This window comes from Gossypium raimondii, chromosome 8 (assembly GCF_025698545.1).
Source record: "Gossypium raimondii isolate GPD5lz chromosome 8, ASM2569854v1, whole genome shotgun sequence".
Taxonomy (NCBI): domain Eukaryota; kingdom Viridiplantae; phylum Streptophyta; class Magnoliopsida; order Malvales; family Malvaceae; genus Gossypium; species Gossypium raimondii.
Genome location: NC_068572.1, coordinates 21,788,864 through 21,860,952, shown reverse-complemented (window position 1 = coordinate 21,860,952; position 72,089 = coordinate 21,788,864). Strand labels below are relative to the sequence as shown.

The 72,089-nt window shown below is 30.5% G+C and overlaps 2 protein-coding genes across 3 annotated transcripts; both read right to left on the bottom strand.

The window, feature by feature from the left end:
- Nucleotides 1–53,418: 53,418 nt before the first annotated feature.
- LOC105791014 (50S ribosomal protein L35, chloroplastic) lies at nucleotides 53,419–56,055 on the bottom strand. 2 transcript variants are annotated; one of them, XM_012618867.2, is made up of 3 exons: nucleotides 55,662–56,051; nucleotides 55,365–55,481; nucleotides 53,419–53,664 (listed from the first exon to the last, which is right to left on the bottom strand). In XM_012618867.2, the coding sequence occupies exons 1-3, from the start codon at nucleotides 55,947–55,949 to the stop codon at nucleotides 53,587–53,589; spliced, it is 483 nt and encodes a 160-aa protein (XP_012474321.1). In that variant the 5' UTR covers nucleotides 55,950–56,051; the 3' UTR covers nucleotides 53,419–53,586. The 2 variants fall into 2 exon arrangements, with proteins under 2 accessions (XP_012474321.1, XP_052491266.1); XM_052635306.1 differs by lacking the exon at nucleotides 53,419–53,664 and adding an exon at nucleotides 55,031–55,283 and having other exon boundaries at nucleotides 55,662–56,055.
- Nucleotides 56,056–58,162: 2,107 nt separating this feature from the next.
- On the bottom strand, nucleotides 58,163–67,972 carry LOC105791013 (heptahelical transmembrane protein 2). The gene is made up of 4 exons (XM_012618866.2): nucleotides 67,584–67,972; nucleotides 67,413–67,505; nucleotides 67,243–67,318; nucleotides 58,163–59,068 (listed from the first exon to the last, which is right to left on the bottom strand). The coding sequence occupies exons 1-4, from the start codon at nucleotides 67,835–67,837 to the stop codon at nucleotides 58,403–58,405; spliced, it is 1,089 nt and encodes a 362-aa protein (XP_012474320.1). The 5' UTR covers nucleotides 67,838–67,972; the 3' UTR covers nucleotides 58,163–58,402.
- Nucleotides 67,973–72,089: the final 4,117 nt, after the last annotated feature.

Sequence of the window (72,089 nt, the reverse complement as noted above, 5' to 3'; positions counted from 1 at the left end):
TACCAACAATGGAGGGACAGTCACAGAAGATGTGCTTCAAAGTTTCAACAGCCGCCAAGTACAGAGGGAAACAAGCATCAAAGCGTAGTCGTCGGTTGTATAGATTAGAGAAACTAGGGATGAAATTGTGAAATATACGCCATGTTGTAATTTTTATCTTAGAAGATAGTTGTAAATTCCATAATCTTGTAAAGAATGGCTTGTAAATGTCATAGTCACTAGATGGGCTCGAGCAATGAAATAAGCGATAGGTACAATGAACCGAGTACTCCCCCGAGACTTCCTCCTCCAATACCAAAGTACCATAAGGAGCCTCCTATGTGAGAGGAATATAGAGGACCTTCTCCACAGTAGCACTATCCAACACAGTGGTAAGTAGTGCATCATTCCATTGTCTAGTATCATGGTTAATAAACTCAGCAACTAGCATATCAGGTGAATTAATCTTGTGAATCTATAAATTGTGACAAGGTAGGTCGGGGATCCACACATCGTCCCAGACTCGGATACGAGAGCCTATACCCACACACTAACTCAGCCCAGAATTCACCAAACCCTTAGCAGCCCAAATGCTTTTCCAAATTTAAGAAAGGTAAGATCCCAACTCGGAATGCATAAAATCATATTGCGGATAATATTTATTCTTAAGAACACGCGTAACCAATGAATTCAGATTACTAACTAAACGCCAACCTTGCTTAGCCAAGAGAACAACATTAAATTGAGCTAACTGTTGGCAACCCATCCCACCCGAATCTTTTGAATCACACAAAGATGACCAATCACACTAACGGATGCCCCCACGTCCACCATATTTCTTCCACCAAAATGGGCTTAGAATTCTCTCCAAGTTTGAACAAAAAGAAACGGGTAATAAAAAACATGACATAGCAAAATTGGGAATAGTCTACATGACATTCTTGATAAAAACCTCTTTTCCACCCTAAGACAAAGATCATACACACCAGTTTTCAGTCTTATTGCGCAAGTGGTCTTTTAAATGCTGAAACACCCTTTTTTATTCCTCCAAATGATATTCGAAAAACCCAGATGCCTCTCTGGCTCAGTAGGAATATGGACCTCCCAAAGAGGTCGCAATCTGCACCTTAAGGGATTCCTCAACATTAGAGCTAAATTAGATGACTGACTTGTCAAAATTCACACATTAACTGGAGGAACTCTCATAATCTTCCAAATTTTGTTTCAACACCAAAGCCCCTCCCTCAGTTGCCTCCCCAAAAGGATGTAATCATCCGCAAATAATAGATGGGATATTGGAGGACCCCCCGACTAATAGTGGCCTCATTTACCAGATCATTTCGAAGTGTCGATCGCATAAGGGAAGACAATCCCTCACAACAGAGAAGAAACAAGTATGGGCTAAGAGTCTCACCCTATCGTAGTGCTCTGGCCGAAGAAAAAGAATGACCCATATCACTATTCAAAAGCACCAAATAAGAGATGAAATCGACGCAATGCATGATGAGATCTACCCAAACTCATAAAAAGCCCATAACAACATCATTGCTTCCAAAAAATCCTATTCAACACGATCGTAGGCCTTATTCATATCCAATTTTAATGCAAAGTTCCCCTCCAGACCCATTTTCTGTCGTTGAAACTTATCAAGAATCTCATAAGCCAAAATTATGTTATCCGTAATCAAATGACTAGGAACAAAAGCGCTCCGTGCCTTTTCCACTCACAAAAGTAAAACAGTTTGAAATCTATTGACTACAGCCTTGGAAATAATCTTATAAAGGATGAAACAAAGGCTAATAGGGCGAAACTGAGTCATTTGCATGGGGTTCGTAGTTTTAGGAATAAGCACAATATTAGTTTTATTAATATCAGCAAGAGACGATCCACCATTCAAATTAGCAAAACAGTATGCACCAATGTCATGACCAAAAATATGTCAATACTTCTGATAGAATGGCACCGAAAGCCCATCAGGGCCCGAGGCCTTGGTTGGTGCCATTACTTTTAATGCCACTTGGATGTCATCATATGTAAAAGGCATCAGTAATGAGGCATTCATGGCATTTGTAACACTCGAAACAACCCCCTCAAGAATGCGTCACAGATCCCCCAGTCCCTGAAACGTGAATAGATGCTTAAAGTAGTGAGTAGCAATATTGCACAACCCCTCATCCTTACAGACCAAGGTGCCATCATCCGTAATCAAACAGTGTACTCTTTAATCCTCTGTCGCTGAGTTTCTAATGTCATATATGTTGCATGTGATTTTATGCATCCAACTTTTCAAATGTTATATTTTTATTATTCTAATTAGTGTAAAATAATATTTTTTGTTTACTTATTTAACAATTCAAATATTATAAAAAATTTAAAGTATTTTAACATATTCAATATATAATATAGTTTTACTTCATATAATTAATACAAAATAATATTATTCAAACTAGAAAATAATTAACATAATTCAAATATATTACCAATAATAATTTTCTAATCACTACTAAAGTATTTGTACTATTACAAAATTGATATATTGTAAATTAAATTATTCACAATTCATTTTTGTTTTTCTTAATACTCAATAAATTAACTATAATTATTGGTAGATACTATATAATTAATTATATTATACTATATTATAAAATTATTATTTAAAATTTAATATAAGAAACATGAAGTTATTTATTATGTAAATAATTAAAATTTACTATTTAAAATAAGTAGTAGAAGAATTTTTATTAAATCAAATAATATAATTTTTTAGTGAAAACTATGTTGAGTTTTGTCGCAACATCTTGAATTTTAAATCCTTGAAATAATTAACTAAAACAATTAAACATTGAATTACTAAAAGATACTATTAAAATGATATAAAAATTTGGAACCAAAAAAAACAAACTATAATATGAAATTGAAATAATAAAAATAAGGCATAATATTATATTACATCATTACCAATTGAAATAATATTCCATCCTTTTCCAAGATCACTATTGTTTGAATATAATTCGATATTACCTTTTTCAAAAACCATAACTTCAATTCTCAATTTTTTGAGATATTTCTAATTTATTAATTTTAACAATTTTCATTCTTTTAATTGGTATATAACTTTAATATTAATGAAGTGATAATTAGTAGATAAAATCCTTTATCTATTTCTTTTCTTAGAATTCTATTCAAATTAAAACTCAAATTTACATCTTTTTTTAAATTGAGCTACCATACTTAAATTATAAATTCAATTAATAAATTTGATTGAGTATTAACTTGGTTGGCCTCGGCATTATTATCAATGTAGAAGGACGTAAGGTCGAGAGTGCTAAAACACATTTATTCTCCTATTTAAGGGTTTGAAAGAGGTTATGAGTAATTATCTAAATTATCAAATTTTAAGTTTACCTCAATATTTTTTAAGTTTATCTTCATTTCTAAGAGTTGAGGAAGGATTATGGGTAGTTCTAGACATATTTTATAAAAAATTAATTATTAAATCTACATTAATCAATTCTAAGTTTATGTCAACATTTTTAATGCTTAAATTATAAATTTAACTATTAAATCTAAATTGTCATTTGAGTCTTAGCTTGATTGACATAGATATTATTGCTAATGCAGAAGGACGTGGGTTTGAGTGTGTTGATGTGCATTATCATTCAAGAAATATTTTAACTATAATTTATTATCACAATATTTCACGTTAATATTTTTAACTATTAAATCTAAATTAAGTTATAAATATTTAATCAATGGTAAGAATAAATACAAGGATTATAATTTAATTATTTTAAAATGTTAATTTAATAATATGATAAAAGATAATAGTATTCTCATCATTAAAAGTTTATACAAATTTGTGCTTTTATATATATTATAGATATATAGGGATGCCAGTTATGCTTAATGAAAGAACTTTTCCCATACAAATTGGTAATTATGATTTTAAGGAAATTAGATTAATGTTAGTATATAATGTCATAGTTTTATTTATTTTGATAATTTAAAATTGAGAGTTTGTTGAATTTGCCTTTCAGTTGTAGGTTCAACTGCAATTGATTTTATTAATTAAAAGAGTAAAATTTAGACATTGACATAGAAGTTCGTTACACAAGTCTAAAGAACTTTTTATGTTTACAAGGCATTACTTAGAGAGTAATTCACTGCTAATCTACAATACAACATGTCATTAAGTTCAAACCACTTACCAAGTTGCAACATCACTCTTGTACATTAACAAGATCACACCCCTCATTAAGAATTTTCTCTTAAAAGCTTAGTTACAAACTGAAGAGTAGGAATAATTTGTTTACAACAATTTGCACTAAAAATATTTCCTTACAATAAATAAGATAATTGCTCTCAATCTCGAACTAAGTATAATAAAAAGCCTTCTTTTAAATAGGCAAATATTAGCTTACCAAGTCTTTAATCAATGTAAACTTCAAATTCCTTGAATATTGCTCGAGTAGGTCTTCAATAAGAAAATAAATATCAAAGATCTTCTAGAAGTAACCTTCTTTTTGAAAAATTATATCTTTTAATTAAATAAATTTCAACCATGTCAAAGGTCTTAAAAATAGTCATTGCTTGACTTAAATTCAACATAGTCCAATATAATTAAGTATTGCTAAAAATCTTCCAAGATATGCATGAGAAGGTTCAAGGTATGTTCGATCAAAAAGATACCAACAAATATGACAAGTTGCACGATAATCTAGTTGCAAAGGTGAATTAAATCTAGAAAGTGCAACTGACACTAACAATCTCCCCCTTGGACAGTTTTAACCATAAATATAACAACATACTCAAGCAAGGTAAATGTGATCTTCAACACAACACTTGTAACACCTTTTACCCGTCACAACAATCAGTACAAATAAGAAATGCTACCAAAATACTTTCTTAGCTTGTACATTTTTTTTTTCTTTAAAAAAAATCCATTCTGCAACATATTAATACATTGTAAATCAAAATGGTAGTTTTTAGAGAAGACTAAAACATGGTTAGAAGCCAATTTAATGATTAAAAAGTATATGGGTGTATATCCAAGACATAAATCAAGAGTTTGGGTTTAAGAGAGTGCTTTTAAAGTAAATAAGTTTATTTTGGATTATTCATGGATGAACCAGACATGATTTCTTTTCTTTCTTACAATAAGTGGAAGCGCTTTGTTTCTAAGAGAGATCTCGTTATGTTTTAATCCGTTTTTAGTCGTTACAATTGTATGAGATTTACTAGCTCAAAATGGGGCCTTTCAGTTTTAGAAGGTTAATGAAATTCATCACGGTTCAACTTTGAAACAATTTATCAAAATCGTATAAATAAGGTGAAGTCATTTTGAAAGCTTTAAATACATCGTAAAATCATTTAAAGACTTTCTACAGGAGCTTGGAGGTGTTCGAGGTCATTTTTAGGTCTTAGGGGGATCAAAACACTAGAATAAGGCAATGACCCTGTCTTGACAACAATGTATCAATACCTTGGCTTAGTACTTTAGCAAATCGGCTACTGCCTTGCCATGTTCCAATACCCTTTTGTTTAGGTATCATGACCTAGATCCCTAGAGTTGAAAATCAATCCAAAAATACTCCAAAACATGCTCAAACATCATCTTATCATTTCAAATGAATCAAAACATTATAGAGCAAAACTTAAATTCATTTAGGCTCAAATACATAGCATAAACACATTCAAATTGAAATGATATATATCTTTTTAAGAAAAATCCAAAAGAGTTTCAAATTTGTCATTTAACTTTACAATTACTCAACTAATCTAAGTCTTGGTATACATGTCAATAATCCAATGCAAGTGGTATCTAAACACTTGAAATACAACCTTGAAAGCTTGATGGATGAGGTGATGCTCCCGAGCCAACATCATGGCTTCTCGATAAGCCCCTGCCAACGCATTTAAAACAATTAATGCATGAGCTTGAAGAGTTTAGTAAGTATCAAGGATAAACTTACTTATCTTATTCCCTATTAAGGTTGAGCCCCTCCTATGGATGTCGTACTAACTTCATTCAAGTCACATTTTAGAGCTTGTTTGGTTTGGTGTATTGGCATAGCCAATACACCCCTAATCGGTGGGCCCCACCTAATCCGGGTGTAACACGTCGTTTGGTTTGATGTATTGGTAATACGCACCTAATCCATTACCTTCTTAATCGGTGAAAACCACCGATTTCTATTCCCCCTCTTTGCCCAGATTAGCTACCGATTGAGCATCACCTCCCTGATTTGCCCTCCCCCCATCCCCTTGTTTCTCTTCTGTTCCTTCATCCGATTTCCTTCCTTATTTCTTTGCTTTTGTTTTCGCGATTTCCTCCCATCCATTACGTCTCTTTGTCAGCCGATTTGTTCCTCCGTTTCCTTTCTTTTCTTTTTCGCTCTGCCACTCTTTCGATTACCTTCTCAACCAGTCGACCTTCTTCTTCTCAACCAGTCTCTGTGTTATCGCAAATCGAAAGGTAAAGGAATGGAATCACTGTAATGAGTTTCAACTCTCTCTTTTCTTTTCTTTTCTTTTCTAACTCTCTTTTCCTCTCTGTAATTAGTTTCAATGGCTGCCTTGTAGTGTCTTTAGCTTAATTCTAGGTTAGCAGATTCGAATCACTATCACCGTAGAAAGAAACCAACGGTGAAACCAAAAAAGCCGACGATATCCCCACTGTCACCGTAGCCATCGCTGGTTCTATCGTCGACAACGCTCAGTCTCTCGAGCTCGCCACTCGAGTAATGGAAAATCCCTCTGTTTCTCTTCACTCTTTCTACCCTATGTTACAAATTTTCATTTAATTTCTCCTTTTTCTTTCAGTTGGCGAGTCAAATTGCTCGTGCTGCTACTATTTTTCGGATCAATGAGTTTTTTTAACCTAATTTCTTATTTGTTTAATGGTCTAATTATTGTTTTAGGCCATCTATTATGCTGAAATTTGAGATGTTGCCTCCACTTGATACTCCACATCATCTGCGTAAGCATGAGTGGGCTCCCTACCGGGAAGGTAAAGTTTGGCTGCTGCCTTTTGTGATTGTTATAGGTTTCTTACTAGGTCTATAATTGTTAAAAGGTGAATTGTAGGAAGGATAGATGTGGACAGATAAATTGATATGCTTTTTAAATGTAAAGAGCTTGGATGTAATTTGTATGGGGAATTGATTGGAAACTAAGGTTACAGGCTTTTATAAAGAAATGATAAGGTTAGGTTAGGTTCCAGATTGTTAGGAACTTGGGTGTAGTTTCTATGGGGAATCTTAGCAATCTGTTGCCTACTAGAAGACATGCTTGATCAATGGTGAGCCTGAATTGAATCTTTGGCTGACTCCATTTGTTGCGATAACTTTATAGGTGTCACACTTGAGGAAAAACACACAAGCTCTGTGGGAACAGTGGTCGATGTAGGTTTAGATAAGGTATGTCTGTTCTTGTGCGAGTGTGACTCACTTTAACTTGTCAGCTGCATAATTTCTTTTCTTTTTAATCAAGCGGCAAATTTTAACCTTAATAGGCAAATTTTAATGATAGCTATCAACTTATTTGACCACATCTTGGTCCTTAATGGCTATATTATCCCGAAAATCTTCTTGTTTGCCCTTGAAGTTGTTAATGGCTTACGGTTATTGTCTTTTTCTTTCGTACTTTTGGCTCAAACTTCTTTTGAGCATAGAAGTTATAAATGGAAAGAAATTAAGTCATTGATGAACATTTATTAATTCTTAGTTGCTAATTTCATGTTTGTTCAATTATTGGCATTGCCATAATTTTTTTATAGTATCAAGCACTAAAAAATTTTCATATAAAGTGGCAATGGGAAGGATCATATTTGCTCAATTATTTTCTTGTACAAAGTTGTAGTTTCCTATTTTGCATTCGAAAGCTCAAACATGACTTAAAACTTATATATATATATATATATATATATATATATATATATTCTCTTGTTCAAATTAAATTTGTATACTAAGGAGTGTGATAATTGATATATTACTTATGAACCTGGTTTGGGCTATTTCATGGTTCTTTATGCGAAATGTTGTGGTTGATCAAGCACTTGGGCCGGAAAAAGAGTTACCGTTGCAATGGGAACTAACCAAAACTTGGATTATGGTAATAAAATTGTTCTTATACTATTTCATGTTTCATGTTTCATTGTCATGTAATTGTTTTTCTGAATTGTTTTTCTGAATTTAGCTGATTGCATTGATTGTTTTAATTCATAGGATCAGTGATGGAAGTGAAGAATCGGTTTCATGGAAGGCCAATCGGAGTTGAGAGCAGGGTGAAAGAGATATTGTATCGGCTTGAATTTCTTCTATTGAATGCTTGCTTTATATTTTTAGTTGAAGTGAGATATTGAGGCAATACTTCCGTTTAATTCAGAATTGTTGTAAATTCAATCGAGTTCTTGATGATAATTCGATATGGTTATGTTTTTTTTATTTTTTAGAGTTCAATTCTTACTTATTAAATTTTATTAGTTATAATTATTTTAAATTTTATTAAATCATATATTTTAATTAAAATATATTTAATATTAATTCTTTCAAATTATCTTTTATAGTATCATATAATATATTATGATTTGAGTAAATTCATATAAGAATATTAATTATTAAGAATTTTATTAAATTATATATTTTAAGTATAATATATTTAATAATAATTATGTTTAAATATGATTAAATTTTTATTATTCATATTAATAATCTTATCAAAATTTAAATAACAATAACAATAATAATTTACCAAAACAAATTTCGTAATTATTAAAATTTTATTAAATTATATATTTTAATTAAAATATGTTTAATAATAATTATGTTTAAATATGATTAAAATATTTATTATTGATAATAATAATCTTATTAAAATTTAAATAACAATAACAATAATCATTTACCAAAACAAATTTATGCTAAGGGTATTCTAGTCATTTTAGTTTTTTCCACTATGCTATTACACCTCTATTCCATTCAACCAAACACAAGATTACTATTATGCCTCTATTCCATTACATTCAACCAAACAGTTGATTTGCTATTACACCTCTAATCCAATACACCTCTAATCCAATACACCTCTAATCCAATACACTTCTAATCCAATACACCTCTAATCCAATAGAGCGAACCAAACGCACCCTTAATGTTTTTGATTGATTCATTCAAATTTGCCAAATTATAGGGCTCAACTTATATATTGATGGTTTATTAGCATATCACTTATGAAATTTATATTCATGACTGGAACACTAGTTCAGCACCTTTTGAGCACTAGTTCATGTAGTTTCTAAGTAATTTATGTCAAATTTTATACCTTTATTATAAAATAATTAATTTGAGCTTAATTTATAAAACATTTGGAATTTTAGTTATTTTTATAATAATTTTTCATAATTTGGGTTGCTTTGGCAGTTTTGCACAAATGGTTAAAAATAAGCTCAATAGCCACCTTGAAAGAATTAACTGACGAGGCACATTGGGAGTTCAAAATGATGAATTAATAGCCATGGGGGACTTCAATTTATGCTCTTAGACTTCCTCTAATCAGTCAGTCCAATTTAATTTTTATCGGGAAAAATAGACAGTCTAAAGCAAAGAAATGAGGCCTGAATTGAGCAGATAAAGAGGAAGGATGGGCAAGCCCTAGAGAGTAGCCCAAACTGTCCCTATTGCTGCCCAAATTCCATTCAAACCCCTCCTTTTTTTATGCTTTTATTTTCTAGCCACAAGCTAACAATAACAAAACCAATTCAATCTCTCCTTCCACCTAGCATGGTCGACCATAAGGAGGGGGATTTGGTGCTATTTTTAGGTAATCCATGCTGTCATTTCCAAGTAGAAATACCCCCTCACACTTCCTCATTTTTCATCAACTCATTCATCTATACATCTCTTCATTCATTTCCCTCTTCCACTTTCTTGCATTTCCAATTTTCTTTCTTCCCTTTGTCGATTTCCCCTCTTGAAAAGAGCTGGTATGATCCTTGGAGCAACAGTAATCAAGTATTTGTGAAGGCCTTGGGATCGACAGAACAAGCAAAGAAAAGGAGAAGCGCACTAGTCTAGCTTCAGAACATCACCGGGATCTATTTTCTAGTTCTCTTCTCTTAACCTTTTCAGTTTATGTCGTGATCATGAATATGAATACTTGTTGTGTTGATGTTCTTGAATTAATTAAAATGAGTTAAATCTCATTCATGTTAGATTAATTGCATTATGTCCACTTACTTTGTTAAAATCATGTTTGTGTTGTTATAAGCCTTGGTAGTTTGTTCAATTAAATAAAATCATGGCTATGTTATGCTTGCATTTTAATTGTAAGGTAACGAAAGAAATAATTGTTAATTGGATTGAAATTATAATTAATTGACACAGATTTAATTGGTGCATGTTTAATCTTCTAAGGTAGTTAAAGGTTAAATTAACGATGATATTAAACAATACTTTAGCCTTGCATAACTTGAAAGATTATTGTGATTAAATTGTTTCAATATAGGAATATATTGTTACCACACTTTATCTTATACTTGCTTATGAAAATTGATTAATTGTTTGAATTGACATAGAAATATGTTTAAGAGATTAATTGATTTAGTAAGTATGTATGTATTAGTTAACAAAAGACCAAGTTGCCATGAATTTATTCGTAAAAACATGAACATAGTTTTAATAATTCTAAGTTAAAGAATAAAATTGATCCAACACATTTATGTCATATTGATTAAAATCGTTTTTAGAATTTGTGCATTTGGAATTTTTATTTTCTTAGTTAATCACTTAGTTAATTTTTTTTATTTCACCTATTCAAAACAACATAATTTTCATCACCAAATTGTTTAATTTTACATTTCATAAATATTCACTTGCACAGTCCCTGTGGGTACGATAACTTGACATACTTGTTACTTTATTACTTGTTACGATTGTGTACACTTGCACATTTCTATCGTTCCAACGACTCTTATGAGGAATTCATATAGACTTAACCCAACATGTAATCTCTTAAACCATAGTTTCTTAAGATTTTTATACATAAAATCCATTTATAGTCTTTTGTTTCATATCTTGACCATACTTTTCATTTTCATTTGTTTCAGTAGGGCATTCATGATTTATTACTTAGTTTATTATTTAAGACAATTTCACTTAGGCCACACATGACTAGAATATGTTATCATAACAATTTCTCATTAACATACTTGTTCATTCACCTTCTTCCCATCTCATTTAGTTATAAGTATCTTAATTCATAACACTTGGTCTTGCTTATAGCAATCCATATTCATATTTAATTTATTATCAATGTTTTAGTTTATTTTCACTCATAATAAGTTCTATTAATGTGAATCGGATACATGACAACCACTCAAACACACCAAAGATCATGAGAGCATAAATTGCACCAAACCAAGACGCACATAAGTACAAGGTCCAAATGCGATGTTGTTGGAAAAATCAGTTTAGAAAACAATGTCAATAGGCACAGTGGAAGTTTAAAAATTTTCTTTGAAACTGAGTCGTCGTGTTATTTATAGTAATAAACTTAATTGAAGTTATACATGTATTTTGTACAAATACGTCTAAAGCCGATCTCAGCTTTCTACCGAACGATCTTCTCCGCTATTCTCGAACCACAAATTACCTTGAGTGTGGGCTTGAGTAACACAAACCAAATTATAGAATGAAAAATTTTATTTATTTTTTAGTAGGAAAGTTAATCATCTCTTTAACCGAAAACTATTTGTTTTTTCTAGAAAATAGAATTTATTTTATAAAATAAATTTCCACTACTTTCTAACAAAATAACAACATATGTGAAGTGTTGTAATTACTCAACACATAGTTCATATTTATAAGGAATTAGTACAAGAGTTTTGCTCGAATAAAACCTGATTAAATAATAATATTTTAATAGAAAATACAACTTCTACTCTAAGTAGAAGTATAGGTGGTGGTGACGCCCTTGGGAATACACTAGGGTTGCCGCCCCTTGCATGTTACATGGCCTTATTGGGTCTTTCATGTATTAAGTCCAATTATATGTGATTCTTAAACTTTTATTCATCCCAATATTTATTTTCTATTACCCAAAATATTATTTATTTAATCAGTTAATGAAATTAATTTCTCAATTAAATAATTTTCTCAACTTAATTGTAATTACAATAACATTGTCATGAAAACTTTACCATAATAGAATCTATGATGAAAAAATACTTAATTATCTTATTCAAAAATTAATAATGACTAAATTAATTTAATTCCCACTCGAACTTCAATTGTCTAATTACAATTAATTAAATAATAATTGAAAAACTTTAAATTAGTTTCAAAGTCATCTTTTGTACTTAGTGAGAAAACACATTTATCATAATAAATACATATAATTTATTTCTCTTACTTCATCGTTTTCACTCATTTCATATTATTAGTTCTACATACAGGAAACATATATTCTTGAAAATTTAGAACAAATACATGAAATTAATTTCGTCCAAACAGATAAGCATGTAATACATTTTCTTAGTTTTCCAAAATTTAACCTGGTTCCTAGCTTTAATTATGGTAAATTTTAATATTTTTCAATATTTAAAATAAATCAAGCATACATTATTTATAATAAGCATACATTATACAAATACATATAATAATCATGTCAAGAATGACAACAATAATTCATAAATAAACAAGTAAAACAATAACAGTAATGATTGAACTGCACAAATACGAAACTAAAATCAAGAGCTTAACTGCATAGAGCATGGAATATAGAGGACCACAGTGCAATTATCCCATCACAATGGTTTTATACTCTCTCTTTTTTTTCAAAAGAACCCCAAAAGCCAAAACATTCTTTTTTCTACATTTTCCAAAAAGCATATAAATTTGCATATCTCAACAAAAATTTCCAGATTCTAAAAAAATTACAAGTTTTCTAGATTCTAGCAAGAAATTCCAGATGTGAGTAAAATTGTGTTAGCTTTTAAACTCAGATTTCATACTCTTGAACCGCCTCTAGTTTGGGTTATGTTCATCTATAATCTGAATTATGTAAAAACTATGGACACTAGCTCTACCCCTTCATTCAGTTTTCTCGCCTTCATCACTACTTTCAACTAAAAAAAAGTAAGACTTGTGGAAAAGCAACAATGAATAACTAGAAATTGTGAAAACATATGTTATTAGATATAACTAAAACAATTCCTTTTTATTCTTTAGGTCACATTTTCTAAATATTTTAAGGAAATTTTAAATTTTGTACAAATATTATCAACAATTTTATGTAATTTTTATTTTGTTTAAATTAATTTTTCTTTTGGTATGATTTAAATTAACTATTTTAATGCTAATCCAAAACAAAACTAATTTTAACTTAAATATGTTTTATCATATTATTATCTAACTTTAAAAATATTAAAAACAATATTATAAAATGTTTTAGATATGATATTTTATCATATAAATTTAGTTTTTTTACACTTTTTAAAAACTTTTATTCTAATTCTAATGTTAAGCATATTTTTAACTAAATTTTATTTTAATCAGTTTTTAATTTTAATATTTATCTTTTTTAAGGTAAAATTTTAATTTTGATCCTAAATTTTATATATATTTTTTAAAAAGTATTTTAAATTGATTCCATGCCTTTTGGTGGCCAAACAAAATAATGAGCTATTGATGAAAAACCATAAAATTTGTCCTACTGGTTCTGCACCATTCCCTGAAATGAATGTTGCAGTACACAATAATTATAGAAATGAAAAATATAAAGGTCACAGTTGTGGCCATGGTCGTAGGCGTAGTGGGGGACGTGGTCGAGGACGTACTAGTAACCATTATCATGGTGGTCATAACAGTGGTACTTCTAACCACCAGAAAAAGAATAACAATGAAGGACAAGAAAGAGGTGATCAAAATAATCTTTCAAAGATTGTTGAGAATTTATGCTACCGATGTGGTATGAAAGGGCATTGGTCATGTACTTGTCGTACGTCTGAGCATTTAGTGAAACTTTATCAAGCATCCATTAAAAAGAAGGGAAATAATATGAAGACAAATTCTATATCCCAAAATGATGAAATGGAGGTCAAAGATGAAGATATTCACTATGATACTAAAATTGGCCATGCCTATAAGGGTGATAAATTTCATGACCTTAATAATATAACTCACCTAGATATGGTAGATTTCTTTGAAAATCATTAGAAAAGTTTATGTTATTTTGACATTTTATGTTGTTTTAAGTATGTTTTATTTTCTTGCATAAAGAATAAGTTATATATTCAATAAATATTTGCAATGTTTCTTATATTATATTTTGTTTATTTTATGAAGAATATGAATATTCAACAAAATTTTGTTGGACCAAAGATCAATGGAGACATGTGTCTAGGAAATAGTGCTACAATACACACGATACTCAAAGATAAAAAATAATAATTTTCTAATTTGACAATAAGTGATGCCCATGTTAATACAATATTAGGTAGTTCCAAACTTATTGAAGGCTCCGGAAGAGCTATTATATTATTACCTAAAGGGACAAAAATTGTCATTGAAGATGCTTTATTTTCCACTAAGTCTCAAACAAATTTATTGAGTTTTAAAGATATTCATCTTAATGGATATCATATTGAGACTACGAATGAGAAAAATATTGAATATTTATATATTACATATATTGAATGTGGAAAAAATATGTTTTGGAAAGACTACCTGTTTTTTCATCAGGTTTATATTATACACATATTAGTTCAACTGAGACACATGTTACTACAAACCAGAAGTTTGAAAAACCATATACTTTTACTATTTGGCATGACCGGCTAGGCCATCTCAAATCTATTATGATGCAAAGAATAATCGAGAATTCAATTGTGCACCCATTAAAAAACTATAACATTCTTGAATCCAAAGATTTCTCTTGTGCTGCTTGTTCTCAAAATTGATTATTAGACCATCACCAACTAAAGTTGGGATTGAATCTCCCGCATTTCTGGAATGTATTCGAGGTGATATATGTAGCCCTATTCATCCAACATGTGGACCATTTAGATATTTTATGGTATTAATAGATGCATCTAATAAGTGGTCATATGTATGTTTATTATCGACTCGCAACCTAGCGTTTGCGAGACTACTTGCTCAAATAATTTGATTAAGAGCACAATTTCCATATTACGCAACAAAAATTGTTTGTTTTGATAATACTGGTGAATTTACGTCCCAAGCTTTTAATGATTATTGTATGTCAATTAGGATAAAAGTTGAACATACTGTAGTTCATGTTCACACACGAAACAGTTTAGCTGAATCGTTTATCAAACACCTCCAAATAATAGTTAGGTCATTGCTTATGAGAACAAAACTCCCTATTACAACTTAGAGATATGTTATTTTTCATGCAGCAGCACTTGTGCCATTCAGGCCAACAAGTTATAATAAATACTCCCTATTACAATTGGCTTTTGGTTAGGAGCCAAATATTTCCTATCTTAAAATTTTTAGATGTGCGATATATGTTCCAATTGCTCCACCACAACGCACAAAGATGGGTACTCGAAGGAGGTTGGGAAAATATGTTGTTTTGAATCTCCTCCTATAATTAAGTATGTTGAATCATTAACTGGAGGTTTATTTACTGCACAATACAACTGGTAAAAGAAATTACATAGAATGGATCATCATTATCTCAATTAGATCCTCATACAAGTCAGTGTGAACAAGAAGTTAAAAGATCATACATTTGCAAAATATCGCCAATCAACTGCCAAATTCATTTACTGATCTAAAAAGAATTACAAAATCTCACATACCATTTGAAAATGTTCCAATATGAATTGGTGTCCCAATAGGGCAAACTGTTAGTGCAAAAAGTAATCCATGCCTAAAGTGTGGAAGACCAGCCGGTTCCAAAGATAAAATCCTCTTAAAAGGGAGACCAAAGACATAACTAATCAAAAAAACCCCCAAAATACATTCAGGTACGTGAAAATTGTGATAACGAAGAGATCTTAATAAATTATGTTACTTCAGGAAAAAGATGGAACTGGAAAAATATAGTTGTCGAAACAATTTTGCTTATAATGTTGCTATTGAAATAGCAAAAGAAAATGAGGATCTTGAGCCTAAATCTATTGAGGAATGTAGAAATAGAAAAGATTGGCCAAAATGGAAAGACGCAATTCAAGCAGAATTAAATTCGCATTCTAAACATAAGGTTTTTGGGCTTATAGTCCAAACACCTAAAGATGTAAAGTCGGTGAGATATAAATGGATATTTGTGAGAAAACGAAATGTGAAAAATGAAATCGTAACATATAAAACATGACTTGTAGCACAACGATTTTTGCAAAGGCTCGTAATTGATTACAAGGAGACATATTCTCCTATGGTGTATACAATCACGTTTAGATACCTTATTATTATAGCAGTATGTGAAAAACTTGATATGCATTTAATGGATGTTGTTACAACCTATTTGTATGATATACTTGATAGTGAAATTTATATAAAAATCCTGAAAGATTTAAAATCCCAAAAGGATATAGAGTTTCTCAAGAAAATTGCTCGATCGATTAAAGCAAAGTTTATATGGATTAAAACAACCTAGACATATGTGGTACAATTGTCTTACTTAATATTTGTTAAAAGAAGATTATAAAAATAATCCAATCTATCCATGTGTTTTTATAAAAAGGTCTAGATCAGACTTTGTGGTCATTACTATTTATGTTGATGATCTAAATATTATTGGAACTCCTGAAGAGCTTCAAAATGCAGTAAATTATTTTAAAAAAAAGAATTTGAAATGAAAGACCTTGGAAAAACAAAGGTTTATCTTAGCTTGCAAATCGAGCATTTGAAAGATGGAGTTCATGTCCATCACTCAACTTATGCGAAGAAGATCTTAAAGAAATTTTACATAGATAAAACACATCTATTGAGTACCCTGATGGTTGTACGATCATTAGATGTGAATAAAGATCAATTTCATCCTTACGAGAACGATGAAGAGTTTTTTGGTCCTGAAATATCATATCTAAGTGCCATAGAGGCATTAATGTACCTTGCAAACAACACATGACTTGATATAGCTTTCGTTGTAAACTTGTTAAAAAGATTTAGTTCTTCTCCAACACGTAGACATTGGAATGGAGTTAAACATGTATTTAGATATCTTATAGGGACCATTGATATGGAGTTATTTTATTCAAATGATTCAAAATCCCTATTAGTTAGCTATGCTGATGTTGGATATTTATCGGATCCACATAAAGGTTGATATCAAATAAGATATTTATTTACATGTGGAGGTACTATCGTATCATGGTGTTCAATAAAGCAGACATTAGTTGCTGCCTCTTCAAATCATGCTGAAATAATTGCAATGTATGAGGCAAGCCAAGAGTGTATTTGGCTAAGGTTATTAAACTAACATATCCAGAAGAAATGTAATTTGCCTTTACAAGAAAATATGTCAACTATCTTATACGAAGATAATGCAACATGTATAGCTTAATTGAAGGGTGGTTACATCAAATGTGACAGAATGGAACATATTTCACCAAAATTATTCTTCACTCATGATCTTGAGAAGAAAGGTGACATAGAAGTTTAACAAATTCATTCTAGTGATAGTTTAGCAGATTTTGTTACCAAGGCATTGCCAACTTTAACGTTTGAAAGACTACTACACAAGATTAGAATGCGTCAACTGAAAGATGTAATGTGATATTGTCATTAGGGGGAGTCAAAAACACATTGGACTCTTTTCCTTTAACCAATGTTTTGTCCCATTGGGTTTTTCTGGTAAAGGTTTTTAACGAGGTAGCTTGTAATAATAGCTTGTGTACTCTTTTTCCTTCATTAGGTTTTTATCCCATAGGATTTTTCCTAATAAAGGTTTTAATGACACATTTTTATTTAAAAGACATCCAAGAGGGAAGTGTTGTAAATACGTTAATAAAGAATGCCTATAATCCCTTTAAACCCTCATTAAGTAATGAGATAAAACACTTTGGTTCATTTTTACCATGAGAGTAAATTAGATATTTCAATTAAGAAACTAAAAAGTTTCATTTACATGTAAATCATTGAATGCAAATGAGCTTATAAATAAAGCCCTTTGAAGTGAAAGTGGAATACGAGAAATTCTCTTGTACTTTTCATCTACTATGTACTTGTTAGTATTGTTCTCTTTATTTTTCTATAACATATTTTTTTTCTTTTATGAATAGATTTATAAGGGGTAGGATAGTTCAGGTGTGGAACGGGATATCCCAAACTTTGTTTTCTTTTTTAAAGTTTACAAATTTTCCTTTTTCTCTTTACCCCAAATTGGAGTATTAAAAGAATAGAAGAAAGTAAGGGAACCTCGCTTACTAAAAACAAAATATGCAAATGAGGGAAAATGATTCCTTTCCATCATTTTACTAAACTTTCCTTAGTTGCTTTTTCTAATCCAAACATAGTGTTACCATCTCTATTTTAATTAATAAATTAAAATTTGATCTTTGTATTTTACGAAGACTAAAAAATTATTCTAATTGAGTAATCAGGCCGGATTTAAGGGTTGTTTTGAGGTGTAGTCGCTCAGGGCTAAAAAATAATAGGGATTCAGAGAATATTTATTTCATTAATGATAAAAGGGGTCCAAAAGATAAAAGGATTCTTAAATTTTATTTGTTGTTTGGTATAAATAATAGATTTTTAGTAAAGTAATTATTCATCCAATATTAACGGAGTAAAAAAATCAACAAGCGAGGTCCAAGCTAATGCCAAGTGTGTTTTTAATTATTATTTTATTATACTCTAAAACAAATGGCATTAGTCTAGACAATTTTTTACTCCAATAACAATATATAAAACAATTATATTCTTTAATAAATTCACAATTAAATTGAGGTTGGATTAGTTCATCATATAGTTAAAGTAAAATTCTTAAATAATAATAGTATGAAAAGCTATTTTTTCTTACTTGAATACAAAAGTTATATTTTTTCAATGCATTAAAATAAAAATTATGATTTATTATGATAACAATCACATCGTATCCACTTATAATTGGTTTTATATAAAAATCTAATCTACGTGATTTGTACAACTGGTGACCTAGGTGTAACTAAAATAGATACTATATATATAATAGCTTAAAATATGCTTTTAAATCCTTATACTTTTGTATATTTGAAATTTAATCCTTTTATATTTCATGTTTTAGAATTCGGTTCAATTGTTAACTCCGTCCAAATTTTCTAATAAGTTTACTAATATGATATTTTAAAATAAAAAGATATTCACTTAATAGTCATGTATAACATTACACATTAGACCAAAATTAGTGCATAATTTTAAGTTTTGTCCCTTTTATTAGTAGCAACTAATTTTAAAATAAAAAATCAAGAAGGATTTTTGGAAAACATTGATGTTGATGTTATCATTAATGATTTTATATCTCAAAATGTTCGTAGAACCCATTTTTATGATTTTTTTTGTGTTTTTGTAGTTGATGACATAGGAGTAGATTGAATGAAAAATATATTTTTTAATTTTGTTAGAAAAATATATTATTCGCTAATGTCATAAAACATATTATTTTAGTGAAATTACTAGTATATGATTTTATTTTATTGTATTACATTTTAAAATTTTTAAAAGGGACTGATTTATTATTTAGCCTAAGGCCCTAAAAATGTAAATAACATGCCTTTAGTAACATTGTCTTTTTAAAGAAAATTAGGTAGCATTGTTAAACCTTGTATTAAACTACTGACAACAATTTCATGCAAGGAATTAGAAATAAAAATTCAACAATTTGTATGTAACAAATTAGCAAAATTAACAATTCAAGTTCATGTGTTTACCAACCATTAGATTAATTTATTAGTTTTCGTAAACTGTGAAGATCAAATTCTAATAGATTAAAGTAGAAGGACTAACTTCTCAATTCTCTAAAAGTCGAGGGACAAAATTTAGGATTAGACTTTTTAAACAATTAAATAATTCACAATTATTATATATTTAATTTGGTTAGCCCATGTATTTTAAAAAAAATTTTAATTTTAGTCTTGACCAAATGGTAACTATTAAATTTATTAAGTTATGCTAATCAACTTATTATTTTGTACATTTTACTCGTAAAAGACTAGTTGATGGGTTTAAAGACTTTCATTTCCGTCAAGATTGAAAATTCAAAATTTAAAAAAATATAAAACTATGAATGATCAAATTGAAAACATGGATTAACTTTGCAACTTTACGCATAGTACAAAACTAATAGCATAATTTAAATAAACGAATAGTTACCGTTTAGATCAAGATTGAAGTTCTAAATTTCAAAAAGTAAATGGACAATATTAAAATTAATCAAATTAAAGCATCAAGATTTAATACATAATTTACGCATAGTATAGGAATTAATAGCAAAATTTTACTTATATAAAAGCTATATATGTTTTAGATTCTTCAAAAATTTTTTTTGTAGATATTCATATTTGAATTTCTATATGTTCTAGATTCTTCAAATTAATAAAACAATATTATAATAGATGATAAAAAGACATTTAAATACTCGCACTGTTTCCAGAATTAACTGAAAGACAAAAGAAAAGATTAAATGAGGACAAAAAACATGTTGGCAATTGGGATTTAGGCCTAGGGGCATGAATGTAGACTTTTTAAGCGGCTGAAAATAAGGCCCGCCGCATTCGTTTCCTTAACTGCTTTTTTTATTTGACATTTACCACATTTAACATGCCCAATTTGCCGCGCAAGTTGATCGTCATTCCTTTTGACGTGACGCTTCATCTTCTGAGTATAATATAATTAATGCTAAAATCTACTCAATTTATTAAATTATTAATAAATTTACGTTTTAATCATTTAATTTTAAAAATTTATTAAATGATTATTAAATCATATAAAATATTTTATTAAAGTTATTTGACTATTAAAATCACTATTATATGATAGCCTTTATTTACACCGCCTTCACCGATCGAAAGTTCTCATTAACTTTTTTTTTCTTTCTATAATTCAATTTTTTTCATGAAATAACTTTTAAAAATCTGTAAACTAAAATCCAAAATATTTTCTTCTCCTATCTTCGACATTGGTCGTCAAATCGCCTTAGATTTAAGGTATGTTTTTCTATATATAGATGGGTATTAATCATCGCATCGATTATTGAATGGAACTTGTTAGTCAATTTTTTTTAAAAAAATTTAATAGCTCAGTGACATAAATAAAAACTTTTGAATAGTTCAGTAACTTAAATGAAAACTTTCAAATAGTTCAGTGACCAGTTGTAACTTTTTGAAGTTGAGTGACTAAAATGTGAACTTACTAATAATTTAGTAACCTTGAGTGTAATTTAACCTATAATTAAATTATAATATCTAACAAAATAATTAATCAATTATAAATTATATTTAACAAAATCAGAATTGTTTTTTATAAAAATATAATGAATTATTATAAATTTAATATTTTTCTAAGAAAAATAAGTTACATGTGCAAGTACTATCAATAAAATTTTTTGAGGGAAAAATAAAAGGGTTTTGTAACATTCACACTCATCCCAATGATCGATAGGGATGAAAGGTGTTACAGGAGCACAACTCAAAAGAAATTCTTGAAAATACAAAAGATTTAAAATTTTGAATAAATTAAATAAATTCCTATGAATCGAATAAAATCCTTTTGGAGGTTTAAAAACTAAGTGAAAATCATTTAGAAACAATTTATGGGTGATTGGAGGTATTTGAGACTAAAAACAGACTTCAACGAGCTCAAAATACTCAAAGCACTGCAGGCACTGCCCAGGAGCTAGCTTTTGATACCTAAGCCCCATGTTCCGATACGTAAGCTTAAGTATCAATACTTAGGTGCTAAGTATCGACACTTAGACTTAGTTAACTTGGGTTCTGATACTAAAATAATAATTTCGAACCCTAAACCTCTGCGACCAAATTAAAACATTTATGTTTTAAAAAAAATAATTTTCTTATATTGTTCCTTCTCTTTATGAGTTCTCCCAAAATTTAAAAAGACTTTTGGAAAATTATAACAGAATATATGAAATTAAAAAAAAACTCAACCATTAAATGATACTTAACAAATTGAAGAAGATGATTACATCTTATTAAATAACTCAATTGAAATCTATGCTTCGAATACAGGAAATGCAATTACAATATCAGTTATATAAGTTACAAATTTTATGAAATAAATTAATATTAGTTGCTGATTGTTTATGAGAGTATTTAGGGACTTTAGATGTATATTTACAATTTAAAATTTTATGAAATAAATATTAAACCTTCTCTTCATCCGCAAACTCATACTATAATAGGGTTGTTTGGTTTTGTATATATAATGATAACATTGCTATTTCTTTATTAAATTGAGAAGAAATAAAATGTAACTTTTGTTGAATATCAACATTAACTTATTGAAAAATATATTTTGTTGATATTTTTATTGTAAAAAGATTAACTTTGGTGAGTAGTCTTTAGGTACTAAGTTTAGTCTTAAGTTTTATGTTAGTAGGGAATTATCCCACATTATTTAGGATTAAAAAGCAAGGGATTGTGAGTTTATATATATATATAAAAATCATATCTCACATTACTTAGAAAAACAAAGGTAGTGAGACATTGGGTGTATACAAAGACTTATCTAATAAATGTTAAGTGTACCAAACCAAATATTGAATCTTCTATTTGATTCTCCAAATTCCTCCTTTATTTTTTTATTTTGGAGTTTTAGGAGGTTTAGCTAAAATTTTAGTTTAGTGGTGTCATGGGCTTGGATGTTCTGCAATTGGTATAAGAGCTTGGTTGGAGGAGTGAAAATTTTCTTAGTATGTTCTATGGTTGTAGCATTGTGTGATCTTCACATTAGAAAAGAAATTCTCATAGCTACTTGAAGATTATCCTTGGTTGCTTAGTTTTTGGAAGAAAGTGTGGTAGTGTGAAATTGTATGTCTAGGAAATGTTCTGGCTAAGGAAAGACTTGGTACTTAAGAGTGTCCGTTGTGACCCACCTCTCTTTTCTAGGACCAAGTGCATTGTTCACGAAATACTTTCACTCTTTAGGTATTTAATTGTGCGAATCATTTGTCGATACGAAGACAGACCTGCAAGTTGTAGGCGGAATGAAGAAGCTTAATAATAACAACTATAATACATGGTCAACTTGCATAAAGTCTTATATGCAAGGACAAGACCTTTAGGACAGGGACGGAGCCAAGAGGGAGCTGGCAGGGGCCCCACCCCCTAAAATGAAAAATTTCACCTTTAGTCCTTTTATAATTTTAAAAATTTTAAATTAGTATATGTTAAAATTACACTTTGGCCCCCCTAAGAATGAGAAAAAAATTGATTTAATCCTGTAAAAATTATAAAGATACAGGATATTAAAATGGTGAAATTTCACTTTTGCTATCATAAAAATATACAACTTTATTCCGGCCTCTCTCAAAAAATTTTCTGGCTCCTCCCCTACTTTGGGAGGTTGTCAAAGTAATAAAGTGACTTAACTGAAAGCTAAGGATGCAGGTGACACGCTAAGAAAATGGAACATAAAAATTGGTAAAACAATGTTCGCTTTGAAGACGATGGTTGAAGAGGATGTGCTAAAGCACATCTTGGATGACAAAACTCCCAAAAAAAAAACATGTGATACATAAGCAAGTTTTTTCTCCAAGAGAAGTGACACAAAGTGTCAACTCCTCAAGGGCGAGTTATTGTCGGTGGTGTAATGTGACATGACAATCTCGTAGTATTTCCACAAGGTGAGGTCGTTATGCTAAGATATTGGTGATTTGGATCCACAAGCTCTGATCGGGGGCACCAGGGTGAAGAGGATAATCATCCATGGTTTGAGACCAAAGTTTAGAGGCTTTATTGCTGTAGTACAAGGATGGCAAACCCAACCATCACTTGTTGAGTTTGAGAATTTTCTTGTTGGTTAAGAAGTGTTAGCAAAGAATATGGGAGGAGCTTCACTGAAAGAGGAGGAGCAAGCGCTCTATGCTAATAAGAGTAGTTGGAATTCCAAGTAGCAAGGTGGATAAAAAAGAAACGAGGACAAGGCGAAGAGTTTATGAGATGAAGGGAGTTCTCGTGCAGGGGGAGCTACGAAATCCTATGTCAGTGGCAAAAAGTTTAGAGGGAGCTGCTATAATTGCACTAAAAAGGGTCACAAGACGCACATCTGTTGGTCGAAGAAAAAACCCATGGAAGGTAATGCTACTACCACCAAAAAATGAAGAAAAATGGGATATTGAGGCACTATTTGTTACGGATGAGGGCATGACTCTTATAATATCATACACACATATATGGCATCATGTATTTTCCAAATTAGAGGCACTTACATGAAATCAATACTAATAAAGGATTTTTCAACCACCAAGAATAATTAGTGTATTCGTTTAGCCAATATTTTAGAGTGGTAATTATTATTAAACATAATAATATAATATTTATAAACGATCATACACAACTTCAGTTGGTTAAAACCCACATCTGGAATAAAGGTCTTGTAACTTTAGATCTAATCCTCCACACTTTAGCATTATAGATCTAATCAGATCTCGCTTGATCCTATTATCCTTTTCAACAGAGATCCAATCATTTCACTTGCTCTAATGCAGATCCAAGCGAATCGAATTATAACCTTTATTAAAAATAATATATACATACATATATATTAGACTCGACCTTGAAAAAAAAAGAAAAAAGATGATATGAATTGACTAACTAGTCATTACTTACTCTATACCGAAATATATTGGAGACTACGATTCAATTGGAGAATCTTGAAAAAGAATTAAAAGAGAGACGACTATGGAGAAATCAAAATAAAGTAATAAAGAGTATAAAGATAATGTTATTAATTTTTTTCTCCTCTTTGTCTCTTTTCCTCAGTACCTTAACTTCACGCTCCAAGATCTGAACTGATTCCTCCTTGAGAGATTAATCTTTTATTACCTTTATTTCCTCAATCGGAACCACATGAGATGGGTTAGATTGGTACCGCCTTAACATAGAGACATGAAACATGTCATGGATACAGTTCAACTTTGGAGGTAACTCTAACTGATATGTCACCAGTCCAATCCTCGTTAGGATCCTATAAGGCCCAATAAACCTTGGGCTTAGCTTGCCCTTCCGAACAAATCTCAAAACCTTCTTTCATAGTGATACTTTTAGAAATACCTGATCCCTGACATTGAACTCTATATCCTTCCTCTTCAAATCTGCATAGGACTTCTATTGATCCGATGTCGCTCTCAATCTGTCTTGGATCAGCTTAACAATACTCTCAGTCTTATGAACCAAATCTAAGCCAAACATTTTCTTCTCACCTAAATTAGTCCAACACAAAGGTGTCCGACACTTTCAACCATACAGTGCCCCGTAAGGTGCCATCTAAATGCTCGACTGAAAGCTTTTATTATATGCTAACTTTGCCAGCTGCAAATGCTCTTCCCAACTACCTCGAAAATCGATTACACAAACCATCAACATATCTACAAGGATCTAAATAACCTGCTCAGACTACCCATCAAACTGTGAATGAAAAGTCGTGCTAAAATCCAGTAGAGTACCAAGTGTCTCATGAAGCTTCTTCTAGAATTGAAACGTAAAATGAGATTTTGATTTAAAATAATTGATACTGGTACCCCATGTAGTCTCACTATCTCCGAAATATACAATCTCACCAACTTCTACAGAGAATAGTTTATATGAACCGGTAGGAAGTGAGCTAACTTAGTCAGTTTATCCATAATCACTCAAACTAAATCTTGCTTAGTAGTAAGGATAACCCACTAACAAAATCCATAGTCACTTGCTCTCATTTCTGCTGAGGGATCTTAATAGGCTATAATAAGCCAAAAGGGAACTAGTGTTCAGTTTTCACTTGCTGACACGTCGAACATTTAGCCACAAAATTGGTTACCTTAAGCTTCAAACCCGACCACCAATTAAGTTCTCTCAAATCATGGTACATCTTATTACCTCTAGGATGCATAGCGTAAGGGCTACTATGAGCTTCTCAAAGAATAGACTGCCTAAGATCTCTGTCCTCCGGTACACAATACCTCTCACAAAAACACAAGACACCATAGCATTGAACCCAAAATTTGTAGTTTTACCATCCTCAATCTGCTTAATTCGAGGCAAAAGAGACACATCTAAAGGTTATTTCATCTTAATCTCATCTACTAAAGTAGGTGATGTGAGTCTCAAGGCCCAATTTTAGACCAATGAATGTGATAGGCTCACACTACCTCAGGGCCCAAGAATAATGTCAAAGGTTAATTAAATCAAATCAAGGTTCAATCAAATACAAGATTTGAGGACAAATCTTTTCAAGGAAAGGGGAATGATACATGCACGGATAGGGTGAAATTTATTAAATTCCATTCACCGAAGCTGCCAAATTTTAAGCATGGGAAATCAGCAGACTTGCAACAACTTTTTGGATAAGATCATGACATTTTTAGTTTAAGATGTCTTCATAGAGTTTGGAGGCATATCTCTTAGCTTCGAAATGTATTTTGAATCAGTCAATTTTGAGTTTTAGAGCTCAAGTTATGATTGTTTTAGTGAAGACTGTGCGAGTAGAATTTCTGAACTGAATTATGACGGGAATTACGAGTTTCGGGTTTTTAATTCGAGTTTAAACCATATTGGGTTCGGGTTTTAGGTTTAATTTTTATTATATATGAGCCCTGTATTGTATTTATCAGCTCTTATTATTTTATTATTTTTTGTTCGAATTTTGATAATTATTAAGTATTTTAAGTTGTTTAGGAGTTTTATGTTAACAAGAAAGTTTAGTTTAAAATTACTTCTTGTTTAGATTAAATTAGAGTTCTAGTATACTTAAGAGTTTTATTGAGATTTATTTAGACAACCTATATATAGGCCTTTGTATTGTACACAATTGAGACAATTCATTATTATTCAACTTCTCTTTTAAGTTTATAAATTCTCTTTGAGTTTTCTTTTTAAGAATTTCTCTTGAGTTTCTTTGAGAAGAGTTTTAACAATCTTTTCAGATTGTGGAGATCATCTTCAAGCTTTATCTTGCCAAGTTTTCTTTCTTTGAGGGGAAATTAGAGCTGCTTGAAGGGGGTTGTGGATTTTTCTTGTTTCTAAAGCTTCTTAGGACTTCTAAATATTGCATTTTATCTTTTCCATCTATCTTCTTTATTTTCTTCTTTATTATTCTAATATTTGATTTATTATTCTATTTATTTATCTTAATTATTTATTTCTTTTGTTTGACTTGGTTTGATTGTGTTTTAGGTTGTATCAAAACTCAAGTTTCTTTTCGAACGTCTAAATCGCTAAGTCAAATTCGTAACTTGAACAAACTTTATGATACGCTTTCGCATTCATCCGTCTCATTCTTTATTAGTAAGCCACCATCCTTATACAAACTCAGCTTAGTGAACATCGCTCTCAAATCAGTCATCAAACTCCTACTCAGTGCATTTGCCACGACGTTAGCCTTCCCTAGATGGTACTCAATGGTACAATCATAATTCTTAAGCAACTCAATCCATCTTCGGTGCCTTAAATTCAACTCTTTTTTGGAGAGAAGGTATTTAAGGCTCTTGTGATCCATGTATATGATACACTTCTCACCATATAGATAATGCTTCCAAATTTTCAATGCAAAAACCACAGTTGCTAGCTCAAGATCGTGAGTCGGGTAATTACACTCATGCGGTTTAAGTTGCCCCGATGAATATTCCACAACCTTACCATCCTACATCAACACACAACCAATGCCAGTATAAGACGCATTACTATAAACCACATAATCTTTCCCAGACTCAGGTTAAATCAGAATTGGTGCTTGAGTTAACACGAGCTTAAGCTTCTCAAAATTGGCTTGCTGCTCCTAGGTCCACTTAAAATGAGCACCTTCCTCAACAGCTTAGTCATAGGGGTAGTAATCAACAAAACCCCTCACAAACCGCAGATAATAACCAACTAACCCAAGAAAACTTCAAATATTATAAACATTCTTCGGTTGTTTCTACTCCAAAATGGCCTCAATCTTCTTCAAGTCAACATGAATACCTTCAACAGATACCACATGACCTAGAAACATCACCTCTCTAAGCCAGAATTTGCACTTATTCAGCTTAGCATCAAGCTTCTTCTCATGAAGGATCTATAGAACAAGCTTCAAATGTCCGTTGTTCTTAGATTCAGACTTAATAAAGAGAACAGAAAACTTGTCAAGATAAGGCTGAAATACTCAGTTCATTAAGTCCATAAAAGCATCTAGAGCATTTGTAAAACCAAAAGGCATCACTAGGAACTCGTAATGACCATACCGAGTCTTGAATGCGATCTTAGGCACATCAGATTCCTTTACCTTCAACCGATAGTACCCAGACCTTAAGTTAATCTTAGAAAACATTGTAGCACCTATGAACTAATCGAACAAATCATCAATCCTAGGTAAGGGATACCTATTCTTTACAGTCAACTTGTTCAATTGTCGATAATCAATGCACAGTCTCATCCATCCATCCTTCTTCTTAAAAAACAAGACAGAAGCTCCCCATGAAAAAACACTCAGTCTTATGAAACCATGGTCTAAAAGTTCTTGAAGTTGGACCTTAATCTCCTTAGGTGTCATCCGGTCGAGAGCAATGAACATCAGAACAGTCCCAAGCAAGAAATCTATCCCAAACTTGACCTCTCGCTTCAGATGTAATCAAGGCGACTCTTCCGAAAAAATATCTGGGAACTCCCTCACAGGACGAATACCTTCAACAGATGATTTATTTATAGTTGTGTCTAAAACATAAACCAAATAAGTTTCGCATCCCTTTCAAACCAACTTTTCAGCCACTAAAGCGTAGATCACATTAGGCAAGTAATCTCTATACTTACCTACTATGGTATTCTCCTTACTAACAAGTTTCCTCAAAGTGACCCTCTTCGAAGCACAATCTAAACTGACTCGGTGTTCCACCAACCAGTTCAAACCCATAATTTAATTAAATTCCTCGAAAGGTAACTTCATCAGATTTGCTAGAAATGCTTCCCCATGAACTTTCAACGGGCATCTCCTATATATTTTATTCACAGTAACAGATTGTCCTAAAGGACTAACTACAGTTACATCGCTAACAGTTTCTTCTACCCCAACCCCAGTTTATTAGCCATTAAACAAGAGACATATGAGTGAGTAGATCCAATATTTATCAAAGTAAAGTATTGAACAACATTAATTGTAAATGTACCTGCAATGACATCGGCTGCAACACGGTCCTATCTGCGTTTGGTTACATAGACAAGGGAAGCCTACCTAGCATCAGCCTGATTTGCACCTTGACTCGATGCTTGCTATCCCAGCCCAACATTACCAGCTTTATTCTGACACTGACCTCTCTAAGGCTGCTGCCTAACCCTCAAATTTTAAACCCTATTCTGCATTGGAGCTTGTATCTGATTACCTCATCATGGACAATCGTTAATCTTATGGTTTGTGGACCCGCACATCAAACAAGCATCCATCATCTTCCAACAATCACCAAAATGCTGTTTGCAGCAATAAACACAATTTAGATTCCTACATCCACTACCCACTACTACATTATTTTGCTTAAGCTTATCCTCTCTAGCCTACTTAATAGGTTGCAGAGCATGACAGTAGGACCCACATCTTTCTTAATCGAGGTTTTAGCCTTATCGCTCTTCTCATACTCAGAATGCTTACTCTCCTCCACAATTTTGGTTTTCTCAACAAGAGTCTCAAAACCCCTCTTTTGGTATGGAGCAACCTGAATCATCAAATCATAACGTAACCTGTTCTCAAATCTAACACACTTGTCTTGCTCAGTCATAACGATCACCTGAGCATATCGATTGGGTCTCAAAAATTTGATCTCATACTTAGCCATAGACATGTCTACTTGTGTAAGTTCAATAAATTTAAGCCTACGAGCCTTTACATATCTGGTGCCCACATATTTCTCCTAGAAAGCCATTTGAAAATTATCTCAAATCAACTTCTCCGCCCACGTACCCCTCATAATGGACTACCACCATCAGTAAGACTCATCCTTCAGCAATGATACTGTACCCTTCACTTTTTTTTCGGGGATACAATCCATGTTATCTAAGATCCTTTCCATAGCTTATATCCAATATTCAGCTACAGTAAGGGTCATTCCAGTAATAACCCTAGACAATTTGGTTACATTGGATTGAAGCCTCTCAGTTACGAACCCACGACTACTAGATCCGGTTTGGGCTCCAACCACCCGCTAAAGCACCCTAAGCATAGCCTGTGATACAACATCATCTACAGGCTCTTATTGACTACCCTCAGTGATAGGTGCATTCTCAATGTGCTCGGGCACAAGCTCAAGAATAAGCACTTGAGATGTAAAAGACTCAATTTAGGCCTCACGACCTTGTGCTCTACAGGATCGCATGCTATGGGTTCGTACACCTAAGTGTTCATTTCGTTATCTCGAGTCTAAGTTTTACGTAAGTATCTACAGTTTAAACATAAGTTCTCGTTATGAAATCTAAGTGTTTTCAGTCTAATAGTTCGACTACAGTTTACAGTCTATAGTTTTTCTATAGTTTCAGTATTAAAAGTACTTATCTAGGATCGGTTTTGGAGTCTCAAATTTTTATTTTTGAAAAAACAAACTTTATAAAATAGAATCTATTTGCAGCATGTTTCACAAAATACCCCATTTTAAAATATGCATGCAGATTTAAGTAAAAACTACAATCTGAGTTTTAAACTCAAGCTCTGATATCAGTAAATGTAACATCTCAAACCCGATTTAGACGTTATGATCAAATTCTAAAGGCTACATTGGCCACCGGAATGATATAGGAAAATTTTGTATTTTAAATCATACTTTAAAACCATTTGCCTTTTTATTCAAAACTAGTGAACTTGATTATTCGCCTTTGTTTTAAGAAACATATTAATTTCAAAAATCAAGCATATTTAGAATTTCATTTGTAAAGATTAATTATTTCAGAAAACTAAGTAGTATTTTTATTAAAAAATTATTTTCAATACAATAGCGAAAATTAGTGATAATATCATATTTTTGTTAAAAATCAATTTATCATGCATAATCATTTAAATATCGAATAGGCAATTTAAAACTTTAAGTCATGTAAATCAAAGTAATAATCCCCAAAATAAAGTCTCATGCCATAGTCCATAAAGAAAATTATTATAGCCCCAAAAAAATAATTAAAATTAAGTTTAAAGTATTTAATAATGAAAAAAACTGAGAAGCTCCCTTGATAGCCGACGAACCTTGGGGATTATTTGAAATCAAATCAGAAACTAAGGAGTGCACTACAAAGCTTTGTGTGAGTCTTAACTCCAGCAAATAGTAATAAAACAGTAATTATAACATTCAAGCCAGTAAATATACAAAATATCATAAACAATACAAAATTCACATTTTATGCAGTGCATGAACATGTTAATGCAGTGTTTTCAGAAAAAGGTCCTACCCAACTTCTCTACACACCATAATAAGAGTTCCCCAGAACTCATCCAGTCAATAAGACACCCGTTTGTGGACAAACCATAGTAATGCAGATAAACTGCCAAAAATGTGGACAAGCCACCAATATTGCAAACAAGTTGCCAGCAATGTGGACAAGCCACCAGTAATGTAGATAAACTGCTAGTTTTGCAAGAAATCTTCTAGTGTTGTGGAAAAGCCACTAGAAATGCAGATAAACTGCTACTACTTCCTCCTTACATAATCGCCCCAACTCCAATACAGTATGACATGCTTTTAATGATAATAGAACAGTACAATAAGCATGATTAAAAATATGTAATCAGTAGCAAAATCAGTAGGCATGATTTAGACATGGAATCGATGATAGAAACAAATGGCATGAAATGTCATACATCAAATAAAACAATAGACGAGCTCATTTAATGATGCTTTCATTATTATTAGTATCAAAAACCAAATTTTTAACACGTGACTAAAATTTCAGTAACAATGTGCATGATCTATCATGTAATCAATCTCATTTACAGATCAGTAATGTACTTTAATACCACATATTATGTGAAATATCATTGAGTCATATAATATCATACATACATATATGACATCACATATTTTTCATATCGAGGCACTTACTTGAAATCAATCCTAATAAAGGATTTACTAACCACCAAGAATACTTAGTTATTTGTTTAGTCAATATTTCGGAGGGGTAATTATTATTAAGCATAATCATATAATATTTATAAACTATCATACACAACTTCAGTTGGTTAAAACCCACACATGGAATAAGGTCTTATAACTCTAAATCTAATCTTTTACACTTCAGCATTACAAATCTAATCAAATCTCGTTTGATCCTATTACCCTTTCGAACAGAGATCCAATTGTTTCACTTGCTCTAACGCAGATCCAAGTGATTCCTATTAGAACCTTTATTGAAAATAATATGTACATACATATATGGTAGATTCGTCCTTTAAAAAAAGACGATAGGAATTGATTAACTAGTCATTACTTACTCTATACTAGAATAGATTGGAAACTATGGTTCAATCGGTGAATCTTGAAAAGGAATTGAATGAGTAACGACTATGGAGAAATAAAAAAAAGTAATGATGAGTATAACAATAATGTTATTAATTGAAAAAAATGATGAAAGGGTTATAAGAATTTGGTTTTAACCAAAGAAGTAAAGAGAGGAGAAAAAATGTAGAAAAATGGGTGGCAGCGACAATGGAGGTGCGACAGTAATGGCAGAGATCCGATGGTGGTGCAGTGATGATAAGGAGAGGAGGAGAAGGAATGAACGACGGTATAATGGTGGTGGTTTGGAATTGAACTGCGGCTAATGATGGTGATGTGGTGGCAAAAATAAACTTGAGGTGGTGATTCAAAGTAATGGAAATGAGGAAATAAGAGAGAGAAAAAAATAAGAAAAGATGAGTAGCAAAATGACAACTATGATAACTCTATTTGGTAGAGGTGACACAAGTAAGTCAAAAAGGGGGAAAAGGAAAGGAAGAAAACAAAGGGAAGAAAAGGTAAGACAGGGAACACATGGAGTGAAAAGGGGGATAATAAAGGAAAGGAAGAGAAAAAAAATGGAGGAAATATTTCAATAAGATGACAACCCATTTGGGTGGCAAAAAAGGTTGACCCAGGGTGGGGTGTCGAAATTAAAATAAAAATAAGGAGAGGGGCATCGAACTTGGATATCAAGGGAAGCTATACTTGTTCTTAACCACTAAGCTAACACTCGATCTTGTTCAAATTTTAATGATAACTAAATTTAAATGGGGCGTGACAAAGAATACTGTGATAGATCTAGTGCCCTTAGTGTAGCATTGTCCTCAATGCTTTTTGCACACTAAGGGATATTACGTGGTCGGATCATAATTCAGAAAGATAACTTATATTTTTAAATAATCTAAATATGTCCTTAATCTAATTGTAAATGAGAAAACCAATTGAAAAACTAATATGTCGTTTATAAAGTATATTCTCTTAGGTATTGGAGTGGATGACTCTCAGAAGAAAAAGACATAGATGTGACTAATTGGACTGATAGTACATCGAACAGAACCCAAGTAGAATAAATCATAGATCCATTTTTGGATTTATTCACTTGTGACGAAAATAGTGCATCATACCTTAATCCTAAGTGGATGATGGACTATGTATGTGTGACTCGTACACTTTGATGTAAGTGAAAGCCTGAGTTCAAATAGATAAAGAACCGAGAGCTAGTGCATTGGGTATACGACTTCTGTTGTATATAGCTTTATTATACAATAGTAGAATTCATAGCCCGACTAAAGGGTAAATGATATCTTCTCATTGGCACTACATGATAGATGAAAAGTAAATGTAGCCACAGGTTATTTGTCTTTGTAATAAATGATTTGAGTAATATTTGATAATAATTGAATTTTCATAAATGAAGATGTAATGATTAATATGAGATAAAATTGGATCATATTGGTAGAATGAATTTATCCCAATGAGATTAATGATATTCTATGAGGGTAACACGCTTATGATAAGGTAATTGGACGAGCACTAATTAAGTAGCTTTCATAATAATATATTATAAGGGAGAGCTCAGTCGCGATACTTTAGTGGAATAACTTTATGACTAAATAAGTTTATAATTAATAGGCGAAAAGTTGAAACTTAATTATAAATTATTTGAGCCCTAATTATATATGTCCAATCGGTCCTTCTACTATCTCAAAATAACCAAAAGAAAATTGCATGCGAACCAATGTGTGAAAATGAATAGAAATAATGAAATAAGAGAAATAGAATGCATGAATCACTATTCATAGTGAATGCATTTCTCGCTTAATCTGAAATAACTTCAAAATTAATTTAAGGTTTTTGAATTATTATTTAATTAAATAATTGAAGTTCAAGATGAAATTAAATTAATTTTTCATTATTAGTTTGTTGAATAAGGAATTAAATATATTCTCTTATAGATTCTATTACGGTAAAGTTATTATGAATTTAACATAATTAGAATTAGATTGAGAAAATTAATTAATTTAGAAATTAATTTAATTAATTAAAATAATTGATTAAATAATATATATTTTGAGAATAGAAAATAAATAATGGGTTGGATTAAATTATCAAATGTTGAGTCAAAAGTCCAAGAACTACATATAATTGGACCCAATAAATGAGAGGTAAAAAATTAACCCTTATTAAGTATGTGGGGTAGCAATCCTAATAGAAAATATACGGGTGTGTTGGTGATTCGCAATGGAATGTGCAAGTATACACCGTCGTTATTGATCTATCACAAATCAATGTTGCAAATTAGGCCTTTCCGACGCACTTAAGGAGTTTTTTTCGAGCAAAATTGTAACATCCCATTTTTAGTGGTGTCGAGAACAGTGATTCTAGGACCACCATTCCGACTAGCATGTCAATGTTTTATTAGTTATTTATTATTTATAGGGTTTTTACAAAGTCATATTAAAATTTGGTTAAGAAATTTAATGTTTAGATAGTTAATTTAGTAAAATGACTAATTCATAAAAGCTACAAAAGTTAGTCTCTAATAGCTAAAGGTGTTAAATGAATATAGAAAAATAAATTTATGGATTTAAGAGATAAATATACCATATAGGTATATAGTGGACAATTATGGACATTAGTTGTTATTTGTTAAGTAAAAATTTTAAAGGTAAAAGGTAATTTAATAAATAAAACTAAAACAAATTAAACCAAAAGAGTTATCATCTTCCAAATATTCGACTACCAAAATTTGAAAGGGAAAACACCATTGAAGAATCTTGGTTTTAGTTTGGGTAAATTTACTTACATGGTATGTAATTTTATCCGTTTCTAGTTATTTTTGTATTTTTGTGATCATTTTAGTTTAATCTAGCTAACTCGGGATTAATTTGTAAATATTTTAAACTTTTTAGACTATGCCATTGATGATTTTGAAGTGTTTTTGAATTTTGATGATAGATTATTAAGCATGGTAGTTATGTAGGACTATTTTGTAAACCGATTTTTAATGATTTTGATGTTTAAGGATTTAAATGTTTAAGTTGTAAATTCTCATGAAAATATTGTGAAATATAAAAATATGGGCTATTCTTGGGTTATAGGAGAATCGACTAGCTTGCTTTAAGATTAATTGTGTTCAATTTGATAGTTTTGAGTTTATGGACTAAATTGTATAAAAAGTAAAGTTTAGGGTAAATTGTAAATCTAACAAAATGACTTAAATGCATAAATTGATTATTTATTTTGTTTGAATTGATTTAGTTAAACTAAATTATACTTTAGATCAAGAATCTCAACGCATAGAGGACGTGCAATGAAAAAGGAAAATTACTGATTAGTCCCTGATAGTTGAATCACCTGACAAGTAAATTCATACTACTTTCTAAATTTACAATTTGATATTAAAATTTGTTAATTATATATATTGTTGAATTGGAAAATCAGACTTTATAGTAATAAATTGTATTTCTGAAATATTTCCAATGGAACGAGTAACAGTATCATATACAAGGTTTCTGAATTATTCTCATTCTGGACCAAGCTCCAACATTTGTTGCGGGCTCAAATATACATATGACACAAATTTAGCCTGGACTGGTAATTTGTTATTGTTTTAAAGGTTTAGCTTGGACTGGTAACCTTACATGTATAAATAACCCTGGTCAGGCTATATTTTTTATGTGTTGTCATTGGTTTATCCCAGACGGGTAATCTGACACATATATCTCTGTACTAGATTAGCTCATATGAGTTTTATCTATTTTCTAGACTTGTATATTGAATTCTTTTATGAAGTTCCATTGGAAAACTACTGAATATACAATGTTAAATGGTTTTATAAATGTGAACATGATTTGAATGGTTATTTGTTGGTTACTGACTTGAAGTTGTTGATTCGTGTTGTGAGAAGGTTTTTACTTCAATGATTATATGCAATTAGCTATTAAATGTGTATGGTAAGTTAATGAATTGAAATGTTACTAAGTATTTCTTATACTTATTTCTATTATTGTTTTCTGTAGATTTTGAATATGTGAAGTATATCAATCGGATCAGTGAAGCTCACACCAATCGTCATCCAACATCGCTAGATTTTGAAGTCTTGAAATGTGGTTAATTGTGCATGTATATAGGATGCTCTTTGTGCAAATGTTTGGACATGTTTTAGTATTTTGGTTATAAATATACTTTTGTGCAAACTTGGTACATATATATATCGCATGTTTGACATCTTGGTAGTGTGTAGTTAAGGTATGTTTAATGGTGTTTGTGGATGACTATTTGGTAAAAAGTTATGTTATTGATAGTTAGATGGTTTGATTGGATCAATTGATTTGGTTGATAAATGTTGTTTATATGCAGTGTCAATGAGGGCATATTGGTTAGACACTTAGGTTGGGATGTTTTAGTATGTTTTAGGCTTAATTATATGTGTTTCGAAAGCATGTTTATAGTTGATTTGGTTTTGACTTGGAACCTAAGGAATTTGTGTTGTTTTACCTTGTTTTGGAAGCTATTTTAGGCGCACACGACTTGAGACACGGGTTGTCACACGATCGTGTCCCACACACAGTTACACCATACGGTCTTGTGTCATTTTGATTTGAAGTGCAGGATTTTCCACACACAATCAGGCTATTACATGGCCTGGAGACACGATTTTGTGATCCTATTTTGAATAATAACATGGTCTGGCACATGATCTGTGACACAGCCATGTGACCATATTTCGATTTGCACATGGGCGAGCACACAGGCTAAGACACAACCGTGTGACCCATATTTCGAATTGTACACGGTTTGGCCACACGGTCATGTTTCTGAGCCACACAGTCATGTTTCTAAGCCACACGGCCTAGGCTCAATCACACTGATAGCATATTTATTTTGCATGTTTTACATGTTCAAATCAAATTAATTCCTGCTAAATTGGTGATTTTATGTTTAAATTCTGTCAAGAATGAAATTCAGATGCTTTAAAAAAAGAGTAGAAAATAACTAAATTGGAGCACAAGCAATAAAAAAGGGGCCAAATCAGAAATTTGGAGACATTTGAGGGCTGATTAGATTTTTGACTTTGTAAAAGCCATATTTAGAAAATAAAATCTGATTACATGTAATTAATTGTTATGTGGGTTAGGCTAATTTTTGTATATGGTATGCATATAAGTAGGGTATGTGGTGGCCTTTGAAAAACACACTTGAATATATTGGAAATTGAATGCAATTATTTTTATTCCTTTCTATTTCATTTGTCTATAACCATTTTTTTTTCATAAGCATTTTGCCATTTTTTTTCATTCCATATTTATTTACTTTTAGAAATTTGTTTAATTATTTTCCAAGTCCCTTCCCTTCCCTTTCCATCTTCCATCATTTTCATTAAATCTACTTCCATAAGCCAACAAAGCATGATTAATTTTATGCTCCACTAAACTTCTACTTAGCTTTAGGTCGGTATTCTTTTCAGTCAAGAATCGTGAGAAATGAATCCATACTAAAAATATTTCATAACAATATTCATTATCTCTCTAGAATATGGGATAGTACAAATTCGTCCCTCAAAGTCAATTCAATTTCAATTCAAAAAGTGCACATTGGGTTGGAGTTGTTTAGCGTACAGTTGGGCAGTCGAGTTAGTTGTGCTGTCTTCGAATTTCCATGAAAAAATTGGCGTATCTTGGCAGGGTCATACTAGAGGGATTTTCGTCAAGGGAGATAGCGATCGAATTTAAACGACCTACGTGGTTGAGGCCATTGATCCGAGATGGGTTCTTTAGAACGCAAGGCTGCCGGGGTCTTGAATTGTGAAAACCTATATCACGGTTAGACAATCGGTACCTATATTGCGGTTAGACAATCGGTAAGGGTTGGTTTGCAGGTTGTACAAGAATCAACTACAAAAGGAAGAATTGGAGGTTAGGACGTTCTTAGCCGCTATAACCAGCTTATTGTTTGGTGGAGAAAACTCATTTTCAAAGACCGATTCAAAACCAGAATTAATCGAGCCTAAGGCTAATAATTTATATTATTGTTTACAAAGTTCAACACTATAACACCCTATACCCAGCCTGGTTGCTAAGACCAAATACGGGATGTCACACCTGTAATAGCCCTAACTTGTATCCATCACCAGAACAGGGTTATGGAGCATTACCCGAATTTACAGATTAATTGACAAACGTGTCATATCATCTAATATACATATCAAAAACCAATCAAAATCAATTATATTGTCCTTTATGCGAGCCCTCGAGACTCAAAATACACATTGGAAATAAGTCGGGACTAAATCGATTACTCAAAGAATTTTTCAGAAAACATCAAAATTTTTCAAAGGTGTAAGGGATACACACCCGTGTGGCCAGGCCGTGTGTCTCACATGGTCAAGAGACACGCCTGTGCCTCAGGCCATGTGGGCGTTCGAAATTGGGACACACGGCCTTGTCCCAACACGTGTCCAAACTTGTGAGCTCTCTAACTTGGGTCACACGGCCAAGCCACACGCCCGTGTGCTAGGCCGTGTGAGAATTCTATTTTGTGCAAATTTAAGTTACAGGGGACACACGCCCATGTCACACACTCGTGTCTCTGCCATTATGGACAAAAATAGGCCATTTTCCTAGTCATATTTCTCACTCAATTTTTCATCAACCTAAATCAACATTTTTGGATATCAATAAGCCATAACAAGGCATTCAAATTAAGCCAAAATCAATACTTAAACATGTAATACTATCACATACCAACAATATGCCCTTAGGCTCTTTAAATGACAACATAACTCATATCAACCAAGTAACCAATTTCACCTACATGACCTAATACATATATGCATAATTTACCAAATATACCAATTTAACCGAACCATCAATATACCTATAAGATTTTCATCATTCAACCATTTCAAACACACATCAAACATTATAAGGCCACTTATATACACATCAAAATTTACCCATCACAAGCCATTCAAATGGCTAATTCCATCAAAACGTTTATATGCCATCAATAGCCAAATTAACCTATACATGCCATTATAACCAAAATTAATTTACTAATTATACCGAAAAGGCCGATGGATAGTGTGAAGTTACTCTGACCAGCTTCCAGCCAATGAGCTTTCGAATTACTATAAAATATGGAAAATAACACAGAGTAAGCATTTATCCTTAGTAAGTTTGTATAACAAGGAAATTAACTTACCATTTAATCACATTTAAGGTAAGCATGCTAATATAACCAAATCAATTTGGCCAAAAGCCTAAACACATATCCTCAACATGTTAGCACTTTCCATAACCAATAAACATGGATGTACATAATCACTAGGTAAGATTCACATACATGTATCATCCATCTCATATTTCAATATATCATGTAATATCATTTCCATGTAATTCAAGTATATACCAGTAATTGTTCATTTCGAACCAATATTGCTTCATATCAAAACTTTGCCTATTCAACTATTTAAAATATCATTGGATACACGGGTAGTACACATGAAGTGTACAAATCTATAATCTGTCAATTCACGTACTTGTATGCTTATACAAGCATGTAAACGATAAGCTCTTCCGAGCCATATAACGGGAAGCTCATGTGAGCTAAGTAACGGAAAGCTCATATGAGCTGTATATCGGGAAGCTCTTGCGAGCCGAATATCGGGAACCTCATGAGAGCCAGGTATTGAGAAGCTCAAGAGAGCTGTGGTGTATCCGTAACACATGCAGGATTACAACCATATCGGGAACCCTAATGACATGTCATTTGTATCCTTCGAATTTCAAAGGTTCAAAGGGGACTCGATAATTATCGGATATGTGATCATAATTACACATGTCAAGTTGTACAAATCACACACAAAAATATTCAATTTAAAACATTTAAATCTACAATTTAGTTACACGAACTTACCTCGATAAGTATATGTAGATACAAGGCTACTAATCCGATACTTTTTCTTTGCCTCGATCTAACTCCATATTAGGTCTATCCGGATCTATATGAATGAATTTAAATCAATTTAATATAATTCATATTCAATTTAATCAACACACATTTTTGGAAAAATTACTATTTTGCCCCTATACTTTTAATTAATTACAATTTAGTCCCTAGGCTCGAAAAATGAAATTCATAAAATTTAATCCTTATTCAAGCCTAGCTGATTTTCATACATATCATTAGCAGCCCACGTATTTCACAAAATTCATAATTTTTCCATTAATTTTTCACCTTTTCAATTTAGTCCCTAATTGACAATTTCATCAAAATTCTCTTTACACAAGTTGTTTATCTAACAATAACCTTTCATTTTCTATCATAAAGCTTCAAAATTCAACTACACTCATCCATGGCAAAACCCTATTACTTTAACGATTTTGCAAATTAATCCCCGAGATAGCTAGATTAAGCTATTACGATATCAGAAACATAAAAATCATTTAAAACAGTACAAGAATACTTACCCAAATGAGCAAAATAAGCTTGCTAAAAACTCAAGCTTCCATGGCTAGGGTTTCCATATTTTTGATGAAAGATGATGAGAATAAATGATAATAGTAATTATTTAATTTATTTATCATCATTTTATCATTTACTTTTCAAAATTAACCTTAATATTTTCTTCAATTTCCAATGATGAATAATCATACTTATCCACTAACTCCTCTAAATGGTCTATTTGCTATATAAGGACCTCAAATTTTAAATTCCATAGCTATTTGATACTTTTAACAACTAGAATTCAATTTTTACACTTTATGCAATTTAGTCCTTTTTATCAAGTTAGGCATGTAAACGGTAAGATTTCTTAACGAAATTTTTATATGATATTTCTATCATACTATAGACCATAAAATAATATTAAAATAAATTTTCTTTTAACCTCAGATTTGTGGTCCCGAATTCACTATTTCGCTTTAACTGAAAACGGGTTGTTACAACACCACCGTCTCATGTCACATACATCAATTAGAAAGGTTATTGTAAACAAAACGTCCATCATTTTATTGTTCCTATAGGTTTTAAGTCAATCATTCAAGATAATTATAATAGCTACATGCTAAACTCACAATATTTATTCTTATAAACAATTTTAAACATGCATAAGGTCTATTTAGCAAAATTTTCAAAACATGTTCGTAGGTATCAATACTGACACTAGGGTATCGATATTTTCTCTAAGTGGTATCGATACCACCTGGAAAAAAGATACCAAACTTGCATTCGATTTCTCGATTAAAAACCCAAATTTCAAAAATTACCGGTACCTTTATGAAATATCAATACTTTAAACCCTGAGTATCAATACTGGAGCAAAGGTATCGATACCAAATCTCTATTCTGACTTTCTGCATGTTTCAAGCACAGATGTATCAATTTTTAAAACCCGATTATCGATACCTCTACTCCAGGCCTAAAAAATGCAGCATACATATGCAATTAATTTATTCCAAATGAGTTTCTAAGCGTCATGCATCAATTACTTCAGCAAGTAATCATCCAACAGCCATATCAGCAGTTCAAAATCACAAAATCACATCCGAGCAGGTAACGTCAAACCATTTTCATGTTCATGAAACCAAGCATATTACTAACATGTAATCCTTATAAACTAAATCAAAAACTAGCAAAATGTCCAGAAATCAACATGGCTCTAACAAGTCTATCAAATTCCCTTTTTCCTAAAACGTAGATAAATAAATAAAAACACCTACAGAATGATACAAAATTGGCTTGGATCACCTCTCGGAAAACCACACCACTCACACCGGTACGCAACTAATCTGCAATGGGTAAAGAAGGGAGTGGGTGAGCTTGACAAGCTCAGTGAATGATTAAAATAACCACATCGCAAATATTTTATCATGCATCCTCAAGATAACCATTTATAAGTACAAGTACGATACTCTTATGTCTAGTGTCGTAGAGTACTTATCAATGCATTACCTACCAGTTCATCTACACAGCATTTACATACTCATGTAACATATATCATGTAACACATATTTAATCAAGCATATATCACATTTCACACAAGTCACATATAACGGCGAATTAGCACTTGAGGTATGAAACATAAAGTGAGCTCTATCATCACTCATCGGATACACGGATCTCCAACACACCACATAGACTCATAGAGTCAAACATGTCTCAAAGGTGCAGCATATAGCTAACACTCTCCTTATTTCCTCTTACATATCCCATTGAATGGAGCTTAGCTCACATTCCCTTATCCCTTCATCATGTCCCAGGGCCTTAACACCCAAAATCATTGTACATATAGGTGAGTACTCACAACGGCATGCAAACTATATCCAATAGTTTCAAGATCACAAGGCCAAAATATCCGAAAAACAATCACATATCGCTTACCGATTATCCATGCACTAACACTGCATGTTAGCATCTTTTGCAAAACAATCACTATCATGTAACATATATATATACCACGTATACATTTGCACTTTTCACAACAGTAACCATATCCACATATCACATATTTGAGCTTCTCATCACTATGCACAATTTCATAATAATATAAGCACAAAACCACAAAACGAATATAAATACAAGAAAAATTGCACTCAAAATTTAGAGTAGGGGTTTAGGCTACTACTAAATTCTCGAGTAACACATGACTCGTGTCGACGAGTAGTGATCCCAAACACTCACCATTTTATGCTTTCACCGGAAAGTCGAAAGCTCAACTAACTTTTCCTTAACTCGTAGTAGGCTCTAATGAATCCAATGCTTCACACAAAAAAATCATACAATAAATACATTCAAATAGCAACCAATGACTCACTTTAACCAACCAAAACACAAACCTAAGCTAAGTTCTCAGGTAACCAAAACATTTAACATAACAAACTTTGAATTCAAATATCTCAGTCTATACTCAGTATTTTTGTCTAAAACCAATTTCGTTCATCTTATATTTCACTTATGGCTAATTCTCAACCTTTAAACTAAACAAAACTACTTAATTCATGGTATCGAATTCTTCAACATGTTTTAAAGCTATTTTCCAAAAATTCATTAAAATGTGAGAAATCATTAACGAAACTTCAAAGTAAGTTTAGAAACCTTCTAATCATGATAAAATGAGTTGAAAAACACTTCGAAACCATGTTTTTACTCAAAATTTGAAATCCACCATTATGCCCTAATTTTTTGCTTTTATTTAAAACTTGAGATTCAATGGCTAATAATTCAGTTTTAAGGACTAGATATCATGAAAAACTCATAAGGAATCAAAACATTACCTTTGATTGAAGAAAATTAAACTTTTGACACAAACCCGAAAAAACCTAATAACTTGATAATAGTGAAATTAATAGAGTTTTTGGGTGTTTTAAAGAGATTCTATGGATGTTTAAGGCTTGGGTGTTGAGAGAAACCAAAAGCTTATAGTTTGGAAATCAAAATCGGGTGGTTTAATGTTAGGAGAACATGGGACGAAAATAAGGGAGAGGAGAAGAAGAAACTAACTTGAATTTGCTATTGGGGGAAGAAATACGTTCAATTTTAAAAATTGGAAAAACTGTAACATAAATGCTCACAATTTTAACTTTGTTACAAATCAGTCCTTTTCCTAAAATTAAAGGTTTCCAAAGCACATTTATAAAAATAGATTTGATTTTTTAAAAACTATAATCGCGAACATTATCGATATACCATGTCATGAATTTCTGAACACTCTAATGCTAAAATTCCTAAAATACCCCTAAAACTCCTAGGCCTTATTTTGGGGTGTTACAAACTAATTTACTTATTATATTTTCGATTAGTATAATTGTTATTTGTTGCTATTTCTTTATTTACTTCCCAAACATTTTCTTTTCCCCCTTATTTACTTTATTTTAGCAAGCTCGTCACTAGTCGTGGGCACGACTGTTACCACGACAATAAATATGCTCACGAGAAAAGGCAAAATTAGACAACCAATCCCTATGGAATTGACCCTACTGCTCTATACTGCTTATTCGTATTATTTTGTCGTAGGAATTTTTATTTGGTGGTTTCGACGCCTATCAAATTTTGGTTTTGTTTGGTGGTTTTGATGCCCATCACACACGGCCTGACCACATAGTCGCGTAACCTTTATTTCCAAAATAAGGTTTTTCTATAATTTTCTGTTTCTTTTCAAATTAGTCCCTAGTTGTCCCCAAACTATTTTTAAGGCCACGTAAGCTCCTTTTATGGTATGCAAATGTAATTATGCTATGAATGAAAATCTAGATTTGAAAGTTTTTATTTAAATTAATAAAAGAATGGTTTAATGATGTTAATTGTTTTGATATGTGTTGTAATGCTCTGTAACGCTAATCAGGCGACAGAGATAGGTTAGGGGGTTAAAAAATAAAGTTTTTAACATAGTTTTTCGTTATTTTTGTATTTTCAGCTAATAAATGAAAATGACTCATTTTCGTCTCTTTTTTTACTTAAATTGGCCAATTGTGCCATTGCGGACCCTAGCGGTTGATTAAGTGTTGTAAAGAGCCATCAAAGGCCCAAACATGAGTGAAAACATCGCCTACAAGAGGGGTATCATGACATCGAAGCGTGGAAGTTGCAACACCTTCGACAGGCGAAATTTGAAGAAGAAAAGAGGCCATCTACAGTGATATCGCAATACCCAACCCTGGATATCGCGACATCCACTTGAAGCACCCTAGTTTGGAGACTATCAATGATATCGTGATATCCTACCTTAGGTATCACAATATCCCTATCATGTGGGGACAAAAAATGGCATCAAGAGCAAAGTTTGTCCACCCAAAGCTCCAATCAAAAGCTAACGTTTAAGGGCACTTTGGGCAACATTTTTTTGGTCAGAAATAAGCTATTTAAAGCCACTCTTGGCTGAGGAAAAAGGAGGTTGTAGTTTTAGGTTAAAGAGCTCTTTAGTTTTAGGGTTTCTTTCATCTTTTAGTTTTTCTATAGTTTTAGGGTTTTAGTTTATGTTTTTTATGGTTTTATTTAGTTTCATAGTTGTTAGTTAAGTTAGTTTTTGTTGTAGCTTAGTTTTATTTACAAGTTAAAGACTTTAAAATTTCTTGTAATCACTCTTTAATCTTTGTTTAATGTTATATAAGTTTTCTTTAGTTTTAGTTATTAAAAGACTTTAGCTTTAATATTTCTTGCTTCTTGCCTTGCTACTAGTTGTTCATCTTTACTTTGCTTTTAGTTTTCTCCATTAAAAATTTAATCTTTTGTCTTTATTTTCTTGCATTTGATGCTTATGGATATCTTAGTTGTTTCTTTCATGTTTGTTAGCTTTAATATAGTAATGGGTAACTAAACCCAAGGGGGTTGGCTGATGGGGATGTGGGTAAATTGATTTTTGGACAAAGGACTAAATCATAACAAATTGGACTAATTTGAATAGAACTTGGTGTTGGAGAATCGAAATTGGAAAACGCATCGAAAAATAAATTGAAGGAAAAACCAAAGTTTTAAATTTTTTTCCAAAATAAGAATTTCGTTGTGATATCTGAAGTAATAAACATTAATCAAACCTGTACCTTTTTTATTTGTCTAGGATGAACGTTTTCACCGAGTAGTCTTCTCCGCTATCCTCAAGCTCACGTCTACCGAGTGTGGGCTCGCTTTGAATAAAAAAATTCACAAAAATTACCAATGAGATAATTTCGCAATTTTTGTAAACTTTTGGGTCAAGTTGTAAATAAAAAAAATATCTTTAGAAATTTTCTGATATCATTTCTTCAGAGAATTTTCTCTCTATAGCTTTCTATTGAATTCAAGTGTGTAAAATAATGACCCAAGGCTCTCTTTAGATGGAGAAAGTTTAGAGAGTTCAACTATAATTAATTTTAATCGCTTTAATATTAAATTAATATAATACTTATCAAGATAAATATTAGATTAAATTTAATATTAAAATAATCACTTTAATATTAAATTAATAAAATACTATTAAAATAAGTATTTAATATAATCTAATATTAAATCTATTAAAATAATATTATTTTTGGAGTAGTTAATTTAAAATCAAAATCTCTGGTAGAGTCCCAGTAGGAGTGTAATTCTTCCACTGCTGAACCACCAAAGACCCACTGCCACTGACCACTTGCTGGCCATCGGAATACCGCTGGCGCCTTGAGCTGGTTCGGTTGTTGCCAGTTCAATCCAGGCTAGTGACGGCCCGACCGGTCCAATCCAACCATCGGTTGGATCGTCAACTCGGTTTCACATACCAGGCCCAATTCGATCAATTTTTGGGTCTTGGTCTCGATTTTGGGCTCCCGAGCCCAATTTATGATTTCGGGTCTAATTTTCAAGTTCAATTACCCATTAGGCCAATTGTCTGACTTGAAAATTATTTTCCAAAAATATCATATTAATTTTAATTAATTTTATTAATTTAATTTTACTGGATCTAAATTAATTTTCCCAAAAATCACTTAGATTTTCCAAATTAGTTTTTCAAGAAAATTATTTAATCAAATTCCCTAGTTGAACAATTCTTACGACTGCCCAATTTAATTCCACTTTGAATAAATCGACTCAATTAAATTATTTTTAAAGTTGTAGAATTTTCTTATGATTCAAATACAATCCGATGAGCTTTTTTTGAGCTAGTAAAGAGACCAATCGGACATATACAATTAGGCTCTAGTAATTGCAATTATGTCTAGAAGAATCGTTCCGAAAATTTGCAATTACTTAACCATTAAGTCAATATACTCTTTACGAAAGCAATTCATCCAACTGCTTTGTCCAATGACCTCGTCATGTATGTGTTACCCTCATATGATATCCTTGATTCCTTTGAGTTAAATCTGATCAGTCAATACAATCCTATTTTACCTCATTGTCACCATTATGTCTTCTTAATAATTAATATGATCTCTGCCAACAAATGACTGTGATAAATTGCTCGTTCGAGGATAAGCAACTCGTGACCACGTTCCATATTTATCAATCCATACGATGCCAATGAGAGGATATTGTTAACTCTTTAATTGGGTTATTAATTCCACTGTTGCTGGTGAAGCCATGCCATACACAAGTCATGTGCCCAACATATCGGCTATCAGCTCAATCATTTTTAGAGCATAAGCCTCCACTTATATCAAAGTACATAAGTTACATACACATGGTCAGTGACTAATTCATGATTTAGGTAAATCACACCATGAACATCACAAGTGAATTAATTTACAAATGGATTCAAAATTAATTCATCTTGGGTCCAGTCAAATGTACCATTCTTTCAATGAATACATCTATATCTCTACCCATGGAGTCAACTGTTCCGATAGCCAAGACTAGTCATCTCCTCAATTGGAATTGTAGATGAAATAATAATTCTTCTAAGTATTTAAATCAAATGCTCATTTTGTTTCTTTTACGGGATTACAGACTCGTTTAGATTATCTACTGAAGTAAGTTATCTTTCTCGCAATGTAAACATTCTTATAGTGCCACTTATCATTAGTTTGAACTTAGAAAATTAATGAGTTAATATTTGCTTGTCACAATTCTACAATTCATGCAAAATATGAAAAACACAAATACAAAAGACATAATAGTGAAATGTGGAATTAACTTTATTTATTTATTCATCGTTCAAATAAATAAAAAAACAATTACATGTTTACTACAATATGGGCACATTTCTCAACACTTAAGTAGTGACGCCCCTAAGGGAATATCAAGATAAAATGAGACCGAAAGGTTATCTTGCCGCACACCTGTTTGTTAGTTTATGGTTAACCAGTGAGACCGGAAGATAGACCAGACCTAATTCGTCTAAGTTGGTAAAATTGAGATCGGAAGATAAACAAAGCCATTTAGTAATTTAATCGATTTAAGTCCCTTGTTTGAGGATCGGTGAACCACATCAAAATCAACCAACCACTATTACTTATTTGTTGGATTGTCCTTTAGTTTTACATTCCTTGCAATTTAGTCTTTAAGATAGTTAATTTAGAAATTAGTGTTAAAAATCTCTTTTTATACTTTGCCTTACTATAGCTATTGGTGAGTAGCTAGTTAGATTCTTTTCTTACATGTATTTTTTAATAAAAATCATTAAATCGCCAACTCCATTGTGTTCGATCCTTGGAATACTCTGGTGTTTCATTGTAACACTACAAATATTACAATTGACATGTACGCTTGCAGTAAAACTAGACTTTAAAAATTATTATATAAATTCAGTGTTTTAATTCGCATGCGCACAGCTGATCAGTTATCAAGTAATACGTAAGTAAAAAGAGTATCGTCTTCACATGGATTGTATTGATAATCAACAATTGTGAAATTAATATTTACCAAGTTGGTTATAAAAATAAAATATTTGAAAGTGATGGATGTTTTAATTAACTTAAATTAACAGCTAATATGCAAATGAGAATGAAATAAAATACAATGAAATGGTGAAACAGTAATTCGCAAGATTTAACAACAATGACATGAATAAGCTAAAACAATTACAGCTCTTGATTTAATTCATTCACAATTATGCTTAACAAAATTTTCGAAAAAATTCCATGGCAACTCGACTATTTATTAACTCAGAACCTAAACTTCATAAGCTTCTGTCAAAGTCTTATGTTTCTCACTTAGAAAAACTTTTGAATCATCATTCCTTAGAATTTATGCAAAGTAATAGCGACATGTATGTTTGAAATAATTTAATCACATAAATCTAAAGTTATCAAGGTAACAGGGTTCTTTCGAATTATTACAAACCTTTAACCTATTTTTGTCAAATATAGATTAAAAATATTTCAATTATTGTGTCCATTAATCATCATCCGGTTCTGATTAAGCAACTGATTCTAATGCATTAAAACATATTTTAATGCAGGAACAACATAATTTATTTTAATTGGAAGCATAAATAATTGAGGCACAGAACATTATAAACATAATCTAAACTTATTAAATCAAAAGATCACAATCATTCTATCAAAAACGAATTAAGTCATCATCATTAAATGAACAACAATCAAATAATTTGCAAGCATGTTTTCAAACTTAGAACAATTTGAAGAGAAAGGAAGGAATTACTCTAAGGAGATTTCAGTGATTCTCCGAAAATTGTTCGTGGTGGTTTCCTCCTAACCTCGTCGTTGCTCCAATGCAAACTACTCCTCAAGGTGGTCGACCGTGAGATCTTCAACTCAATAATTGCTTACTAGGTGAACTCTCAAAGAGAGAATGGAGAAGATGAGAGAAAATGGAAGGCTTAGGCGTGGGAGAGAAAGGAGAATGAAGATGTTGAGAGAAGAGTGAATGGTGAGTGAATGAGGGGTGGTATTTATACATGAGGAAAGGCTTGAGAGTTTGCTCAAAATAGCATGAACATCCCTTGAAAGTCTCTCATGCATGGCCGGCCATAATTTATGGAAAGAAAGGTTGATTTTTACTTGATTTTAGCTTGATTCTTGCTTGATTGAAGGAAAAGGGTTGGACGACAACCATGGGATTTTGTTCAAGCTATTTTGTGACTTTTACACATGTAGAGACCCTTAATTAATTGTTCCAAAGCTAGTTGGGTTGCTCATTGTCGAATTTGGACTCTTTCCCCCTTAATGGACGGTTTGGGCTTTAATGTGAGGAGCAGACTTGTTCCTTTCATCAACCCACTTCCAAGTTGGGTTAGAATTAATTCCTTGAGTCCAATACTCAGGCTTTGTCGTCCCATGCTAATTAATATTCAACTCATGTCCATGCGTCATCCATAATGGCTTCAAATATCCAACACATCAGTGTACCAAGTTGCAGCAAATTTAGCACAGAATTATGTATATCCCAAAATGTAGCAACATAAAGTAAAATTATGTAAGATTAGCATTTAATTACTTAAAATTACAATCTTACTTTAATTATGCCCAATTTCTCAATGTGTTCTAAAAATGCACAATTTGCTATCAAAATGCTCGAAAATTGCATAAATTTTGCTTAGAAAGTCTATATAATTTAGAGTTATTAGCCACCCTCTTCTCTCACACTTAGAGTGAGATTATGTTTTCTATTTAAATAATATTATTTGCCAAGGGCTTATTCAACTAGGAGTCTTGTACTTCCATCTATGAATAAAGAGCACCGGTTGACCTAAAAATATTTCATACATTGTTCATGCATCATTATTTTTCTGTTAGCAACTTATTTCTAAGAATAAATTCTGTTTTTTGAAAATTACGAGTTTTATTGGTTTACAGAGAGAAGTTATTTTCTTACTGAAAGTAAGTAAATTATTTTTTATTCATGTTGCTTGACCCCTCGATGAAATAAAGTTCTTGATTGAAGATTCATGGATGAAAAAAATGATAAAGCAAGGAAAAAGTAGAAATTGAAAATTGGAGAGCAGCCACAAGAGTCTCAACTCGCCAGGACACCCTCAGCACGGAGCCCATTTCTATCTGCACCATCTTTTACCCTTGAAAACCAATGTAAAATACAACATATTCATAGTTTGAGAGAGAGAAAGTCGTTTATAGATAAGTATTAGAGTAAAAACTATTCTCTTCTATATTTTCTTTGTGCTTATGAATTTCAATCAACTTTTAAATTTGCTATTTAAAAGACTTGTGTTTCATTGGAATGGGATTTGTTTTCTATTTAAAAACTACTCATTTATGTTTGGAGTTTATTTGAATTTTCACATGAATTAATTCTTTCTAAGTGATTAAAATATCATAAGTTAATGATTAGTAATTGAAATAAGATATTAATCAGTTTAAATCTTGATAAGATTATTTATTCAATCCTAATACAGTTTACTCTAGCGTTCTAGTTCAATTCCTACCAACCAAGTTCCTACCATATTAAACTCTATTTGAATTTTGAAAATATATTTTATTTTCATTTTTATAATATAATATTTATTTTCTATTTTATCAAATTCATGAAATTTATCCAAACACCTAAAGGTATAAAGTTAGTGGGGCTATACAAAATTTATGTAGTTTTGCTAAAACAAAATAAAAATAAATAAAGTATTTCGCTAAATCCTAACATTGATTATAAAAGATATTCTTTTGTAGTGCATGCAATGACCATTAGATTTCTTATTAGTTTGGTAGGTCATGAAAGATTTGACATTTGTTTTTACAACCTTTATATGAATCACTATATCGGGAAGTTTATATTAAAATCCTTGAAGGATTTAAAATGCAGAAAGCATATAGAAATTTCTGAGAAATTGTTTGATATGTTTGCGTAAATATTTATTGAATTGATTGAACATATCTATTATTATAGAAGAATCATGATCAAAGTTTGTTATGATTATTGTTGGAACTTTTGGAGAGATCAAATATATTTCCCCAAAATTCTTCCTCACTCATGACTTTCAGAAAAACAGTGATATAAATGTTTAGCAAATCCGTTCAAGTGGTCATGTAGAATATGAGATATCATTTGATTTTGTCATGAAGAGGATTGAATACGTGTTGTACTCTTTTTCCTTTAATTGAGGTTTTGTCCCACTAAGTTTTACAAGTAAGATTTTTATGAGAACAAGATATGCGTATTATAGATATGTTTATTATTTTTCCTTCACTAATAATTTTGGGGTTCTTATCTTAATAAGGTTTTAACGAGGCACATTATCTATTGATAGATATTCAAGGGAAAGCATTACAAATACGTTGTTATTATTATAAAAGTTAATATATACAGAGATGCCTGAACTTGTCAATTTATAACTACTTGTTACCTAAACTTTTTTTGGACCTAATTGATACCTGAACTTAAAAACTGTAAGCCAACTTGATACTTTATTTTAGGTAATTGACTAACACTGTTAAAATACGCTGAGGTGCCATTGACGACCAATAGCATGGTGACATATGACAAAAAATTAAAAATAATTATACTTTTTTGCCACGTGTCAAAATATGAGACTAGCACGTGTCACCATGTTATTAGTCATCATAGTCATGTTAGCATATATTTATTAGTGTTATTCAAATACTGAAAAAATACTAAGTTGGCTTATAATTTTCAAATTTAGGTATCAATTCAAAAAAAAATTAAGACCAAATAAGCATAAATTGTCAAATTCAGGTACCTCAATATATAAAACTCTTATTGTAAAGAGAAATAAAATTTATTATTAAGAGAAGAATTTTATTTTATTCATATAAATATAAACTTTAAAAATGCTTTTTAAAGACACTCTCTTTTGTTATATTTTTGTTGTTACTTCTATTTTATTATTCTTTATTTAATAATAACTTTTACATTTATATGAACTTGAATTAGTCAATTCAATAATTAAATTAAAAAGACAATGGGCGGCATCCATTACGAAACCAAACAGTTAATGGTCCTAGACGTAGACATAGGTGATCAATCCAAAGCCGAAGTGGTACAAATGCAAACAGAAAAACAAAACGATGAAAACCAGAAAAATGTTTGCATCAGAAAACTACCATACATCGAGTTACCCCGATCAAGCAAAGCGATGATGGTCCTGAGCCACCGCCTCCATGACATCTGACGGACCAAGAAACAACTTTGCTTTTACATATTTTCATATTTATTTTGTTAATATTCAACCAAACACAATTTTTAATACTCTCTTACAAAAAGAATTGAAACCATAAATTGAGTCTTAGTCTTCACTTTTTCTTATCAAATCAAATTTGATCCCGTTTGAATTCGGATTGCTTTTTCTTCTTCTTTTCCTGACTGACTCGAATGGTTTACTCTCCCATCTATCTTATTATTTGCAAATGATTGAGAAATTTAAAACCAGTCTAGTCTAGATGTTCTGAGCCTATTTCAACAACCAAAGAATCCATCATAGGAGTTCAGATCATGCAATGTTACCTGTGATGTCTAAACTGGAATGAAACGAGTGCCAAAATGATTGAAATAAATAAAATTCAACTAGGAATTTTATCAATGGCCACTAAGTGCACCAGAGATTAAAGCAATAAACACAACTTTCTCTAACATAATTGTGAGAAATCACAAGAAAGCAACATAAATAACTCATCACATGGCAACTCTTCACTTGGCATTTCTATTTACTTTGAGATACGGCAAGGCGCCAATCACGTTATCATAGTCACTCCGGCTAACAGCGTGCTGCAGACGGAAATTGACACAAATACACCATAAGAAACGTTTAAACTTATGCATCAAATAAAAGAATTTCATTTGAGATTATATCAGCAACTTGAACAGTCTGTTTGACCAAATATTGGTCATGGATCAATTTCTATTATATTCCAAGCATCTTGATTAAAAGAAACACCAAATGGAAAATTCATGACCCTAAACTGGGCATCTGAAGTAAGCCTCTAGGTTTAAGAAATTCTCAATATTAGTCAAATAAATTTTCAATATATTTCACTATGACCTGATTTTGTTCATACATTGAGGTTTGTTTATGCTCAGAGAAGAAGGAAAGAGAGATTTAATTTACAATATCTTACAAGATCTGCAACCTAGATTTTCTTATCTGAGTTACAGTGGAAATACAAACCGGTCATGCCTGAATCTATGAACTATTTAACTAAGCATTTAGACAGAACAAAGCTCTGGTCATGATAATGATATATATTAGCTGTACTCAATTTGCATTTTTTATGAATAGTCTAAGTTAGTTTAACATGAACGCTTTCCAGTTTCTTCCTCTCATCCACCACGCTTACCATACAATGGGTAAGATAACGACACTATGATTTCACCAAGAAATACAGTAACTGAAAATAGAAAAATTCGATTTAAGATATTTGGTTCAACATCTCCAACTCTTATCTTTATATGACTTCCTACGAAGAAAAAACAAATCATGGTATCAACTGATAGCAACTGAGCATTTAAGAAAGCCTTTTCACTTCTGGTGGTGCAACATGTTACTTTCAAATACCCTTTGATAAATTATATGCCACCTTCTCACTCTGCCAACTTATCAGAAAAACAAGTTTAATCTGCATTGAATCCTACCATACTCACCAAACTAAGGTAACAAAAAAAAAAAATCATGATTCCACCCATCAAAACCTCCTAAAGACCAACCTGACTTTGCTATACCCCAACAAGAACATAGGCTCATTATTTCTAATATAGATGCCCTCTAAGACACATTTGACTCTTTTCTAGATACGAGATGAAAAATGGACCTAGGATGGCAGACAGCATATAGCCTAAATGGGGTAGCAATTAAAACAACTATTCCTTCAGGAATATTTGCTCTCTCTGGATAACTTAGAAACTAAAAGAAAGTAATTTGAAGCCTGTCTGATTGAAAATCTTGAAATGCCAAGGCAGAGCTCATCTACATATCCAAACCACACTGGTAAACTGTATTAGAGCCAAGAGACAGAATAGCAGGACTAAATTCCTATTCAAGTTGGGGAAACCAGAAGAAGGGGAAGATCCACCAAAACTTGGGAGATGTGTTTTTTTAAAAAGAAAAAAGTGACCCTCATTCTAAGACTTTCAAAAGTAAAAACAATAATTATTCAGTTTCCTTAACGAATTTTCTCACTGCAATGTCTTATTTGCTTTCTTACAGCCCACCAACCAGTCCTTGCAGTTTAAGTTTTATTTGTTTGACACAAGATAACAGTCATGATAAGGAGCTTGGAATTAAGAAATTAAAAGTATAAGCTACAAATCCATATCCCACAGTTGCTTATCCCTTCCTATGCAAGAACCAAAACGCAGCATTAATTTGGAGGAATTAGCAGTCAGGCCATCTAAAAGATAAAAGGATTTTAATAATTAATAATAATAATAACAAAGTAGAATCTGAGGCGAAAAGGGGAAAAAAGACTGACCATTTTGGAGAGGCGCAATTTACGCTTGGTGTTCTTCTTAGCCAACAAATGCTGCTTCCCAGCTCTCCTTCTTACTATTTTCCCTCGTCCTGTCACCCGGAATCGCTTTGCTGAAGCCTAATGAACCATATATATGACAACATGGTATCCATTAGAAAAGCAAAGCAAATAACTAAATCTATTCATAAAATTTCTTAAATTTGCTGAATTCTGAAAATGTGGATTCTTTTGGCACAAGTTTTACTGGATATGGCAACCAAATTCACTTGGAAGCAAAGAGAAGAAAGAGAGAAGTACCTTGTGGGTTTTCATTTTGTAGCCTTTAGCCGCAAAGACAGTGGGGGATTGGAGTGTTAGGGGGGCAGGGGAGAAAGCGGGAAGGGCCTTGGAAGCAAAGGAAGGGAAAGCAGAGATGGTTTGAGAGGAACTGAGTTTCAAGGCTTTGCGCACCTTGTTGAATTGGGGGAGTTGGAGCGAGCCACGAGGGAGTCGAATGGATGAGGAGGGACGGGGATGGGGATGGGGATGGGGATGGGGAATGGGTAAAGTAAGAGAAAGAGTGGTTAAATTGAGAGAAGAAGCCATTGATGAAGAATGAAATGAATGTGATGAAGCTAAGGATGGGAAAGTAGGAGATTAGGATAGAACCGCAGAAAACTGCCGTCTCAGACGTTGCGTCCTCATGGGTTGTCATGCTGCTCCATTTGTTTGTGGCCTTAGTTCTTTCGAATTTATTTCCTAATATGTAATATGAAAATTTGGTTAACAGCTAATTAAGCATGTTTAGAAAATAGAAATCATGATAATACAAATAAAATGAATTAATGACCGATATCAACCACCAAACTCAAATCTATTTTCTTACTTCATCACTTCAAACAATCAATACAAACTTTTATATTCCCTCTATACTTTCAATTAAAGTTCTAAATTTGGAAATGGAAACTTTTTTTTTTTTGTTAATATATAATTTATGCTCTAAATTTGTTCAAGACTATCTAATTGGTATCTAAACTCTTTTGGGGTCTAGTTGATACTTGAACTTGTATTTTATCACCCAGATTGGTATCTCTGCACTAATACTATTAGTTTTTGCTGATATGGTACTGATAGTCAATCCAATAGTATGTGCCGAAATAAATAAATAAATAAAACTTTGAAAATATATTAATTTTTTATATCAAGAATGAACATGAATAAATTGTTGTCTTGACACATTTGAATTTGGACAACTATATATTTAAATTCATTTTAGATGTATTTTTGTAAGTTTATACGTTTTCTATTTATAAAATAACATATTATTTATATTATTATAAAATTAAATATATATAATTTTAAAATATAAAAAAAAGGTTTTACTTCTACAAGGTTATCTAAATTCAAATGCATTTGATGTTTCCTTATTTATCATGATGTATTCATTTATGGAGACTTATTTATCCTTCATTTGTAAACTTTTTTGGTACATTTTATTTGTAAACTTTATAATTTTCTTTTTATCTAATATTTATATTATATATAAATGGATAATGTATCAAAATAGTCACCTAACTATTAAGTTTGTTTTATATCTAATTTTTAATGTTTTTAAATTTTGTCAATTTGATTTTAAATTTAAAAATTCATCAAATTTTTCCTTTAATGTTACAAAATTTGTCATTTTAGTCATAATTGTTAAAAATATTTTAAAATTTTAAAATTTTAAAAGGTAAATATAAAAATATTTTTACAATTTTTTGTATCCAAAATATCTTTCAATAATATCTTTCATCATTCAATTGATGAAGTTGGAATTATTAAATGGCATGGCCTTGATATCAATCTCTCTCTAGTGCTTGAACTATAAACGATAAAGGCATGAAAACACTAAAGCCTAAAACCAGTACTATTTTTGTCTCAAAGAGTAATGTTGTCAGAGTTAGTATCTTCAATCCCACCATTTTTCTCGGTTTATAAATTTGTTAATTTTGAACTTCTGTCTAGATTTAATTAGGCATTTAATTCACTATTCGTGAAACATTATTCGTGAATTTATAATATTTTAGGGTGAAAGACCTTCAGTTCACTTTGATTTTTTCATTAACATTTTTTTTAGCCATGTTTCACCCATTTTTTAATATGTCATACGGCACTCAAAGAAACAACTCTAGTGCCTGTGTATGGAATAATAAATTCAAGCCAAAGAGACAGCCCTTATATTAATTATTAATGTCTATTTGATTTTAAATTGAAACTTTTTTTTAAATTTGAGATCGGATCTATTTTGAGCTCAAGATTGGATCAATTTTAAACTTGGATCATTACAGGTTTGAGCTCAAATTTGTATCAAGGTTGAATTATTTGGGATTGAATTAGCTTAGGGTCGTTTTTTTTTTACACAAACTTTTTCAAGCTCAAATTTTCTCAAAATTGAATCACCATCTTTGCTTGTTGTACTATTTTTGGACTAAGTTTTCTCAAAATTTTCGGCTTCGGACCAGTTTTGCTAGTTGTACTATTTTTGGATGGTGGAGTTCATCTTGTAACTTGTTTGACGTAAAGAGTAAGCCGAGTCGGTGTGAATTTGATTTTGCAGCACGTAGAGACTTGTCGAGAGATTGGTATGTCAAATGCACATGGGCGGGCAGAGGCTAAAATGGAAAAGTGCAAGTTCAGACCTTAATTTTATAAATTATAAATTAGTACATAGTAAAATTATAAATCTCTTAAAATGGTAAATTTTTAATTTAATCCTTTGAAAAATATAATTTTCGATAAATTATAAGCTAGCACAAGGTAAATTTAATTTTAAGGAGTAACATAAGACAACATCATTTCTGTTTTTAGCTTTTCCATCTATAAAAGTGTATAACTGAGCCTAAGAGCTATGGATGGGAAATCAGCTTGATGGGCAATCAAATATAATTTTGGAGGTCACCAGTGCCAGTTTGTTAAGGAAAATGTTGTTGGAAGTGATAGAATTTAATAAGCCAAAAACTGGGAGAACTAGGAAATCCCCCTGATCATCAAAACATTGTTTACCTAACAGTAGAATGCTAATACGCACAGGTTGCAGATTCCCGACGAAAATCCATAATCACAAGGGTAGCAACACAATGAGCAAGTGCCGCGAGAACAACAAACACATGAAAGATCTGGTGGCTGTGCCCTGCAATATCAAATGCACCAGGCTTCCACCGCTCCGGTATTCTGCTGGTATAAACCGCAGCGCCTGCAGCGTATAGGAACGCCATCACGAGCTCATAACCGAGAGATACAAATATATGCGGATGGCCCCAGTGCAAAGAAACTGCATGTGCTGCTGGGATCACCCCTGAGAAGCCCATTGCAAGAAACAAGGAAGCTCGAAAAGATCGGAAACGGGATGCTGAGAGAGTTGGTGATAACAGAGTGATGATGGCAAGGACTCCGAGCACCGATATGGAAGTGAGATAGAAAAGGCATGAATACGGATGGCAGAAGAAAGCGTAGTAGACGGGAGCAAAGAAGGAGCAGACTATCATGAGAGAGATGCCTGCATAGTCTAGGCGCCAGAAGAAGAGGCTAAAGCGTCTGGAGTGGCAAGCAAAGAGGTGTGAGACCGAGCTGCAAACCAAGCACCCCATTGCACCAGACAAGAAAACAAACCAGGGCCATTTTGGAATTGCGTTATACCGATCTTTCTTCAAGTCCAACTGAGGAATGTGCCTCAACTCTGAACCCTGCAAACCAAACATCAAATTCAAAGTCATACTGCATTTCAGTTCCTTCCCCTGATTTACTGCTCCTACTAAAATGGAAGTTGGAAATGCACATTGAAGAAAACATTGAAATTTACAGTATTTGATGCAAAATTTCTCTGTTGACAGAGATCACATCATCTGAATTGTTAATTACATCCAAAGGCGGACAGTTTAAAGGCCCTATAGGGCCTTGCCCCCTCAAAATTTTGGGAAATCATGATTTTTTTTCTTGAAATTTTTAGAAAATTTTCCATAAATTTTTAAAAATTCTCATTATACTTTTTATTTTTTATTTTTTATTCTGAAAATTTTAATTAAGCTCACTTAAAATATTCAAAAATTCTCATTAATCTCAAAAAATTTAAAAATTCTAATTGAACCCCCAATTTAAAAAAAAACTCATTTTTTAAAAATTTTACTGAACCCCTCAAAAATTAGTCCCAATATCCGCCACTGATTACATATCAAAGGACAGCACATATATATACCAAGGCCTAGGTTATTCGGGATATCAAGCATGTTAATATGCAGTCACAAATGACTGAATCACTTCACCAGTCACCATTACTTTTGATTTTTCAAAAGTTAGTTTGAGTATGAAATTATAAATCTATCGTTGGATTATAAATTATAAATATGATTTATATATTTAAATTAAATTTTATAAATAATTTATATTAATTAATTACTTAAAATATTTAAGATTTTATATTTTATATATATATCATAATATTAATAATGAGTTAGTTAAAAAAGAGTTACTATAAATTATTTTATTTTATTTATTTTATAATTTAAATATTTATTAATACAAAAACAATAGCATGACGTCATGATGATAATGATAATAAAGAGTACTTTACATTTGAGTCAATTATTTAATCACTTATAAATTTTATTAATTTACAATAGTTTTAGTTTTGTATGGTTTTAATATCTAAAATATGATTTATATATTCATTTTGCAAACAATTTACAAGAGTCAATTTATATTTTATATATTATAATATTAATAAATTTAAATATCATCTCAATTAATTTATATTTACTTTATAAAATCATATTTAAAATGAATATTTTAACTTTTAAATATTTTTATTACAGCCCCATACGCATAATCTTAAACCAAATATTTTAACACCACCTTTAAAAACAATGATAAAATAATATTTAATCCTCCAGCCAAAATGTTTCAAGCTTTTTGAGTTCTTGGCTTTCCAGCGTATTGATTAGAATAAGGTTATTTGGGATATCAAATTAGACATTTGACTATAATAGGATTTTCTTAATCCAGTTTAACTTGATTCAAATTATTATTTATTAAATAAATTTTTATTATTTAATTTTAATTATAAAGATATTAATTTAAGAGAATATTGGTTACAAATAAATTTTAACAAATACACTTTATTTAATTCTTTTAGTCCACTTATTATCATTTTGTTTTAAAATTTTAGATTTGAAATATATATATATATATATATATATGATTGAGGCATCATATGAAATATATAATTTAGACAACTTAAAAGTGTTCTTGAATTAGGTTCTGACGTATGTAATGAGATTTAATTGTAAGAATAATAACTTTTTTGCCTCCAACTTTATAAAAAATTACTTTAGTCCTTCATTTATTTTTTCATCTCTTTTAACCTTTGAATTTGTATTTTTTTGTCAAATCACTCAGAATAGATAAAAAGTAAACATTTGTTAACTTTGCTCATCTAAATTTCCACGTGGACAACATACCATTTAATTAATTTCAAAATTTAAAACTATTAAAATATATATTATTATAATTTTAATGATTTTAGTTTTTAAAATATTTCTTATAATCTTTTGAATTTTAAAATTTTAAAAAAATTAATGTTGATGTGTCACCAACGTATATCGTTAGCAAAGTTAACTTTTCCATTAATTTTGAATGATTTAATAAAAAAATATAAGTTTAAGAGTTAAAAATGCAAAAATTAAATGGATGGCTAAAATGATTTCTTAATAAAGTTGAAGGATCAAATAAGTCCTTATGCCTTATCTGGTCAAAATATTTTCCAATAATATTATCTATCTAGAAAAATTCATTGGAATAAATCTAAATTATCACTTCAGAATGACATCATCAACTTTATAACCTATTTACTAAAAATTATTAGTACACTTTTTACATTCATTTAAAATTATTAAAAAAGTTTACACAGCAATTTAATTTTGAACATCTTTTAATGAAATTAACACTAAAGGGCCTTTAAAGTCATTTAACATTTTAAATAATCAATTAAGCGGTCATACTTTTTTTACTCAGTTGAGTCCTTGGACGTTAAAATTTTAATCAGTTAAACTCTTTAACCGTTAAATAATAATTGAAGCGGGGCATGCGAGAATTATGCCACATGATGAAATTTGGTATTTTATATTTAAAATTATTAAAAGTCATAAAACAATAAAAATCATAAAAATTATATAAAATATTTAAAAAGTACAAAAATAGAAGATATAGAAAAGTAAAAAATTATAAAAAGATATAGAAAATTATAAAAAATATAAATAACTAAAATTATATAAAATACTAAAAACTTAAAAATTAAGAATTATTAAAATAAAAATTTAAAAATTATGTAATTATAAAAGATATGATTTAAAAAGAAATAAAATTGTAAAAATTATGGAAAAATTTGAAAGTATATAAAATTATTAAAAATAATAAAATTTACAATATATTATGAAAAGCATAAAAATTATAAAACAAATTAAAAATATATGAAACAAAATTATAAGAACCACTTTTTTTATTTATTCGCAAACTAACTATCATTTTATCCCCGAAGGTATTTGTTATGCTTGTTTATTGTGGATCTCTCCAAAGTTTGCACTCCCTTTATTCATTGTCGATGATAATAGAATGTTTTGAGATGCAAACTAAGGTAGGGAATAGGTTGAGAAGGCAAGTCACAACCAAAGCTGTATATAAATTTTTTATAATTTTTACATAATTTTTGTATTTCATATTTTTTCTATATCCTTGCAATATTTTCAATAATTGTCTACATTTTAAATATTTTCATATTTTTATTTTTCATAATTTATATAATATTTTGTTATTTTAATAAATTTTAATACTTTTTGCAATTTTAATAATTTTATAATTTATATAATTTTCTTCATTTATAATCATTTTATAATTTTTGCACTTTATATATATTTAAAATTGCTTTTAATTTTATAATTTCTATGGTTTTAATATAAAATACTAAATTGTGACATATGACACAATCTTAACATGGTAAAAATAACCCATAAAAATAATTGTCTTTACTCTTTAATGGTCAAAGGGCTTATTAAATAAAATTTTATCGCTCAAAGACTCAATTAAATAGAAAAGTGTAAATGCTAAATTGAAATTTAAAAGTAAAATTGAAACTTTAGATTTTTATTTTCAATAGGGATATTTAATAATTTAAACACCATTATAAGTGAGGCTTTGTCAATGTTGATAAATGTTGAGGTCCTAAAATTTTGTATTCAAGTTTAAGGTTGCATTTGATTGCTAGTAAAATATTTTCCGTAAAATGATTTCGGAAAATGTTTTACTTTTCTATAAAATGATTTCTTGGAAAATATTTTTGGTGTTTGATTGAATCATGTAAAATATTTTAATTTGTTTGGAAGATTTCACGAAATATTTTCCAAAAAATTGTTTTACATATATTGATATATATTAATAAATTTTATATTTTAAATTATTTTTACATATATTGCAATGATTTATTTATAATAATACTCAATTATTAAGCTACAATATTAATCGTTATAAATTGAAAAAACTAATATCAAATAAATTGTTTGTAATTGTGTTAAAAAACAAGTATTGAATAATTAAAAAACAAATTCTTGGAAAATCGATAAAAGAAGCAATTTTCTACGAAATGAAGGAATGAATGAAGGAGGCGATAGAGAGAGAAGCACGGAAAATGTCTTACGGAAATTGAAAGGGTAAGACATTTTCCCTAAAATGTAACTCATTTTCCCTTGTTTTGGAGTTCATTTTTCAAATGGAAAATGTTTTCCGCCAATCAAACGCTGGAAAAGTTGGAAATGATTTTCCGAAAAATCAATTCCTTCAATCAAACAGACCCTAAGTTCCACTAGATGCAGCGATGTATGTGTAAGTTTTAATCTAAAATTTTTTATTATCAATTTATTCGCTTATGCATGTATTAGTTTAATTTTAGTTGTAATTATAGATATATGTGAATTACAATTATGATTCCGTTGCGTATAGTGTTACTTAAGTCTAATTATAATTATACTGGTTACTTGTCATTGCGGATTGTATTTTAATCTCAAATAAGTGATTTAAATGTTATTTTCCTTTTAAAAAAATGAAATTCTATTTTAAATTTTTATGAAAATAAAATATATCTAAGAGCCAATGAGTAACGGCACTGAAATTCTCGAAGAAGCAAAGTTCAGTATTTCGAGAAGTCATCAACTACAGATTCTTCAATCGCTATCACCCATGCGTTTCATTTCCCCGACCAATGGAATCAATCCGTTTACTTTTTGCAGCAATATAATATTTACAATTTGTTAAAATTAGTTAAAAGTTATATTTTTAAATATATATTATTTAATATTACTCCTCAGTTGTATTTTTTTGAATTATAAAAAAAAAACCTTACAAATATTAATTAGGATTAAATGTTAATTTAGTCCTAAAATTTACGTGATTATCACTTTAATTCTAAATTCCTTTTATCAAATACCTAAAGTTGCAAAACGTTAAGGGGTTAACAAAGTGTCACGTCAAAAAAAATGTTACATAAAATAATTTTAAAAAACAAAATGGAAAATTTTAAAATAGAAAATATCTCAGAAATTTTAAAATATAAAAAGTTTAAAATTACAAAAGATATCCTGAAAACTATAATAGGATATTTTTAAAAATGCATAAAATTCAAAAAGAGGAAAATTCAAAAGACGTAACTTCTTTCAAAAAAGAAAAAATCAGCAAAAGTTTCAAAAGAATTAACAATCAGTGGAGAAGGTTAGTTATTAGGTTTTTTTTTTCCTTAGCAAAATGAGGTTCACAAAATGTAAAAACAAAATCACTGATGATGTTAAGAGAATCTCTAGTCTAGTCAATTTTCAAGGTTAGCACATCTATACTATTATTAAAATATTATTGAATTTGGAGTAACCAAGTAATATTTTAATAGTACTAGATTATGAGTCAAAATTTACCCATAATGACTTATTTGAAGTTTTAATTTTATAAAAAATTATTTTAATTTTCATATATATATTTTTTGTCTGATTTAACTTTTTAACTTGCATCGTCTCAAAATAAATAAAAATTGATGTTCGTTGACATGCATACAAGTGGATTATCACATGTATGTCACGTTAACAATTAATTAATTTTAACATTAAAAATAGTTAAAATGTTTTTTATATTTTATACTTATTTAATAATTTTAAATAATTTTAAATATTTTTTGAATTTTAACATTTTAAAAGATTAACTAATTGCTAACATGATAATTCATGTATATGTCACATCAATAAAATTAACAAACGTTAACTTTTCATTCATTTTAGAGTGATTTGACAAACAATACAAGTTTAAGAGCTAAAAGTATAAAAAAATTAAGCGTTGGGCTAAAATAATTTTTTTGTAAAGTTAGAAAGCCAAATAAATTATTATGCTTAAAAGGCATGTAACAATAAAAATTAAATGTGACTTTAGTTGAAATGGCAAAATTGAAAGAAGGAAAATTTTGAGGTTTTAAGTTGAAATCTCATCATATGCACATATTTTTCTCAATAGTATGTCAAAAATAAAAATACACTCAAAATTATATTTATTGCTTTATAAAAATATTAAACTTTTAATAACTTCATAACCGAGTTGGACTCAATTGAAAATGATACCAAATCAGTGAAAATTTTGAATACAAGGCATAATGACTTATTTGGCCCTTAAACATTACAAAAAAATCATTTTAGCCCTCCATTTAATTTTTTTTGTCTCTTTTAGCCTTAAAACTTACAAAAGTTAATATCTGTTAACTTGGCTGATGTGGCATCGACATGTATGTGGAAGCATCAACAATTAATAAAATTTTAAAATATTTTTAAAAAATAATATTAATACTTATTAATTTAAAAATATTTTTATAATTTTTTAAAATTTTAAAATTAATTAATTGCTTAATGGTATCCAATGTATGTTAACTTTTCAATTTATTTTTCGGTGATTTAACAAATAATGTAAGAGCAAAAAGAGGTGAAAAATTAAATGGGTGGCTAAAATAATTTTTTGTAAAATTGAAGGCCAAATAAATTATTATGCCTAAAAATGTATAGATAATTATTAAAGAAAATACATAAAAATAAATTTAAGTCAAAATGATAAAAAAAATAAAGATAATTTATTATTTTAATTTTAAAAATAATTACTCACCAAAAGCTATTAATTTTCTCAATACTCCCATTTGAAAATAACGAACCATAAAATCCGTTTGAACTTTAATTTATTATTTTCAGAAAAGATGTTATCACCTAATAAATTTAATATATAAATCTAAAACTATTCTGAACTTTTTATCTGATATGTAAAGTTATAGAGACTTTAATTTTATAATTTTATACGTGAATTTCGTTTTGATTTAATTTTATAAATTATTAACATAATTATTTATGTAACACTATTTTAAGTTTACATGTATTTACAAACAATTGTATGTATCAAATATGAAAATAAATTAATGTATTTTTAGATCACTATAATTAATGTATTTATTTTTAAATGTTCACAATTAAATCAAAATTAATGTCTCATGTATGTATTTGAGTTTGCAATCAAAGTTTCATGTATATAATTGCATAAAATTAAAACTAATGTATTAAATTGCAGATTGATTCAAAGTTTATATGTAATTTTGAGATTGATATTTAAATTAATTATTGTGAAGTAAGTATTGCAATATAATATAAATCTATATTGATTTATATTTATTATATATATTGAATAATTATTTGTAGTGGTAGCTATTTGTTAAATTTTAAAAGGTAAATACTCACATTATTTTTATTATTCTAAATCTGATTTGGTTTTTTAATAATATTTTAGTTATATTTATAAAATAATAATTAGAATAAAAAAAGGAAATAGTAGAAAAACAGAAATAACTAAACTACTAGTTTTCTAGAGTTTTTGTTAGAAGAGTGAAACTACAACGAGCGGTTAATAAGAGATACTTCTTTTAAGAAATTAAAATTTTAATTTAATGTGTAATTTTATATTTAAAATTTGGTTTTGTATTATTTTATACATTAAATTTTGATTTGATCTAATTCTATAAGTTATTAATATAATTATTGATATATCATTATTTTATGTTTATATATTCTATACACAAATAATTACATTTATTTAATATAAAATAAATTGATGTATTTTTTTTCAAATGTTAATAATTGAAAAAATTAAAATATTATATATACATTTGAACCATAATCAAAGTTTCATATGTATAATTGCATAAAATTGAAATTCATATTAAATCAAAGTTTATATATAATTTTAAAATTATTCTTATAAATATATATTATAAATGAATAACTATTCTGCCCATACAACAAACTCAAGACAAATAAATTTAGTAATCTTAAAGACTCTGACATAAATTTAGATTTGATTGTGTAGTTTTACTAGTGGATAAAATAATAAATCATTGTTTTTATAATTAAATTGGAATTCTATAAACTTTTATAAATTCTAAACTTAATTAAGTGTAAATAGATGATAAATTTTGGTTGTTATAATGTGAGTGATTGAACTTAGCATGTGATGTCAACTTTATAAAATTTACAGAAAGTTAAATTTTAGTTATAAAAATAATATTATTTAACAAAGAACTGTGTGTTTTTCACCGACCGGTAGAAAGAATCACATGGTGTGACCCAGTAATCTTTTAATTCACGATATTATCTCTGACCGTAATCCACTAACGCATCTAAACAAAACTAGCTGTCACGTCATGCCCATTTCCCTTCCAAAACTCCCAACTTTTCTTTTACATTAACGAATTTATTTATGTTAATTTAATTATAGATGAACAACATTTTTCAAAATATGAAAAAGAACTGACCTGGAAGATGCTATGCTTGTTATCAGAGGCGTTAACATCATTCATCATCATCATCGACGGTCCTGATACTTGAGCTCTGGAAACATCCAACGCAAAAGATTAGGCTTCTTTCTTTCGCATTAAAATCCATAAAACCCAGAAAATTTTAAAAATGACAATCAGGTCCTTACTTGGAAAAACTGGTGATCAAACTTCCATCTCCAAAATCCTCCATGGAACTGAACACCGTTAATCCAACGAATAGTAAAAACCCTGCCAAATGCCTACAAAAATAATACATAATCGTCAAAAAAAAAAAATGAAGCCAATGAAATTTTTGAAATTCGGATCGAGTCCCTTACGTCCAGATATTTATTGTTTCGTTGTGCAATGAGAAAACGCTTAATAAAATGTCCTTCAATGGCCATTCGCATCGGTAATAATCCAAGATGAACTCGTTATCTTTCAAATAATCCGGTAACTCTTCGTACCTCAACAATTTCCTCTTAAATCTTTGCTTCTTCATCCTATCTTCTTCACCTGACTCAAATCGATCTAGTTGCTTATAATCATTCTCCACCGTCGCAACTTTTCGATGACGACGATGACTTTTCATGCTACTTGGAAGCTACACCCAAACGCCTCGCCGGAGAAACGCCTCCGGTTTTTTTACCGGCGAAGGAATCTGAACCTTTTTTTTTCTTTTTCTCTCTGGGAGATAGATATTTTAGGCCTTTCTGCTACAATTCGGTTAACCTGTACATATAGCGAAAACCAGAGAAAATTCAATTTCTTATTTTTATTAAAAATTTGTGTGTGCTTACGTGGCACTAAACTATTTGAGAAACAAAGCACTTTTTGATGAATAAGCATAGGTTGTAGGTGTAGTCTGACTGTATCTGATTATGGCCCCCCCAGGTTTTTATTTACGTGCTGTTGTTTCATTTATTTTAATTTTCAGAGGTTCAGAATATCAAATTAAAAAATAGCTATACTTTAGTTGGGTAGGAAATTTGACTAATCCCTGCCCATGTTGACACGTGCAAGTTAAATCTTCTTTCACGCCACCGATTCCTTTTTTCTTTGGTTTGTTAATCTAAGTGGTTGTATATATTTGTTTTGGTGGGATGGTTCTTTTACTAGAATATATCTTCATAACTGCATCCCCCAAAAAGAATTAGAGTAAGAATCATGTAATGATCAAGTAATCTCAACATCTAAAGACCGTCGATGCTAGAGTGTATAATGACGAATTGCAATTACTATACAAAAATTTCAATATCTAATTTATTTTTATCGCTCGTACATATACAAATAAAGCTCAACAGTTGTGGATGTTGAGTTGCTTTGTGTTAATATTTTTGTTGTTTGTTTGTTAACCTAACCCTAATAAATGTTGTAGTAGGAGCTTGACACCCTCGAGTACCGAAAGTATGTAAAATTTCACCATTTATCATAAACTTAATCTTAATAAATCTTATCAAATTTTTCTATTGTTCCAGATCTAAAATCTTGATGTTTTTTAATGACTTGAATGATAACTTTCTAGCCTTCAAATTAATTTTTATTAATCTTCCAAAGCAGCCCCAAAATAGCCATCGTTGGTGGTGGTTGACGCCCCTAAACCCTTTCTTTTTGTGGCTGCCATTTTGAGCCCTAATGCCAATTTAAAATACTGAGTCCAGCATTAATTTACTTAATTTTTTCAAGTTTAAAATAGATTCCTTTCAGCCCTAAAACAGATCTCTTTGATGTTTTTCAAAACAGTCCTTTTCGTGGCCAATTTTGGTGGTGTGCCGCTCTTAGAACTATTATTAGGGGCTACCGACTTTTATTATTTTTACCACTTATTTCCAGCAAGGTTTAGATCTATTAAACCACTTTCTAATCAGCCTTTAATCATGTATGATTTAGGCAAATTCAATCTTCCTTCATTTGGCAACTTAGATCTAATATATTGATAGTTTCGACTTTGTTATTAGGGAATGTGTCAGTTGATTAAATTAAGGTTTTAAATGAATGATTAGTTACTGATTTTTTAGTATTTTATTGTGTTAGGCACTGACTTAAACGCTCCAAACCAGCGGTGAGATATTGTGGATGACGAAGGAGTTCTGTGGAGTAATAGCAGCAGATTAAGTCCACATATATGTTGTCAGTGCACTGCACCGGGAGTAATGAGGAGAATGACGATTATATGGCATTTTGAATGGCAGTTTAACTGCATTACATATAATGGTGGATTAACCACATTGAGCTTAGCTCGCAATGTTTGGAGTTCGACAAACGGGTTCTGGAGAACTCGTGGTGTGTAGTAGATGGTTGGGTAGGATTCTTTTTGTAATGCATTATGTCCATGACAAACTCGAAAGATAGTGTTTTATGCTATGTGACATGTATTAATTTATTGATTGATATTTTTATGGATAATTGAATGTTCTTATTCTTTAGACTCACATTGAGTTAGTTAGCTCACCCCATAGTTTCAAACATCTCAAGTAATGCTCAAGACTAGGACCGGACACGACACATAGACATATGACGGACTTTATACTATATAATATTCTACATAAGTTTTATTTAAATTCATTTGGTTTTTCTTTTGGATTGTAAAGTTATTTGGAATGTGGTTTGGGTTTTATTCTGTTTCGGGATTTTCATGCATGCATACTCAACACGTTAAGGGCACGTTTTGTTCACTGGAATGGAATAGAGCTGTAATTAGTAATTCAATTGTTTGATTGAATGTAATGGAATAGAACTGTAATAGTATTATTGTGTTTGGTTTAATGGAATAGATATATAATAGCATAAGGAAAAAACTAAAATGACCATAATACCCTTAGCAGAATTTTTTATAGATATAGTTATTGTTATTAAATTTTAATAAGATTATTATTAAATATAATTTAATAACATTCTTAATATAATTATTTTATATTAAATTATATTAAAAGATTTTTTATTTTATATTTAATTATATTAAAATATTTAAAATATTTTATTTACTACATTTTAAAATAGTACACTATTATTTGAATCCATTGCCTCTCAAGTTATTTCAATTTTATGATTTCAACAAAAGTTTCATTTGTTATTTACATAAATTTTATATAAAACTTTTTACTTGTGTTATAATCTAAAATTAATTAATTGTATTAAACACGAAATTTTATTAAAAGAAAAAGTCACAAAGCATTGAAAAGAAAAACATCTTTTATTTTTCTTTAACTAAAAGAAACAAAAATGTTTGTTTATCTACATTATAGAATTGGAAAATGTGAAGTTAATAAGAAAGCTTTGCATTAATGATTGCTTTAAAAAAATGATTAAACAAATTATACCAAATGATATAACCCCAAAAGGCCCAAGATTTGGCTTCTCTTTATTTCTTCTAACAAATGAAAATTTTTTTAAAATAATATATCACAAAAAAAAAGGGTCCATTAGAACATAAAAACCCTATTCTCAGTCTCATGGCTCTCACTTTCTGAAGATCAAACCCTATCTTTATCTCTATTACTCCAATCCGTTCATTACTCCAACCCCAAACACTCAAATGCACATGCTACTGTGAAAACTATTAAAGAATAAAAAAAGAATAATTGCTCATTAGAAGCTTCAGTGATGAATTTAAACCTCTGGAAATAGTTTTGGATCCCAATTATGGAGCATTAGATGCCTGTGATCCACTGTTGGCTCTAGCAGTAGAGTCTTGAGGATTTGCAAAAGAAGCCTGTCTGAAATGTATATAACATACTCAGTCAAAAGTTTTAAGAGCAAAAGGGGTTCACATAACTTTTAACAGAGGGCGATCAATTCAATATTGAAAAGATGCATAAAAGATTAAAAATTACAACCATGAGCAATTTGCAGTTAGTTATATAAATATGTTGGACAGGGATGTAAGATAATATGTATTGGATAAATAAGGAAAAGAAAATTCTAATACTAAAATTAAGCTTCTCAATGATTAGTTAAGTCTGCTGGACTGATATCACAAGCTAAAAACAAAACACATAAACCAACTTAACTCAACTAATCAGTAAATGATGTATAAACTTTAACCCTTTAGCAAAAGGAGAAGCAAAATAACATTCAAAACAATCTCCTACATTAACAGCAAAAACCCTTTTCGGCCCTCTCACACCATATATATCCCCAGATTAACAGCAAAAACCCTTGGTGTTGCAATACCTGATTGCCAAGGTCCAACTCAACATATACATACTCATATTATACCATTGGTGGCAAGAGAATGCACTCACTGAATTGAACATCAATCTTCATTTGATAACAGAAATATGTAATGTCAATAGTAGAGGCATGACAACTTTTGAAGAGAGCAAAAGTAGTGGAAAAAGGTAAATTCCCTCTAACTGGTCCCTGAATGGAACAAGCTTTCCTCATATCTAAATTCTAAAGACTTCAAATACATACATACATACATACATACATACATACATACATACATACATACATACATACATACATACATACATACATACATACATACATACATACATACATGCATACATGCATCCATGCATCCATGCATCCATGCATCCAGGAATGCATGCATTCATTTTCAATGGAGTGTTGGTCGCTGGAAGGACTGAAAAAAAAAAAAAACCAACCAACCAAAGACTAAATTTACATTCATTTTTAAGTTTTTTTTCCTTGAAATTGATATTTATTTAAAGACCAATTAAATGCAATTGCTCTAAATTTTACAAACATAATCCATCATTTCATAAAAAAACATTGACCATTCATACCATCAAACAACAAAGCTATCACATTTCTACCCAAAATTAAACATTCTAGATGCTAGGGTTAAAATAAAATTAAATTTCAACCCAAATTAC

Bases quoted from the DNA above. Each gene is read 5' to 3' on its own strand.
- LOC105791013 (XM_012618866.2), bottom strand. From the start codon at position 67,837: ATGAAAAGTCATCGTCGTCATCGAAAAGTTGCGACGGTGGAGAATGAT. The intron at 67,506-67,583 runs GTAAGGGACTCG...TTATTTTTGTAG, and splicing joins GAAACAATAAATATCTGGAC to GCATTTGGCAGGGTTTTTAC. The intron at 59,069-67,242 runs GTCAGTTCTTTT...TTTGGTTTGCAG, and splicing joins ACAAGCATAGCATCTTCCAG to GGTTCAGAGTTGAGGCACAT.
- LOC105791014 (XM_012618867.2), bottom strand. From the start codon at position 55,949: ATGGCTTCTTCTCTCAATTTAACCACTCTTTCTCTTACTTTACCCATT. The intron at 55,482-55,661 runs GTACTTCTCTCT...ATGGTTCATTAG, and splicing joins ACAAAATGAAAACCCACAAG to GCTTCAGCAAAGCGATTCCG. The intron at 53,665-55,364 runs GTCAGTCTTTTT...TTCCGTCTGCAG, and splicing joins AATTGCGCCTCTCCAAAATG to CACGCTGTTAGCCGGAGTGA.